A 72,089-nucleotide genomic window follows, 5' to 3' on the forward strand; every position below is an offset into this window, starting at 1 on the left:
TTTATATTTTTTTAAGTTATCTATAAAACTTATTATTTATTATTTTGCATTAATAGAAACATTAAAAAAACAAAAGAAATACTTATTTGAATGGGACCCACCATACATTTAAGTGTTTGTCATGTCTTCAAATACACATCTCCTCAATCCTACACTCCTGACATGAACCATCCACCTCAGCTATATACACCACATGCGCCCACGTCGCGAGTAGTCTTAGTGTGTATGTTTTTTTAGGAGAAGTTTATAAGTACTTCTAAGAGTTAAGTGTTGCATTTTCTTGTTTGTTTGATATCGTATCGCTTGCTACTAAAGTTTGCCCACCGCTACATGCTAGCGGTGATTTGTTATTACCATTATTACTTCTATATGGTATAAAAATATTACGTTATACATGTAACATAACTTGTTTTTTAAGTCGGTGGTTTTGGTGAGAGCAATCTCATTGTCGCGTAAGATAGAGGAAAAGTTAGTCCTCATCACATATGAATGAGATTTTAATATGTATGTTTGTTACCAAAACACATATGTAATATACCCTGAGAAGTTCTACAGAAAATAGCAACAAAACAATGCAAAAGCCGCGATACCACCTAAAATATACAATCCTTCCACCCTACTCTCATGCCGTATCTTCTCTTCTTTAATCTCGCTCTGCACTCTCGAGTACAGTCTACACGACTCAAGAACCAATCCATAATCCTTACTCCTATCGCAGCTCAAAGCTTCTTTAAGCACAAGCAAACTGTTTCTCCCCTTAACATGCCCACCGTCCATATCTCCTAGTTTCATACAAAGTTCGGTCAAGTTGAGTGTCGTGTGGGTCCCACTCCCCTCGATATGGGTCACCCGAAACTTCATAGTGAGGATGCATTTGACTACCTGACTAGGAACAATGTCTTTGGCAGGAACAATGGATCCAAAATGAAGCACGAAATCTTGACTTGTCGGCCAGTGTCTTTGACCATCGACTGCACACCAACTTGACACATTTGCAGCTTGTTTGACTTTTGAGTTGACTATTATCCAGCTCAGCCTTATCCCGTCACGAAGCTCTTGCCAGAGCTTACCGTCTTTTCTTTCTTGTTCGATTGAGGTGACAGGTGGCAGACCATCAGAAACCGAAAGAGTAACTTCACCTACACAATAATTAGTCAGCATTAATCAGAAGTCAAACCAGTATGTTTGACCAAAATATAAGTCAAAGTAGATGATACTATGATAGTATGGTACCTGCATCACCATTTTCTCTAGAAGCATAACTGAAAAGATCAATTCTAAAAGGACAATCCGAAAACCAACCATTGTGCACACTTGCATTCGGTATACCCCAAAGAACCTTTGAACATATGGTTTTCTCTTTATACTTTATATCCACAATCGACACAAAATCAGACGGTGAAACGCTTTCCAATTCATCATAATCGCCATAATATTCAGCTTCGGTCCATTCTCCTGGATACTCAGGGTAACCTCTCCAACTGAATTCTGGAACACATTTATTTACGATAAACGCGAAACAATCTGCATAAAACTTTTTAAACCCTCCGGTTGATGATATAAGATTTTTTACATCGTCCCGCTTTGTTGAAGGCCACATTGAAGAACAAACATCTTCCCATAAACTTTCTTCTTTTGAGATGGCTTTAAATGCTGCACAAACGCATGCTGCACTCGCTAGTGTTGTGCCATCTAGTCGTCTCAATATATCATAAAAGATGTCGTTGTTTAAATTACTCATTTTTGTGATTGGTGCAGCTATCATCTGAAAGTGCAAAAGTTTTAAGTAAAACTGAAAATAAATAGACGGGCTAACTGCCAGCGAAAGGCGCATTTGCCATTTATGAGAAAATTGTGGCCCAAATGCTTACATCCATGTGATCTTGCTATAAAATGTTTAACTATACTTTATTTTCAAAATTTTTGAATTAGTAAATAGCTAGGACTATCTGTCACATGTAATCTAGAAAGAGAACATAAATAACAATATACATCAATGATCATGGCAGACCAAAGTATGGATTATAAGTCACATCTAGCTGATGAGGAGTGGATACAATAGTTGACAAAGTCTGATAATTTGGACAAGGACACTAAAGGCTGAAACTACAAATGGCAAGGCTTAGGCTATGGTTGGAGTTACGGGTCCCATAACCAGCAGATGGAAGCAACGAGCCGGATCACGGCCCTGCCATCAGACCTGTATACCTTGACTTAAAACCCCAATTTCGTCAATCGAGATTTTTCCAAATTTCGTTAATCTGTAGTTTTTTTCTTTTTCAGTGTAAAACGCGTAAATTATTTATAGTATAGTTTGAATTTCAAGTTTAATTTGTAATTTTGAAAATATGGCACCTACCAAATTTAGAAAGTCTATAGAAAAGGGCACATGAACCATTCAGTTTTTATGTAAAAGTTTACTGATCACCGTGTTATTCGTGTTGCTTCCGCTCTGCGTCACTACTTTATCTTCCCGTATCATAGAGTTTGTGGCGATGTACAAACTTAACTCGCTTTAAAGAAATATAATGTACACAAGTGTAAATTACATATCGACAAAATAGAAAGTTGCAACCTCACATGTGGAGACAGGATTTTTCACTCTCTTCTAGTCATGTCCTCCATTTTATTAGTAAAATTTGTACTAACTATAATAAGTATATTTACATGAGAACAATTATTATATATAAACTATGATTAAAAAAAAAAGGGTGCGTCTCATAAAATGGTAACCAAGTTTTAAAATTGTTTCAATTATGTCACTCATACATATTTTTTCTAAATCGGGTCACTAAATTTTCAAATAGAGTATCACTGATTTTTTTTGTGCGTCATAAAGAAATGGAGGATAAGACGTGGGGGGTCTGAAATTGCAATATATGTAGTTAAATATAGAAAATTTTAACAAATGTTAATTATATTAAAATTCAAAAATAAAAAATAAAATTCACGTCGCCACTCAACGTCAACATAAAAAAGATAAAAAGATTTCCTAGGTGAAACAAAAAAGAAAAAAGGCTAAAAAAACATGTTAAAACCTTTAATTTAATAAAATATGAAGGTTGAGTGTCTTATTTATAACACTTTTTATAGTTGAGTAACCTAATTTGAACAACTTTTGAAACTTGGTTACTGTTTTATGAATTTGTCCCAAAACGCTAATTAATACATTAAATTATACATAAAAAAACTAATTAAGAATATATTTAAAATTATTAATAATGAAAATAAATGAGCTAATGATTTAAAATTAGAACTTGAAACAAGTCGAGCTCGAGCTTGAAACTAACTGAGCTGGAGGTTTGCCTACGTAATCAGCCTGGTCGAGCTTAGGCTAACTCAGGTTCGGCTCGACTCATTTACACTCCTTCCACACCGGTCCAGGTGCACCGATTCTTATGCCAATTTTGTCCCTGGTCTCATTGATTTCAAAACAAAAACCATAAACCAGATACCACGTTTCATTTCCTATTATGTTTTAGGACCACGTTACTCATTTCACCATTAATTGAATCAAGGTTCCTTAAATATAAACAAAAATAACTGTAATCACCTACTTCATGGTTTTTTATAACATTGCCACTAATTATCTTTACTAAAAAAGTGATTAAAAATATATGTCAAGTGTTAATTCATTGTATTATAACATAAACACACATTCAAATCATGACAAAATTAAATAATACACAATGGGTTAAGATAACACACCTCTGGTGAATAGATCACTGATGTCGTGGCTTGACCGGAAATTAAATAGGTTTGATCATAAACAGGAGTCTTGAATTGAGTGTGGGTGGGTGATTATTATTTATTACTTTACTTGAATTATAGATTTTATAAAGGATAAGAACAGAGAAAATGAATGTATGTATGTATGTATACAGAGTGTATGGGATACCTGCTTCACTATTTGTAGACGAAGCTATCAAGGTAGACATACACATGACTCTCACGTGATCTCTTCATAAATGGGTCTCTATTATTATTATTATTATTATTATTATTATTATTATTATTTCATCAATATCATAGTCAAAATATTCAAAATTTAATTCCAAATTGAACGTAAGGTTGTTTATATATTACTCTCATAAGACACTATCATAGTTTTGCTATTAATGAGATTAACTGAGTACGATGATGAGGTGTATTATTTGGCCCACACATCCACCTTAGCAACTCCAACTTTGTTGGCTACAACTTACATGCATGTCTTTTCGATGACCCAACAATATGCTTTGTATGAAATCACAGTTCTAACCATAAACGTTATAAAATTTCCTCTTTAATTTAATTGGCACATCTTGTCACACATTACCCCTATGGCTACTCTTCATTTGCACCATCCTATCACTTGGCCTTCGATTGTGAATTGAGCATCCTCATCGTCGTTAAAAGCGATCCTCTGTAGCAAACATAATCATACTAATCATAACGAACTTTTTACATTTAAAAATGAACTTTTTATGAAGTTTTACATGAAAAATACACGATTCTCAAATCCTCACTTTTTACGCTTCCCCAATAATACCACCCCACTCCATAGTTGATGTTACCAGTTGATCGAGTCACGTGGGAGGCAAAATTTTCTCACTTTCACATATGTTTTTTTAAACGATGAATTTCTTTTAAACATTGTGTGTTTTTGTTTATTGATGATGCAAGTCAATCATTAAGATTAAAATTAATATATATATATATTAAAAAGGAGATTGATTCCTCCTCACTAAGTTACTATTCAATTTACTATTTAATATTTTAATATTTTACTAATTATTATAACAACTAAATCACTATCTATAATTTCATAAATAAAAATAATGGTTTTTAATTTTCTTTATTTTACTTTTTTTTTTCAACTAATTAAAATATTTAGCAAACTATATATTTTTTAAACACGAAACTTGGACAAGTGTCGGCTTTACATGTTTTATTTGTCGGTTAAACGATTTTCTTAAACTTTGTTTTTATATTTTTTCATAGTTTGTCTTTACAATGATCGAAACTTTTTTCATGACTTAATAATATCCCATCATCGCACTGTTTTATATCTGCGTTTCAACGTTTGATAACTCGCCTTTAAAATAACTTTTTTGGCTTACTAATATATGTTTACGAATTTGCGTTGGTACCGTTGTACGTAACTGAATTTGTGTTGGTTCGCAGTTATAACGTGCTGGTTTTTTTGGTTCCACATATGATAATTTGTTGTATTTTGGCATTGACGGTGTCATTTCTTTTGTTTAGTTTCAATGTTGTAACTGATACAGACTGACTTCATGTCGACTTGCAACAAGGGTTTAACGTATTTACTTGCGTTTTTTTGTTCGATTTTTTCGCGACGGGACCGTAAATTCTAGTTAAAATTAAATCTATCTTGATAAGTTAATTTCATTTAAATGAAATTCCCAACATGTTCAGGATATTTAAGAGCATCCTATCATTGAGCATGTGAAATTAAATATGTATAAAAATCTGTCAAAGTTATGAGTGTGCGACTAGGAGGGCCGTTTATACGATGTATAGACAGATGGTGGAGTGAAAAGGACTTTTCATTTATACATATTTTTTCATAACTTTATCGTATTTTGGTAGTTTCCTTTTTTTAAGCAAACAATTAATTAATACGGTTAGGGTTTTTAACTTTTTACAGGAAAATAAAATCTTAACTACAAAGTACAAACTAATGACAGTTATGAATTGTTTGTTATGTTTATATCAAATTTATCGCTTGCTATTTATCTTTAAAATTGACTAGATTTGTACCTTACGTTTCTAAATGCTACACTCTTAGGATTTTGTCTCAAAGTTTGTCAGTGTATAAATTAACAATTGATCTTAAAACTACACAAGTTTGGACGCCCTTCAAAGAAACATAACTTGATAATATGTTTGTCCCGTCGTAAAATAGACACTAGAAAAATATAATTAGAGACTGCTTTTTATTTAGGTAACAATTGTAAAAGTACCATGAAAATTTTATTATCTTTCTTGTTTATTTGTGCTCCATTGTTATCTACGGCAATGCATGGGCTTACGTTCTCAACTTCTCATAGCCCATCATCTTGTCGACTTTCCCACATCGTTATGTATCCCTTTGTGCAAACATGTGAGTAAATGTGTCATAACGAGTACGACTAATCTGCCAATACCTATTAATGTCACGCCTAGTAACAAAAAGTCAAAAACATTTTTTAGGTATGCTTTTTAAAAGATGTGATAGTTTCTAGAATAATGAATACATTGTTAATTTAAATATGATATCTTTGTACTATATAAATACGTCGCAACCGAATTAAATGCCTAAACTAACTAAAATTAAAAAGACCAAACCTATACTAATTAAAAATCCAAACTAATCAAAAGCCCCCTCTGACCTCCATTGTTACAGTCGTCCAACTGACCAACCGCTACTCTGGCACACGACCTCCATAGTCCACACGTACCCTCTTTCACTTCTACTTGTTACAGTTTAGGTAGTCTCAAACTGCTATTCAAATTAAATTGTAATTGTTTATTTGTTTATATAAGTTGTTAATTATAAATTGTTTATGGGCAATTGAATGATTGAATATGGTTTACATTGGATATTTGGATAAGCGTTTATGTGGATTGGAATTGATTATGGATTTAGGGTTTATGTGTAAACTGGAACTGATTAGGGGTTATAAATTTGAATTGATAATGGATATGTGGTTTAAATTTTGTTTTCTTCTAAAGCTAGAGAACTTGAAAGATATATAAAAAATTCCAAGAAATGATAATATCAGTTCAACTTCAAGTTCAAAATTCCAACTACAAGTTCAAATATTGTTGATGATATGCAAGAAAATGAAGATATTGGTCCAAGTTCGAATATTGATAATAAAATATAAGAAAATGATAATATTGATCCAAATATTCTTTAGGGTTCAAGTCCTTCAAAAGAAATCAGGCTTTCAAAAACCTAAGAGAAGAAAACTATTAGGTATATATTTAAATTTATTTATTATCGTGTTTCTATTTTTGTTTCGTTTACATTGTATGAAATACGATAAAAAAAGTTTTTTGAACGAGACCCCTAAAATTTTTGTATAAATTTGTCACTGGTCACGACTATCACCACTTTGGTGAGGCAGCCACGAAGTTTTCCTTAGCTTTCATTCTAAGGGGTCCCAAGTTTGAATTCAGTCACATATGGATGCTCTAAAATATGAGTAGAGTGATGATATCGGTCCAATTTCAAGTTCAAATATTGTTGATAATATGCAAGAAAATGAAGATATTGGTCCAAGTTCGAATATTGATAATAATATATAAGAAAATGATAATATTGATCCAAATATTCTTTAGGGTTTAAGTCCTTCAAAAGAAATCAGGCTTTCAAAAACCTAAGAGAAGAAATCTATTAGGTATATATTTAAATTTATTTATTATCGTGTTTCTATTTTTGTTTCGTTTACATTGTGTGAAATACGGTAAAAAAAGAGTTTTTTGAACGACATCCCAAAAATTTTTTCTAGATTTCCACTGATCTCAACTATCACCACTTTGGTCAGGTTGTCATAAAGTTTTCCTTAGCTTTCACTATGAGGGGTCCAAGTTTTGAATCCAGTCAATGGCGAAGCTTGGGCTTAGCCACCACAGTGACCGAAGTCACGGCCCCAATATATTGGGGGTGACTGTGCTCAAATAAAAATTTTCGGACAAAATCGCGAAGTCTTACCCTATTAAACGTTAAAACGGCAATGATCGGGGGTGACCATGAACCCGTCTATGTGCTTGCTCTAAAACATTAGTATAATAAGAAGGATTCAAGCTTAGGTAATGATATTATGACCTTTTAAAAAAGACACCATTACTACTACGACAAACCTATATAAATAAGTTACAATAACCTAGTCAAAATTTTGTTCATCTAAGACCACCCGTAGTGGCAACGTTGTGACATTCGTCAATTTCGGGTCACTTTTGTTATGTAAACCGGACCCGTTTGTAACCCGAACATTTCAAATATATAAAATATTGGATCTTGTCATTTAAAATATATAAAATATATTTTTTTTATATTATGCATTGTTTGACCATTTAAACATACCCATTTTTATGCAAACCATAAAAGAATCTTTATACCCAACCCTTCACTCCTTCCCTATATATACACACCCATCTTCTTCATTTTACTCTTGCTACATCTCCAAAAAACTCTCTCAAACTCCATAGATTCAAGGTTGTTATTTCTTATGTATTTTTGAAGTTTTGACTTCTCAAGTCAAACTAACTATAGTCTTTCATTCTAACTTGTTCATCTAACATTACTAACTCTTGAATATGGTGGTACAACATATATATAATACACACCCCTTGTTTCCTTTATTTGTTACTTCACCGACTTTGGTTGGTTAAGTTTCGAATGTCATAAGGCAAGGCTTCATGGAGGACTTCGTGTTCTTGATATATATTTACACACACATAACTTATTATACATATCACTTATGACTAACTTCTAACCCTTTAGTTTGTTCATCTTATTTACAAGTTTCATGGTGTGGGTTTGTATAAGACTAACCTCGGTTTAACCGAAACTAGTCCAAACCGGAAACCGAACTTTTGTTTACTAGTTTTGTTAAAATAGTTGTTTAAACATGTTTATTGCTAGATTTGAGTTTCAAAAATCATTTTTACAAGTTCTTTGATATTAAGCATATGGAATCCATCTATGAACTCGTTGGGAGATGGAAACCGAACTAAACCGAAACTTTTGCTTAAAAGACTTGTAGTTAACTTTTTTTGTTGTAACATTTAAGTTTTCTTCATTTATAAACCAATATACAAGTTCTATGATATTTGGGCATGTAGAAACCATCTATGAACTATTTGTGAGATGGCGACCGAACTATACCGACTTTTACTCGCTTAAGACACACAAGTGTGTTTTTAGTTATCAAGACTTGTATATTTCTTTAAAAAATAGTTTACAAACTGATTTTAATTATTTTTCTTAAGTACTTGGAATAGTTGGATCCAACTTGATCTCATAACATAGTTTGGACCGACAAAACCGAACACTCGCTTAACGTGCGTTGTTAGTTCTAAACAATAGATCTACGTACTTGGTTAAGTGTTAGTATGTTTTAATGAGTTATCTCATAACAATTAATATTTTGGAAAGTTGACTTTGGGTTCGACCATTTGTCAAGACCCGAACCGACAACCCGAACATTCGTTAAAAACCCGTTTTAGTATCTTTAGCCTAATGGAACTTGCATTTTAGCATTTTCCCCACCTTATTACTTAACATTGGTTAAGTAAATATTAAGGTTAGATACTTTAACCCGGTTTTGAGCAAACTTACATTTTTTAAAAGGGTTATTATTATAAATTCTTAAATAGTTACATTTTAAACCTTGAACTTTAATTGATTAGTTTTTGCAACAATTATTTTATTTAAAGATCTTCAAGACAACCTTTCTAAATCCAAGACTTTCTTTTATTTAGGCTTCATACGTTAAACTCGTCGTTCCGGCAAATCTCCAAATAATCAATCTTTCAAGTTTATTACTTGAACGTGAGTAACTTCATACCCCGTTTTCTATCTTTTATTTTGGGGGTGACATTTCAACTTATCTAAACTAATGTTTTATACTTGGGTCTTAAACCACAAACGTTGTTGTATACCTTACTTGAATAATTGCTCGATTTGGTGTTCTATGCTTATTTGACTATGTGTTTATCACTTTTGGATAGTGGAACTATAAATCCTAGACCATTTGGCAACCCCTCATGGCAAGGTGTCGTTAACGTAATCCAATTAACGATAACTATAAAATCCTAAACTATTTGGCAACCCCTTATAGTTGGGTGTCGCTAACTTGTTAGCGATAACTATTTATCCAAGTTTATAGCTATTGTTTATGGTTTTGTATACTAGTTTTGTGGCTTTTCATACTATATATCTATTGTTCAAACTTATGAATTGCTCACCAACCTTTGTGTTGATAAACTTTATTTTATGAAATGTTACAGGTTTGCATCTAGGTTGATTATGGAGTTCGGTGAAGAAAACATCACAAATACCGTTAGGATATTAGCAAAAATGAACAATATTTAATTTGCTATATTTTGTTATATTTTGTTGTATTTGAGTTATGAATATTTGGTTATGTGACATTTTCGATGTTGTGAAATGAGTTTGTTAAATATTGTCGCTTTAAATAGTGTCATGCGCTTATGAGCAATCGTTGCACCCCGGCATGTTCCGCCGCCTTTGGTCGGGGTGTGACAAACGTTGTAGACGAAAACGCGGGGGGTACACCCCTCCCCCCCCCCCCCCCCCCGCGTTATGTGAAGTTGGAATTTGGCTGCGTTGTATACAAAACGCGTATAGTGGCACACAAATAAAAAAAATAGCCGTTGGGGTGGGTTTGGAGCCGTTGGGAATTTTTTAAAAAAAAAATTATATTAATTATATTTATACTATATAAACAAACCAAGCTCATTTTTTTTAACACACTCCTTCCACTTCTATACCAATTTATATCTTTTACACAAATATTTCTACCAAAATGTTTCCAAACAACAACCAAAATATTCTCGGTTTCGGCCAATATGCCCGTCAAGGCAACCAAAATCCACAACCGAACCAATCTACCCCCCCCCCCCCCGACGCCAACCGTACCCGTCCCGCAAATGTATGACCCGCAAATGGCCGCGTACTTTGCACTTCTACAAAACTCTATGCCAAATGTGGTGCCTGGTTTCCAAAACCCAATGACAAACATTTTTGCCGGTTTGGGTTCCCAACCCGACGCGGAGACCCAACCCAAGGTCAAGTTCGTGCCGGAGACACAACCCGTCCCGGAGACCGTGGGCGGTTCGATCCAACGCGGACGTTCGAGAAAACACGCAAAGAAGCCCACCGGCGAACCTCGGGTTAAAAAGACGGTGATAGCGTGGAGTAGCGACGAGTGCGTACTATGTCCTCGTGCTTGGTGCCAGATATCGGAAGATGCCAAATGTGGTAGGTTTTAAAGTACATATATATTTTTTTAAATTTCTTATAACAAACATTAAACTTGTAATTTTTTTATTTTTTTAGCGAACTATAAAAAATCGGGGGTATTTTGGCACAAAATTATAGAGAGGTTTCACAACCTTGGCGGCGACTCGCGTCGAGAAAAAGATTCGTTACTGTCGAAATGGGGCGACATAAACACCAAATGCATGGCTTTCCATACGGTTTTCTCTCGGATGAATCGAACTAGGAGTAGCGGTGTCTCGGATGCTGAAGTCATGGAAAACGCGTTGGTTGAGTTTCAACATAAGGTCCGCGGGACCTTCAACTACTTTGGCATTTGGAAAGACCTATTGAGGCATCACCCAAAATGGGGCTTGGTGTTGGATGCCGAAGCCAAAGCCGACGGTGGCCCGAGTAAAAAAAAGTCTAAAACATCGTCTTCGGTTGATCCAGACACGCCCCGTTACGACGCTCAAAACTTCAACTTAAGCGATAATGACCCCGTGAATACTACCGAGATGCCTCGGCCGGGGGGGTAGAAGAACCAAAGGCAAAGGAAAGGGGCCGCTTCGTCGTCGGCAACGGGTTCGAATCCCGAATTGGAAAGCCAATTCAAATTAATGAACTCTCGACTCCAAGATTTACACGAACTTGGAACCCAACGACTTCAAGTAAATTTGGACGCCGTCGACCTACTTAGAAGGAATGAAATTGACAAAGACATCGAGGTTTTATCAAACGAGCTATCCGAAGACGACCCGATAGTCCAATCTCTAAAAGCCGCTCGACGAGCGAAAATTTTAGAAAAATATAAATGAGTTTTAGTTTGTTAGTATTATTTATGTTTTTTTTTAATTTGATTTTTTTTAATTTAGTTTAATGTATTTTTTATTTGGAAGTTTAATGTAATTTTTAATTTTATGTTAATTTATTTAAATGATTTAGTATTTAAAAAAACAAATAAAATTAATAATGACTGGGCGCCACGTGACGCATAATGCCTGGGGGTGGAGAGTTATGACTACAGCTTGTTTTTGTAAAATACATAACTCTGACTAGGCGCCACGTGACGCATAATGTATGGTAGTGAAGCTTTATGACTACACATGGTCTAACAATCGTATAATGCTCATTGATTCGCAGTAAATAGTATATCTAAATATATATGCAATGGATAAAGTTCAATTATTTAAAAGCATTCCCATTTCATTAATCTTTTCTATGATTAGGTGGTCCGAATTTAGTATTTAATATAAAGAAAAACTGGTATGTTCACTGGACATGAAAATTAAATAAATTTTGTTATCAAACGTGTCTCATTTCCTTGAGCATACTCACAGAGAGGTTATGGTGAGTGTGAGTTCTACGTCAGCAGGTCTTGCCCTCACGGTGATAAATATATAGGTTGGTTTAACATTTTTATTTTTATTTCACTATTAACCATAAATTATTTGTTACATCATGTCAGTCTGACAATCGATAATTGAGATGCAGAAAATCATGTGGAAGTCATGCATACTCGTGGATAGTGGTCTGACGGACACCCTATCTTTCCGGGACATATTAACGTAGACTAAAGATATTATTCAAATTTCTTCACTTCAATATTTACAAAAGATCTCAGGTCTGTGTGTCACATCTTTCTTTTTCTTTTTCTTTTTCATTTTTATATAAATAAATTGATTAATTTTAAGTTTTCTTTTTAGGATTCATGTTTGACTTTATATGTATTAAACTAATCAAGATTCAAACGTGTTTTAATTAATCAATTGATTAACTTTTATATTTTATTAAATTAAAGATTTTAAGATGTTTTTTTAGCATTTTTTTTTTGTTTCACATAGAAAATCTTTTTATCATTTTTTTAATGTTAACGTTGAGCGACATGAATTTTATTTGTTTTATTTTAAAATTTTAATATAATTAGTTTTTTTAATTTAAATTTAACTACATATATTGCAATTCCGACCCCCACATCTTATCCTCCATTTTTTTCTTGACGCACAAAAAAATCGATAAGACTCGATTTAAAGATTTAGTGGCCCGATTTGGAAAATATTTGCATGAGTGGCTTAATTGCAATACTTTTGAAACTTGTTTACTATTTATGTCATTTTTCATAAACTATAAATTCAATACAATACAAAGCCTCCTAATTATACAAAACGTATTTGAACCCTTAAATTAGAAGACTTTGTATTGAATTTGTAGTTTTAACACATTTGTTGATAAAAATGTATATGTAACTAGTGTATAATGCGTGAAGGTGGTGTGATCATGTTTTGCATGAACAATTTATAGGATATTTGGTGTGAAGTGTAAACACATAAATAAAACCATAAAAGGCTCAATTTTGTGTTTTTCTGATAAATAAATGCATATGCACTATTTACACCAATATCTAATATTTCATGCAAGTTTATGTGCTGTTCATAAACAACAGTAAATGTCTATGTTTTTGGACTAAATCAGGACATTTGTATAGTACATTTGAATTTGTCCTATGGAAATACTCTAGATATATGCTAGAGTCATACTGAATTGTTTTATAATACTTTTATTATCATTTGATTTTCAATTCAATATACACTTAACATTATATCTACATCTATTAAACTTCTTCGTGCTTCTTCTTGAGACAGTGCACATCTCCCATTTCATACAAATTACTATCTTATAGTCTGTTGATATTATTAATAGTTAATCCCTCAATTTGGGACCAACACATATTCTTGGTACATACATGGCAATTAGCCAATTAGGCAATTACAAATTGTTTTTTTTTTCCTTCTGTATGTTAAAAATCCAAGAATATATGTTAAATGCTATTAAAAATACTTGTATGTCCGAAATATACGTCTCTTATTTGCTAAAATCAACTACTTCAAAGTTGTTTCACGGTAATACCAAGGATTGACCGCCAACGCTAGCTTTTTTATATTCCAAAGTTTTATACGTTGAAGTCAAAGTTAGCACGACTGCTAACGCTAGCTTGATTACGGCGTGCCCCGTGAGACCAAACCTTACACCCCTCACATTAAATCACTAACCCATATCTCGTTCATGATGGACGTTTAATGTTCCATATTTTTAAAACAACAATCTAATATACTCTTAATAAGATTACAACAATGCGCACCATGAGACTCGAATCTTGACCTTCAAAGAAGGAAGCAGCTTATTGCACGTCAAAGTACCATTGGACCAAATGCCTTTTGGTGTCTAATGTTCCATAATTTGACTAGTAACCACTAGCTACAAAAATTTGGTTTCTTGACACAAACATAATCCAATAACGGATATGGCAAACCGATTGTCAATGTCAACTATAAGTCTATAACCTAGAGGTGCACAAATCGATTTTTTCAAATGCTCGGGTTTGGATGGAACCGGGTTCGGGTATGACCGGGTATTGGAAAATCGGGTATTAGAGGTGCACAAACATAATCCAAAACCGGGTATTGACAAACCGATTGTCAATGTCAACTATAAGTCTATAACCTAGAGGTGCACAAATCGATTTTTTCAAATGCTCGGGTTTGGATGGAACCGGGTTCGGGTATGACCGGGTATTGGAAAATCGGGTATTGGTAAAAACCGGATCGGGTTCGGGTTCGGGTATTGCCTCTAAAAACCATACCCTATGCATCGGGTTCGGGTCGGGTATATAGCCGGATATTCTAAAACCGGGTATTTGAATACCCTATTTTCGGGTATTGAAAAAACCCTATTTGTGGGTTTTTTCGAGCATTATTCCGGGTATTTTTCGGGTATAGATTGGATTTTTTAAAATGTTGCACTTTTTAGGGGTATTTTTCGTGTATTTTTAAGGTATTTTTCGGGTATACATCGGGTATTTGAAATACCCGGTTTCGGGTATTGGAAAAACTCGGTTCCGGGTATGGAACCGGTTTGGGTTTTCAGGTATATTACCGGGTACAAATCGGGTCCGGTTTGGGTTCGGGTTCAAGTTTTAGTACCGAAATGCATACCCTATCCGTACCCTACGGCTAGGGTCGGGTACGGGTTCGGGTATTAAAAAAACCGGTTTCGGGTTTTATTTCGGGTCTGGTTCCGGATTCGGGTTTTTTGTGCACCTCTACTATAACACTTGAACCTTTGGGCCTGTCGGATCTCTTATTTATGGGCTCTGGCCCAAAGTATCTTCTTCTAACTAAAAACTTGTAAACATGGTGGTGTCTTATATAACATGTCATTAATAAAAGGACGAGATCATGCTATGTGAGTCATGTGACTGACTAGTAGGGTGATCAGATTTCTCTGGTTTTACGGCTTTGTCGTTCCTTGACTTCCATCATATTTACGGCCGACGAGAGTTGTTGATTAGCTTAATCTAGCCCGATGTGTAAGCCCATTATTTCTAGCAAATAATAAGGCCCAAAATTAAACGAAATTAAAAATTTTATAATAACAAAGATGGTAATATCTATACTATATATATATATAAAGAGAATCCCAAATACCTCTTAATTTTTAAGAGATACTATTATTGTTGCTCATTGTATTAGTCTCATTGCATGTCTTAAGTGTTAGTTAAGATGGTAATATGGTATTTAGCCAGATACCATCGCACGATGTAGTTTATTTTTTATATTATACTTACATTTTTTACCCCTCAACTTTACTCAATTTATATGAATTTAAACAATATTTACTTTTCCACCCCCTTATGTTTATCCATATATTCCTCAATTTCTATTTTATTTTGTTTTCCTCATATATCTTTTAATAAACTACGTTTAAAAAAATAATCAAGCATGCCATTGCGACGTGCTTATTTTTGTCAACGTTTCAATGTTAATTTTATTGAATATCGAGTTGCATAGCATAATTTACAAATCATAGCTGCATCGGGTACAAGTATTTTAAAAGTTAAAGATGCAACTTTTTAAGTAACTTTTGACTTCTTTTTTCAAATTACCAAAACAAGACCTTCAACTATTAGTAAAAACCAAATTAAAAACCAAAAATACAAAATAAATCCATCCATTTTTTTACAACATGAATAAAGAACAATTAAGAGAACCATTTTATTAACGGGTTACGTGTCGAACCGTGTTTTTCAAGAATGAGTCAGGAAATTTTTTTTAGCGAGCAAGAATTAACCCGATTTTCCTATGAATTAAGAGGGATGTGTTTTTCTCACAATAATATATGGTTTTCTTAAAGTTAGTGGATTTTTTACTTGAACACTGACCCTTTGAATCAGCTGCAACACGCGGGTTTCTTGCTAGTAATAATAGAACCACGGATATTCATTCACTCATGTTACTTGGTTAATAAATCGGTACACATATACTCACCTTAGAGCATTGACAATTTGTCACTGAGCCTCCATCTTTATAATTTAAGTATTTAACTACAAAAATGCACGTTTAAAAAAAAAAATTGTTAATTTTCAAAAACCTCTCACATCTGGCAAGAATTTAGATAATTCCAGTCACCTATGCTGGTAAATTCCATCATAATAGGTCCGTCACGTGTAGGTGATCGGGTTAAGGAATTCATTAATGTTGCAATTAGGGCTTTACTTTACCGATGGTATGGACGAATCCTACGCTTCATCTAAATGTGTAAAAGATCCTAACCGCACTTAAAAGCCGAGTACTCTACCGTTGAGTTAGTAACCCACATAGAAAAATGATATGTGGATACAATCAGAATAATAAATGATTAAATCAAACCATAAATCTACGTAATCTACGAAAAAATTTGCCCAAAAAAGAAATAAATTAAAAGTAAAGAAATGTAAAAAATGCTAGACTATCCCCTATTTCTAGGTTATCAACTTTTTCAAACAAAAATCCGAGTAGCAAAGCTAATCCAACGAACCCATCATTTAAAATCAAACCTAAAACTTATGAGACATAAATAAATAGAGCTGGTTATCACAATAAATTATAGTTTGGATCATCCGTTAAATACATAACCATGAATAAAGTTATTGTATGTGAGAGATTATTGTGCCTCTTGTATTAATATAATCAAGAACCTACACAAGTGACAATGGTTCTGTACTTTCGAGTGCTTGTTTTTCTGTTTTGTTGTTGTTGGTCCCTTCCAGCTTTTGGTTGGTGGTTCCTGTTTTCATTTGTTATAAAATCTGCTTGTTAAAAAAAATAGAGTAAAGTGTCATTTTCGTCCTTGTGGTTCGGCAAATAATGCGAAATTAGTCCAAAAGGTTTATTTTTTGTATATGGAACCTTCACGTTTCTCAGTTCTTGTCAATTACATCCAAATCACTAACACCATTAAATTTAATCGTTAAGTCAAGGTTGGACATGTCTTTTCACTCTTTCTTTATTATAATACTTATTTCAGTTAACTGCGATTTTCGTCCTTGTGATTTGACAAAATCTGCGGTTTTAGTCCAATAGTTTCAATTTTGCAGTTTTCATTCTTGTAGTTTCATTTCAATTGCAATTAAACACGAATTTATTGACCTCGTTAAGTATCGTCGTTAACCCATTTGTGTGCCTCTCACGTGACGACCAGTTTTGCTGTTTTTTGATGGTCGGGTATTTTGTATATATATATATTAGTGTATTAATTATGAAGTTTTATTGAGTATACCGTTAGAAATTTGGTACTTCATACGCGCCTTTTTATTTCAGTTCATTGATCGTTAAAGATGTTAAATGGAAGACCTGTACGAGCATGGAATGATATCTCGGGAAGACCGGAGCATAATTTGATGTCTTGGGAAGTGTTACAAGGATTCGGGAAGAGTATGGATGGGAAATTATAAGCCGATGCTAAAATTGAACAAGATGAGTTGACATAACGCGGCCAAGAAGTAAAACGGGCATATCCTGGGCTAAAAAATGAGTTACGGGACCCATAATATATGAATTTTGGGTTTCTCGACGAGAGGAATCTGAATATGAGGTTTTCCTAGGTCTCGATACGCGATGGAATGAGGTTATGGCCATCGCATAACGCTATGGACTTAAAAACGGGAAAAAACGAATTTCAGCCTATATGTTCTATTTTACGAACCCTAATCAGGAGCCCCGGATCACCTCCAATCACCTCGGGGTTCATAGTTTATCATCTTGAATCAACAGCTGAAGACTGATTGAAGATCATGAACGGCTGATTCGTCACGAGTCATTCCCGGGATGTAGAGTATTGTGACTTTCCAGTATTTTCTCATGTTTTAAAGAACAAACTAATTGTAATTGTTTATGATTAATCTATGAGTATGATATTTGGTATTGTTGTGCACTCAGTCGATTTAAGTTTATTTCGATCAGAACGATTAGTTTGCCAGTTGTTATGATAATTGTTTATCGGGTTGTTTTGACTAATTTGAATATGATGAAGCATACAATTGCCCTTAGTTGAGCCACACTGACAGGGACTGTTTGATAACCAGTGTCGTGTGTTAGCGATTGTTGATGCCTAATGTTTGCCTACTTAGTCAATCTGATTTGATCTTTAACAATTAATCTGTTAAGTTAACATGAGATTACTGTTTTAGTTGCATGCTTGAGCCCTAGGTGTGATTCTGTTCTCGTTAATTATTAAACTCGTTTAAGTGTTTGTTGCTTCCAAACAAAACCTGCTAGTGTGATCAGCACTCGACAAAACTTCATAATTGTTCTTTTATAATTGTTTTGTAAATATATTTAGATAAACGAACACACGTATGACATTGACCACATGCTCCTCTGGATTCGATACCTGACTTGCCTGTCTATAGGTAAAATTAGGTTTTTGCATGATCGGTACGACACGGTCATCAAAATGGCGCCGTTGCCGGGGAGCTAGTGCGCTTAGTGTTATATCATTTGTTTGAGCTTTCTAGAAAAAAAAAATCAATAATACAAAAAGATTTTTCTTATTTTGTTTTGTTTATTTCTATTCCATTTTACCTCGGGTATTTTAGCTGTTTTTGCAGGTTTTTTTAACAGATCATCCCGAAACCCGAGCACGCTATTGTCACCATGAGCAATGATGGTGATTTTTGTTATTGTGAAGGCCCGTATAACTATCGAGATTGTCTATCAGTTCCACAAAATTGGCAGGAGTGTTGTAATGGGCGAAGATATATGACGACATGCTATGAAGATGGAGATTATCAATCAGACATGGATGACCAATATGATCAAGATACGTATTATGACAATTGTGAAATGGAGATGCCCTATTTCTCCAGTTACCAAGACACAGTGAAATCCAAACTTGACAAATTGATAAATATTATGGTTGAGGATAACAAGAAAGCAGAGCAACAAGGGAAATCTCTCGAGGATAAGTGGACTAATAAAAATAATGAAGATATTATACACACTGAACCAGACTGGGATGAAGATGATTATGTATATTCTCATGAAGAAGATGATTACGAAGAAGATAATTATGAATATTCTCAGTCGGTTGATAAAGACCAACAAAATATTCTGCACTCTAAGCTCGATACCATCATGAACACGTTAATGGAACATAAGAGATGGATGATGGAAGAAGAAAAGGAATATGAGCTAAGACATGAAAGAATTTTGGCCTCGCTCAATTCGAATATTGAGGACAAAACTGAAATCAACCGAGACCAAAAGGAGTTGGCTAGTGGTACTATGTCTGATGGTAATGAAGAGAATGAGGTTGTTGATCTTCCAGAGCAAGAAAGTGAAAGTGTGATTCAAGTAGAAGATACAACTCCTTCAGAGTATGAAGAGCCTAACGTAGCCCATGTGTATCCTATGCCTTCTCCGGTACTTATTATTCCAAACAACAAGTGTGGGGATGAAGCATTGGTAGCGAATAACAAGAAAGTAAGCTTGCATGATATTGGACAAATAATTAAGAAACGGACTCACAATAATCATTCAAGTAGCATGCCAATCACTGTAAAGCAGTTATGGTCTTGGCATGTAAGCTACCGAACGTATATTGGAAACTCGGTGGGTAAGTGTGCAATTCAACCACCGTGAGGAATTCAGGTATTGTCGAGTTGTAGACATCAATTCAACGCATACCGGGAGGCAACCCGGGGTTTGTAAGTATCTTTCCAATTCGTTTTCATTTTAGTTATTATCTGTTGTATTTGATTTATTGTATATTTTGTTGTATTTGGAACTTTGTGGGTGTGGTTCCTATAAACCTTCACGGGACCTCACTCGTCCACCCGGGCTACCGGGGGGGGGGGGGGTTAAAGGGCTTGTTGCATACTGATGTGCACGAAGTGGTATATAAAATATTAGCAAATAATGACTAAGCACAACGAGTAATAAAAACCTAGAATACCCTAAACCAAACCACTAGCAACAGGCAAGTGAATCTATTGGTGTAGAATAGCTACGGGAAGACCAGGAATATCGAACCCTAAAGACACTTATTAAATTAACGAGACTAGTTCTAAAAGCTAATTTAAAGAAATAATGAAGAAAATATATATTTTTGGATTTTTGTTTATTTTATTTTAAAAAACTAATAATTAATTAAACTAATTACTTAATTAAATTAAATTAAACTAGAAAATTAAATTACTGAATAAGACTTTAGCAAATTCAAATGAGAACAAGAGTTACCTAGGCAAGGAATCCGAATTGTGACGACTCTGACTTTTATCGGTTACGGGTAAATGCTACGGGAACCGGGAATCTAAAGGTATGAAGCTCTAGGAAACTTAATGGATCCTTAATCACTCTCAAGGTGTCGCCAAAAAAGAAATCTTAGAGATCATGTAAAAACACCTGCTTATTGGTTCACCTGTCAGTTCACCAACTATGATTAATTACCCTAGAAAACAGCTAACTCGTCGGTTTCACTATCTCAATGCTCCTAAGTACACGGGGTGGTTTATAAACAGTCTAAAGGACACGGGTATACAGTGAAATTAAGGCAAAAATAGGCAAACCTCCTGTCAGATAATTAACCTAAAACCCGAACAACGCTGACAAACCCGACAACTTATCACCCGTCGGATATTTAAGCTAGTAAAAATATAAACTTCTAATAATATGCCACAATCAGTTTCTATGGTGAATGAGCTAAATAAACCATAACAAATTGCAAACACACAGTAAACAATCCTAACATGTAACCTATAACTGAAAGACTTTCAATCAAGCAACATGTGAAACATTCATTTAGACACAAATTAAAAATAAATACGTATGAGACACATCCAATAAAACTAATCAAAACTTTTAATTAATCAAAATCCCATAAACAAAACCCGAAAACCGACAAGTCCAAAACAGTCAACAAAACATCATCACAAGCCTAGATAACTAAAAGAGTTTAGTCAATAACCATGTTCAAGAACGAAAACAAAATAAAATAAAGAATTTGACTCATTTAATATTAAACCAAAAGTGACCTGCTTGTTTTAATAATAATAATATTCTTCTTTAGAGCATCCACATCGGGCATCATGGCCCGAGGTCTGAACACACATGGCACGCCACAGACGGAGGAAGGTGCGGACGCAACCGTTGTGGAGGCGGTGGTTGTGCTGCACGTCCGGGACTGCAAAGTTGTATTTTTTATTTTTTTTTCAAAAGTTGTATTTTTTAAATGCTTTATTTTCAAAATTTGTATCTTTTAAATATTTTTTATAAAATTTAAGTATACGCAAATTATAAAAATTAAATTTTCTTATAAAAGCAATCTAGTTAAATATAAGAGGTGGATGATGATATGGTGGTTTGTGGAAGTTTGTTGTTGTGGAAAGAAATAGAGATTTTTGAGAAAAGTTTGAAAGGCGATAATGTAACTGTTTGTAGAAGTTTGCTGTTGTAGATGCTCTTATGCGCCTGCTGTTGTCTCTGACTTTTCGTCTTCAAAACCAAATAATAATAATAATAATATTGTGCTGCTTGTGCTTACTGCCCTTAACTCACACCAATCACTAAAACAAGAATATAATAATGATGTGAATGCTTTTGTTCTTGCTACTTGCGGCCGCTACTCACTCTCATCCACTCTCCACGTAGGTTTTTTTTATGATCTCATTATTTATATTAGATTATGCAAATTTGTTTTCCAAGAAATCTCAACAAAAGGCCCACCTAATTTGACGTCTGCGACTCATAGCTTGATTTGAATTATAATTTATGTTTAGTAAAGTTAAATTATAGCCACTTTGTTCTAAATTCACCATTTGTTCCACATAGACCCACTATGAAATTGTGTGGGTCCATACCAAATTAAATAAAGCCTTATAGCCCACCAATCGTTTATACTTCTGTGCATCCAAGAAAATTATATATGTCGCCAACGTATTCTGCCAATTTGTGACATATAATTAGTATCCACACAATAATTTAACATTTCAAATTTAAATATATAACTCATACGTAAATCATGTGTGATGTAACCAGCAAATACGTATATCTCTTTTTTTAGTTGATTTACAAGTTTTGGCTCGTTGTCTCTTGAAACCTTGAAATTCACATATGAACCAATTAAGAATAATATTTTAATAAAAACATGGCTCAAAAATACTTAAAAGTGTAAGAAATATTAATATAATAATATATATAATTTAGACCACATCACATACGTTAAATGCAATCGTGATTCCTACGAAAGTGAGTTAGGTCTTTTAACGTTTTTAACTTGTTTAACAAAATTTATTATGAAACGACTTAATTTGGCTCGGTAATTGTTTTAATAAAATTAACAGAAAATACTTTTCATAACTCTTGAAAAACCTATGTCTTACACTTATGAGAAGCTTGCTTCTACACCTTTCGAGATTTTGCAGGATTGGTTGTCAGTTTTGGTATTTGGGTAAGACGAGTGTGCACGAGTGTTTACGAGGGTTCGTGAGCAGATTGTTCCATTTCATTGTCGAGGATATCAGGTGATTTCAGTTTCATAATCTATTTTGTTTGTATTAGTTTAAATGTTAAAAGTGTAATTGTATAATTGCTAGTAGAACCATCACATTAGAGCCCCGAGTTTTAAATTGTTAAAAAGTCAATTTCAACCTCGTCCCTCAAATGTTCATTAATTGTTTAAATATTTTAACATTGAGGACAATGTAAACCTCAAGTGTGGGGATGAGGGGAAATTTGAAAATTTTAGCCCGATAGTACCTCGAAAAGTGTTCGGAAACAAAAGTTGTTAATTGTTAATTATTGTCATTAATGCAAAGTTATAGGTTTCTGGTCATGGTTGGTTTTCAGCTTCTCGATAGTTTTACTCACAAATGTTTTCAAAACGAGAAGTTGAAATGGGGTCGTTTAGGCGGGGATAACAAGTCAAGGGGATGGGTATACATGTTTCATATCGACAACCCAAAATTCCAGACATATTGTAAGATAGCCCCTATACTTAATACACATATTATAATATATATATATATATATATATATATATATATATATATATATATATATATAAAGCATGTCTTATCATTTATTGAGGGAAATCAGAATGTTTTACAGAATTAGAGCTTGCTTGTCAAATGCTTATCGGGATCTTAATACCATCACATGTGTGGAGATTAGGCATTTAGAAAACCCTTACACACACTTTTCCCCCACTAAATAAATTTTCTGATATGACATTTTCCCCCTAGGAGCCCACTTGGACCACATTCATTTTCATTTACCAAACTGAACATTACACACCACTTAAGCCTTGGCCTTCATTTTATTTTAACCTTGTGTGATGAAATCCAGTTCGTTATCGAGTTGTATATAGTCAGTTGTTGAGCATGGTACACAATGTACGTATGTCTCGGTTGAGTTGTAAATATGTGTTTTTCAGAGTTGTATTGTTATTTGCTTCAGCATATTGTTTATCAGTTGCAAAAAAAAATGAAAAATTCAGCAAGAAGTAAAAAAGAAAGTCAGTTCTTATTCAGTTATGTAAATAACAGTCTGTTTATTTTTGAATAGTTGGTTGTGTATTTGTAAACAGGGTTTCATCCACCTTAGTCACTAAATATGCCTAATCCGCACCCAACCTAAGCCTCAGCAAAACCCTTAGTCTGAGTCTTTATGCAACCAGTGGGTAATGGGTGGAGATAAGACTGGCATGCAAGCTTATTAAGTTGTAACTCATATTTGCTATTTGAGGGCAGAGACATATACTGGCACATCTTTTGCTAGTCCAGATATTAAATCGAGAGGAGTGTTGATAGTGTGTGGGGGTATGAACATGTATGCCTTAACTGAAAACAAAGTACCCTCGTCTGGGCGGATTTATTGTTTTTATAGTACCATTAAACCTTATTTGTGGGATGTCAATCTAGAAAGTGTTAGTCTGGGAAACTGGGTATGACCTTAAACCTTACTAGTATTAATGGTGATAATTCACATACCTATGATGGAGGTTAATGTTTACTTTAGAGTTTGCAAAGATAAGTGTGGGGATGTGATGGTCGGGTATTTTTTATATATATTAGTGTATTAATTATGTAGTTTTATTGAGTATACCGTTAGAACTTTGGTACTTCATACGTGCTTTTATATTTCAGGTCATTGATCGTTAAAGATGCTAAATGGGAGACCGATACGAGCATGTAATGATATATCGGGAAGACCGGAGCATAATTTGATGTCCTGGAAAGTGTTAAAAGGATTTGGGAAGAGTATGGATGGGAAATCATAAGCCGATGCTAAAACTGAACAAGATGGGTTGACAAAACGCGACCAAAAAGTAAAACGGGCATATCCTGGGCTAGAAAATGAGTTACGGGACCCATAATATATGAATTTTGGGTTTCTCGACGAGAGGAATCTGAATATGAAGTTTTCTTGAGTCGTGATATGCGATGGCATGAGGTTATGGCAATCGTGTATCGCTATGGACTTAAAAAAGGGAAAAAAACGAATTTCAGCGTATATGTTCTATTTTACGAACTCTAATCAGGGTATTCACTTCCAGCCGTCTGGGGGACGACAAGGGGCGATTCCAGGAGCCCCGGATCACCTCCAATCACCTCGGGGTTCATAGTTTATTATCATGAATCAATAGCTGAAGACTGATCGAAGATCATGAACGGCTGATTCGTCACGAGTCATTCCCGGGATGTAGAGTATTGTGACTTTTCAGTATTTTTCTCATGTTTTAAATAAAAAACTAATTGTAATTGTTTATGATTAATCTATGAGTATTGATATTTGGTATTGTTGTGCACTCAGCCGATTTAAGTTTATTTCGATCAGAATGATTAGTTTGCCAGTTGCTATGATAATTGCTTATAGGGTTGTTTTGACTAGTTTGAATATGATGAAGCATACAATTGCCCTTAGTTGAGCCACACTGGCAGGGACTGTTTGATAACCATTGTCGTGTGTTAGCGATTGTTGATGCCTAAGGTTTGCCTAGTTAGTTAATCTGTTTTGATTTTTAACAATTAAGCTGTTAAGTTAACATGAGATTTTTTGTTTTAGTTGCATGCTTGAACCCTAGGTGTGATTCTGTTCTCATTAATTGTTAAACTCGTTTAAGTGTTTGTTGCTTCCAAACAAAACCTGCTAGTGTGATCAGCACTCGACAAAACTTCATAATTGTTTATTTATAATTGTTTTGTAAATATATTTAGATAAACGAACACACTTATGACATTGACCACATGCTCCTCTGGATTCGATACCTGACTTGCCCTGTCTATAGGTAAATTAAAATAGGTTTTTGCATGATCAGTACGACAAGATCATCATTTTTCTCCCCAAATAAACCTTAGTCATAATTCGCAAGCCCCCTCACTTTAGGGGCTCTTGTGTATTTGGGGAGAAAGGAAAAAAGAAGAAACAAAACTGCCCCTCACGTGAAGGGCACACTGATGGTTTTAACAACCAGACTTAACGAGATTAAGGAATTCAGGTTTAATTGAAAATGAAATGAAACCATAGGAAAAAAAATTGCAAATTTAAAACTATTGGACTAAAACTGTAGATTTGGACAAACCAGAGGGACAAAAATCGCAGTTCACTGAAATAAGTATTATAATAAAGAAAGAGTGAAAAGACATGTCCACCATTGACTTAACGATTAAATTTAACGGAGTTAGTGATTTGGATGTAATTGACAAGAACTGAAAACATGGAGGGTCTATATGCAAAAAATAAACTTTTTGGACTAAATTTGCATTATTTGTCAAACCACAATGACGTAAATGACACTTCATTCAAAAAAATATTTAAAGAACATTTGTGGGACCTACCCCTCCCAACTTCATCTGCACCCTAACCCACCTACCCACGGGCCACGGCCATGGCTAGGGGTGCAAATGAGCCGAGCCGAGTCCGAGCTCGACTAGGCTCGAGCTCGGCTCATTTAACTTATACAGAGCTCGAGCTCGAGCTCGGCTCGTGGATGGATTTTGAAGCTCGAGTTCGGCTTATTTACTATTTATCAATTATTTTTTACATAATTATAATTATTTTATATATTTTTTTCTATTATAATTTTATGTATAAAATAATATATATTATTTGGTTATTTTTATTTATTTTTTCATAACTTTATATATACTAATTAACAATTATTATATATATATTTGAAAAAAATTATATAAATGGCAGGCTCATTTAGGTTCGCGAGCCGGCTCGAGTTCGTTTATTAAACGAGCTTAATTTTAGGCTCGAGCTTGGGCTCGCTTAAGCTCGGCTCAATCGAGCTTTTAAACGAGCCAATCTCAAGTAGCTTGCGAGCAGCTCGGCTCATTTGCACCCCATGACCACCATCATTGGAAAAACGCAAATACATAACGATTTACCGTGCTGGAAAATGTGATTCTATCCTTGTAATTAACTCTATATCTTAAAAAAGAATGTAAGATCCAAATTCAACAAGTTACGGGCATTCGTTTAAATTATTAAAAATGATATTTATTTATTTATCTTACCAATTTCAAGGTCATTTTTAGGTCTGCCGTAGTTGCTCCAAGAGGGCAAATTTTGGCCTACTTTTATTTTTTTTTGAACTATACACCGGTGTTAATGTGGTCGGCCGACTCGTTACCCAACTCACAAAAAGCATTTTAATATAGGGTGTTGCTAAACGTACCTCCTTATACCATTTCTACTAAATATACCCTCCCTTATACTTATTACATCAATCACTATTAGCTCTTAATATTATTTATATACATATTAGTCTTTACAGCATTTTTTTCACTTAATAGTCTACACTACATATATCAAATTAAAAACTATCAACTATTACTATTAATTTATTTTTTTAATATTAATATTGTAAATATTTATAATATCTTTTTTTTGAATTTGAATAGTATATATATTTATAATATCCTTATTTTACCTCTTTATCTTTTACAAAATAAACCCGAAAACCCGAACCCTGAACCCTAAACCCTAGACCCAAATCTTAAAACCGAAACCCTAAACCCGAAATCTTAAAAAGAAAACGCAACTTGTAAAAAAAATAATCTAAAATCCTTATTTTGTGCTAATTTGTTAATTATATGACTTTAAGAGGTAATATGAAATTTGGTTTTTCTAGGGGAGAGGGGGGGGGGGGGGGGTATGACAAGAAATTAGGGGAGATACGTTTAACATGACTCTTTAATATATTGCTCCTTAGATGTTACATTTTCAAAAGCGTACGTTACTAATTTTTGTTGTAGTAAATATTGTAAATTAATCAAATGTGTTAAGAATTACTACTAATATTATTTTCCAAACAATACTTGTTTATTAGTATTTATTAACATGATAAACAAAAATATCCAATCAAACAAAGATATTGCGTAAAGATGAATTTACTAGAAAAAAAAACCATATATCAAATGAACTGTTTAAAATACAGAAAGTGGGATGGTATGATTTTCAAATGGTTTGGTATTGATTCTATTATGCTTTAACGGTTTGATACTTTTTGAAACTTATAATTGGTCGTGTAAATTGAACTACCAGGTTTTTAACTTAGACCATTCATTTCTCCAATATATAGTTATGAATATGTGCTAATATCATGAACCACGATTTTTTAATCCTTGTAAACCAAAAAATGTAAAACGATTAAAGTCGAACCATTAAACTACAAAAGTTGTTAAACAAGCGGCCCGACCAACCTCTTCAACCTTACTAGTTTGACTTAATTTGTGATTCTTCGAACTCATAGCAATTCAACACAAAATTTTCATCAAAACATACCGAATAAAATTCGTAACACCTCTCATCATAAGAGCAAAAGTATGTAAATAAGAAATATGGTTTAAACATATTATTGTTTCATAAAACAATTATTTATAGATAAAGCTACCAAAAGTTGTCAATACTATAATAATAATAATTAAAAACACAGAATCATATTCTGATAACTTTTAATAATACTTTTTCTATATCTTGCCGATTTCATTTCAACGAATAACATCATTCTACATTTCCACCACATCACATTTTTTAGTACTTCACATTTCACAATTCAACTACTTTGACTTTTTATTATATCCAAACCAAACGAATCCAATGTCTACTCTCCAAAATCAAATCACTCTCTTCATCTTCATCTTCATCATCACCCACACCTTCACCTCCATTAACTCATCCACACCTTTCGTAGCACCAATCACCCGAGACGACTCAACTTCACTTTACACCATCACCATCCTCTTCAAAACACCTCTTCAACCCACCACCTTACTCCTCGACCTAGCCGGCAAGTTCACCTGGCTCGACTGCACGTCCTACACCTCCACATCTCACCGTTACATCCCCTGTAACTCAAACCTCTGCACCTCACTCGGGTCACTAGCCTGTTCTAATTGTTTTAGACCCTCCGGTCCGGGTTGTCATAACAATTCGTGTGCTTTGTTTCCCGAGAACCCGGTTATTGGGAATAGTTTACTGGCGCAGGCGTTGGTTGACTCGCTTGGGTTGAGTGTTGTTGATGATGGTAGGAATGTTGGTGATATTGGTTTGGTTCCGAGTTTTGTGGTGTCGTGTTCGGATGAGTCGCTCTTAAGGGGTTTGCCGGATGGGGTGGCTGGGTTGGTCGGGTTGGGTCGGGGGAATTATTCGCTACCGGCTCAGGTTAGTTTTTTATTCGAGATCAAATACAAATTAAATTAATGTGCTAAATGTTATAATCAAGTAGTGTAATTATATATATACAACATATTACAGTTACATTGTAGGGTAGTTATCGCACGGTGTAATTACACTAAAATGTACTTAAACAGGGGCTAGCTTAATTAGGGCCGGGTGGCCCCGGCCCCTACATTTTTTCACTTGATAGTGTAAAGTTATCCTTTTTTGGTCAAAATGTTTTATAAATAGTGTGAATGTACCTGTTTCCGACCAACATTTTGAGCGCCGCCCCATCGGTTTTTTGCTCGGTATTGTAAATTTATCATTTTTTGTCCTAAAATTTTTATACACGGTGTAAAATTACCCATTTCCAACCGAAATTTTGAGCCTGGCCTCCTCCGTTTTTTCGCTAGGCGTTGTAAATTTATCCTTTTTCAGCCGAAAAATTTTACATATGGTGTAAATTCACCCGTTTTCGACCGATATTTTGAGCCCGCCCCCCTCTAGTCTATGAATTTTTTTATACATATTGATTCCGGCCCCCTCCACGTGTATGTCCAAGCTTCGCCACTGTACTTTAAATACAGTTGACACGTTAATTTAAGTTATATTTTATTTTTTATTGTGTTTGTTATGAGTTTGAGTGAGTAAAGTTGGAAACATCGTGTAATCATAGTATAGTGTAATCATAGTATAATGCAATTAAACTACGATTTAATTATATAATTAAACTAAATTGTTTGGTTCTTACGGTCTTTAATTTATTTGTACACTAACTTACATCTAATTTTATATTTTATGTTTTGTTATTACTATTATTGTGTTTGTTTGCCTGTGTTTTGAGTTTGAGTTTAAAGATAAGAGTAAAGTTGGCAACTTTTGTCCTCATGCTTTTATCGTTTGCACTGTTTTTATGGCTCTTTTGACTCCACCGCTTTCGAAAAGTGAAGGTCTGATCAAAATCGGTAATAACAAATTTTAAGTGTTTTTAATTATTGTTATTAAGATTGATGTATTGAAGAATATCAAATAAACTAAAGTTAAACCTACCGACGGTGTCGGTTGATGAGTTTGGTAGATATTAATAGATGTTAAAAAAATTATCAAATTATAGTTCTTAAACATTAAACCGTTTGGAGTTCGGTGAACTTGTGTAACGGGAAAATCTAGCTAAAGGGTTGATTTGACTCGGTGATTTTCGCAAAATACCCACTTGGACCAAATTTTTTCGAAAATGTTCACCAAAATACCAGTGTCCTGTCAGTATTTAGGCTATGTGGTATGGACATCATTTCACAATTGGTGTCCTATGTGGCTATGTGACATTGACATATTGATAAATCGGGAAATACCACCCTCACTATTTGTGTTCGGTGAATTGACAAAAATTTATATATTAGTTAAATCAGTAATTTTGGTTAAATATATTTACGTTTTTCGAACTACCTAAGTCCCAACAACGATGAAGACTCAAATTTATATATTTTTTGAATTTTATGCTTATATATATTAGTTATGTTTTCAATTTAGTTAGTTGGTAATGCTATTATGTTATATTTTAGATATATTAATAATATTATTATTATTTGAAAAAGAAAGTAATTGGCGAATTGGTGAGTATTTTCTAGATATTGGGGAAGAGAGTAGAGTAGAGTAGAGTTGAGTGTGTTACGACGTTAACATGGCATTTTGAGGAAACCGGAGAATTATGGTTCATACCACATAGATTGAGCCGATGGTTTGTAAACCAAACACGTATGGCCAAATGTACCATTACTAGTTAAACGTTAGTTTTTTCCCATTAGAAGGGGGAGCTGCCAATCTAAATATATAACATTGGCAGACGCCGTTATTATATTGGCGGACATCAGTGTTACACAGGCGGACGTAGTATTATGCCGTCAGATCTATCCTCAAATATGAGCGGATCGCTGATTTTTTTATGGTCATTTTTGAAAACAATAGTTAAATGGGTATTTTGTTGATATCATTCATCAAAATGATCATTTTAAAGACTTTCCTTACTTTTTTTCTTTATAAATCCTCAACAAATATAACATTTGAATCTTTCTGGCACAGGTTAGTACCGTCTACGCATCACCCAACCTGTTTGCTATATGCCTTCCAGGTCTAGCAAGTTCATCATCCGGTGCAGCCTTCTTCAACACCGGTGGCCCGTACTACTTTTTCCCGGGCGTAGACCTCTCAAGCTACCTTGTCTACACTCCACTCATTTTAAACCCCATTGGATTCACCGTTATAACATATTCCGGTCATCCCTCAGACGAGTACTTCATTGGTGTCACTTCCATCAACATCAACGGCAAACCCCTCGAGTTTAACCATTCACTATTAACAATCGACGAAAATGGCTTTGGTGGAACCAGACTGAGCACAGTCACTCCTTACACCACGTTAGAGACCACGATATATAACGCCTTTATTCAAGCGTTTGTGAACGAATCTGCTGTGCTTAACCTCACGATAACAGATCCAGTGAGTCCGTTTGAGGTGTGTTATGCTGCGGTTGATGTTTATAGCACGCTGATAGGGCCTGCATTTCCGACGGTTGATCTTGTCATGCATAGTGAAGATGTGTTTTGGAGGATATTGGGAGCTAACTCTATGGTGAGTGTTGCAAGGGAAGAGGGTGACTTGTGGTGCCTTGGGTTTGTTGATGGTGGTGAGACGCCGAGGAGTTCGGTGGTGATCGGTGGGCATCAGATGGAGGATAACTTGTTGCAGTTTGATCTTGTGTCGATGAGGTTAGGGTTCAGTTCATCTGTTTTGGTGCATGGTACGAATTGTGCGAGCTTTAACTTTACTAGTTCATGATGATGTGGTCTTTCCTAGGATATTGATGTATTGTTTTTTAATGTATGTTAGTAGATTGGATTCATTTGATGTTTCTTTGGTCAAAATGATCAAACTTGAACACCAAGGCTTTATGACACTTGCAATTCAAATGCAATATCTTAATGGAACAATGATTTTGTGTGGTGATTTGATAAACATTTTATTCAAATACTCCTACTTTAGGGTGGATGGGGCACCCTACTCTAGCGAGGATCCGAAATTGGGCTAGTGGGTGATTCTACATTGGGGGAGTGAGTAAAGTTTTAAGTTCTAATACTCGGCAAAGAATGTGACTCGCTTGCTTTATTTATATAGTAAAATCAAAGCGCCGCGTTCGTTAGAACGTACGATCTGCTATGTTGGGAATACGGATTGAGTCTCTTGACATTGAGTCTTGAGTCTGACTTCGGTTCGCTATTTTCCTATTCGGTATTACTAAACGGACTGATCCAAAGCCAAGACCAAATTTATTATTGGGCCAATAGTTGAAATCCAATTTATTATTCCCTGGCCTACTGTTAATGCATTGGGCCAGACAACTAATGATTGGAGAGTTTTTGGGCCCATCTATATTTCTTAATTCTTATTATGCATTTAGCCGACAGTGACAGTGTGACACCACTTATTATTGTTTTAACTTTTAAACTTATATATATTTTGATGATGTTATTTATGTTAGCTCGTTACATTTTATTTTATATAGCTTGTGTAATACATGAGGTTGTTAAGAGACATATCATTTGTAATTTCCGGTCCTTGTCAAGAACGGGCCATAAACGGGTGACTGAGGCATGTATGAGCTCTAGACGGGCCGGAATAACATAAAATGTAACAAGCAAACTGCAAACATATTACACTTGTCAAAATATAACTTTCAGAAAATTAATTTCGACATGAAAGCTATAAATTTTGTAAGTTAATTTTTAAAACCTTTTTTTCAACTAGTTACAAAAACTTTTATGTAATTGATAAATGTTTTAAAGTATACTTATCGATTAAGAAAAAAATATATATCTTTTAGACATATTTGTTAATAGTTACTTAAGTAGAAGTTAAGTAAATAAAAAATTATAAATTGGATGTGGCACAATGGTAGAGCACTCACTTTACAAGTGAGAGGTAGGGGGTTCAAACCTCACTATCACCAATTTATATGAGAGATATGAGGGATGACCCTGACTTGCCAGGGTTCGAGTCCTGATCTCACCCGGTTTTACCGGCTCCTTGCTGTCGTGCCATTTGGCGGGCGTAGGGGTCGGGTTTTATCCGGTAAATCTCTCAATAGGTGGACCGTTAGGGGCTCCGTCCATCCGGACTAGTGGCCGGCTCGGGCTACCTTTAGCCAATGGGGGCCGCGTACAGAGTACCCGGCGTTACTTAGTTGGTCGTTATAAAAAAGTAAATAAAAAATTATTTAGAAAATGTAAAATTAAGATATCTATGAAGAGCTTATAATTTAGAAAGATAAAAACTAACACTATATTCATAATTAATTTCATATTAATAGTTATTAATTTCATATTAAATTTATTTGGTTAATTTATGGCACAACAACTATTACAAGTATTTATAAATAAAGAAAGTAAGTGTTCAAATTCCACTTAAGACAAAAAAAAAAAGGATTCAAGTTGGGTTAGGTGATTTCCTCCTGAAAGTGAGGATGTAACGAAGATGATCTAATGTGTCAGTATCTAAATTAGACTATAAAAAAAATCAAATAAATTTATTTTTAAATTATTTTACGATGATTTTCTATTAACAGTGTATAATATAGTGTATGATATGCATGTTTTTAAATTATATTTTGATTATTTCTTAAATACTTTATTTATATATTTACATTTTCAACTGAATTTGTGCAGTAGAGCTTATACATTGGGCTTTAAATGTGTGTACGTTGCTGACTTCTGCTCACTTATGTGTTCTGTTGACATCTGTCCATGAATGCTACGTGTCCGTTTATCGTTTTGGTTCTAACTTTGTAATAACTCTTTCTCTTTCACTCAGGCTCTAATTAAAACCTATCTGCACCACCGTCTCATACGCAACATCGACTTCCACCTATTTGTTTCTTCCACCGATGATCATTGTCGTCTCCTACTGTTTCCGGGTTCGATTTCCAAACCCTAGGTGGGGGTGGCGGTGGCGGTGGCGGTGACAGTGGTCTGGTAGCCCGATGGATTTGGATACCTGCCTCTTTGCAACGATGGTGGGTACCGGAACGGAATACGGATCCACCTTCATGGTTTGATGAAGCTACTGCCATGACCAGTGAAGCCGTCGGCCGGTTGTCATAAATCCGATGAGTTATGGCGGTTGAGGAGACCAACCCTAAGGCCGTCGTTGTCTATCGGTGTCGGGTTCCTTTTTGTGGCGGTAGGCCGGTGGTTGGATTTACCGTTGACGGGTTCCATTTTGGAACCCTAGGCGGCGTTGCCTTTGTGGTGGCAGAGTGCCGGTCGGAGGGGCCAATCGTAGGTCGGCCATCGTCTATCGTTGCCGGGTTACGATTCAGAACCCTTGGTGGCGGTGGAGTGGTGGTGTATTACGTGTGTTGTGTTTGCTTCTCAAATGTTTTACGACCTACTGTGGTCGGCGGGTATACATCTATCCATGGCAGCAGTACACAATAATTGTGACTAGGTTTGGTTGATAAGGCTATGATGATAACGTATTTGTGATTCGGCATCTTAATAACCTTTGATTGTAGCTTGGGTTTTCTTTGGCTTGATTTATGCACTACTGTTGGAACACGTCAGTTATAATTTGTATTGATCAGATGGTTTTGTAGTTCCAGAATGTTAAATTTGAAAAATCTATTTCATTATTTGAATGTTCCATGAACTTGCTTAAGGAGGAGACTACAAATCTATAGTTCATCAAAAGTATCGGATGCATTAGAGTCGGGGAGCATTTTTTTCCAACACGGAAAATGTCCTCATGGCACGTACTATTCGCATTTGTAATAACTGTAGTTTTTAAATCATATTGTTAATTTGATCATCACTGTATGTGGTGCTTAGTTTATCAACAATACTGAATTGCTTTGTTGTTTTTTTAGTTTGCGACGACGTGAAATTGTTGACTATGTGATTATTTGCTGTTATTTGATCTTTAATCATGCTGCATATGGCCCTGCTGTTTGGACAATTCCTACTTAAAAGGTACTATTTTATTCCACCACATTTATTTAGTATTGATATGGTTTAATGCTTATGAGTAATGGGCAATTGTTTTGTTTTATTTAGGTTATCAATTCACGTAGAGAAAAATAATAGCGTTTTTCAAATCATCTATATGATAACGGCAAAATGGGGGAATATAGAGAACAAATTTTTTTATGCTGAATGTTCAAGGAAGATTGGTGGTCAAAGATGTGATATTCAAGTTTCTTATGGCAACTAAATGGATGTCATCAAAAGTAATTTTCACTTAATCTGATTCAATAAACTTTTCAACCAGAAAAGTCTAGGTAAACATTACAACTCTATTGATTGTTTAAAAATGTTAACTTTAGCCTTTTGACAAAGTCATCACTGACTAACATGTGTGTATTTAAAACACTCTTTTTAGGATAAAGAACACAATCTCATGTTGCTTAATCGTTGTATACTTAAGTTTTGCGGGTTGACGGTTCATACTTAGCAACCTTGACGCCTTGAGAGGTATGGAAGGTGTTAATCAGTGGGTATATATTAGCTTAAAGTCTATGATCATGATTTGTACTTTGACTCAAAACTATTGTATTTACTTTTTTAAAGATTTTTTATGTGAAAGTGTGTTGGTTATTTACTTTTTACTATCGTGTTTTCGTTGCTAAACACGAATCAAAAAGTTTGTCATAGCAAATACTAGTTGTAACTAATTTCATGGATCTCAAGCTAGTAATCCATGCTTCAAGTTGGTAACTTGTACTTGAGTAATCACACGACAATACTAGCGGGATTGAACAAGATTTTATAACCGACTTTGACTATAGAGTTAGCATTAGCTGTAATGCATCATATTCGTAATTCGTTCACACATCACAATATAATATTACCAAACAGTTAAAAATAGTATGTGTTCTTGATCATTCAATTCCAATAACCAATATCACATGTTACCAACACCTTAAAATAGAATGTGTTCTCCATATTTAGCCACAATCAATTTTGAAACTCACCTACACTTAACTCATCGGAACACTCCACCAAAAGCCGCAATATATCGTCACCAATATGGCTATATAATACCATCATTCACATCCTCAAGTTGCATCACTTAATCAAACACACATCAATGTCGATTTCGGTCTTCTTCTTCTTGCTGTTTTTATTCGTATCTCCTTCGTTTTCGGCCTTTGTTGCACCCATCACAAAACACCATGTTCACAACACTCCGTTTTATACATTAAAAGTTCAACTCAAAACCCCTTTGGAGCCAACTTTTTTGCTACTTCATGTTGGTGCCACCTTCACCGCGGTTAACTGTCGACGAAACTACACCTCTGCACCTCCCGCCCTGTCCCATGCAACTCCTCTCTATGCCATTCCCTCCAATCCAATCGATTTATCGGTAAAGTTAAACTTATAAGTGTGTGTTACTATTGGCGTAAATGTGTCTTTTTAACTGCGAATTTTTTTGTCGTGTGAGATACTTGAACCAAAGGCCTCCCAACCACTTGGTTTTTTTATAAAGGTTTTGTTTGTGCCCATGGACACCAAACCCATAGGCCTATAACGAACCGAACGAACACAGACATTTAATTGAACACATGTTTTGTGTTCGTGTTTGTTTGGTCAAAATCTGGACGAATAGTTCACGAACATAAACGAATATAAATGAGCATAGTTGAACAAAGATAAACAAACATAAATGAACATATATGAACAAACGTAAATGAACACAAAGAAACATGAACGAATATATATATGAACACACTTAAATGAACATAATTAAACAAATATAAAACCATTAAGTAGATAACTCTTCTATATACTGTTTAATTATTTGTTATTAATATGTAAATGAACATAAACGAACATAAATAAATAAACGAACATAAACGAGTGTTCACAAACATAAATGAACGAACGAAACATGTGTTCATGTTCGTTTAATTAAGCGAACACACATTTGTTGTTCATGTTCGTTCGTTTATTCATTAAATAAACGAACTTCCCATCGAACATTTAATCGAACATTCGGTTCTTTTACAGGATTATAAACCCATTATTACATTGTAAATTTGTTTTATATTAATAATTGTTTTTAGCGGTTGTACACTTAAGATAAAACATGCTAAACTCATATTTGCATAATATGGGGTGAGATGTGGTACAAATTAAATTAAACTACTAAGCCTACAAATAATCGGGTAAGTATAATTAGTCTATAGTTTTAAACTAGAATAATTAAGCTACAAAAATGAAGTTGAATAATAACAGCTTCTCTAGTTCAAAACCTGTAAAATAATAATTATTCTAGTTACTTAGTTATATGTACATTTCTTATGTTAAAAGTTGTTTGTTTTTGATCCTAAAACCACATAATACATTTGTCTAAAATTTATTAATAGGTAACAAATGTGATACCGCCAGCGGGAAGGCGACGGTTCCTGGTGGTTGTGTGATCACACCTCACCGCTCGTTCGCCCTGGTTGATTCACTCGCGTTACCTGCCACAGACGGACGCAACCCGGGCCAACTCCATACGTTTTCCAAGTTCGTTTTCACTTGCTCGGACGAGTCATCACGGTTAGTAAAAGGCCATGCTAAGAATGTGGTCAACGGTTTAGCCGGTTTAGGGTTTTCGAATTATTCACTCCCAGCACAAGTTAGCACCAGCTCGTCGGTTTTCGCACTTTGCGTGTCTGGCTCGCCTTCAGCTCCAGGCGTAGGGTTCTTCGGCTTATCCAAGCCGTATTATTTCCTTCCAGGAATCGACGTCACTGATTATCTTTCGTACACTCCATTCTTCTCATATCATAACGGAATAACTAACAAAAAAACAGACAAACAGTTGGAAGACAGTTATTTCATCAAAGTCAAATCAGTTAACGTTAACGGAAAACCGATATTAATACATCAAAAGCTCCTAACGGCTATGATCAGCACAACGAACCCGTACACCGTGCTAGAGAGATCACTCTTTAGAGCCGTATTCAATTCGTTCAAGAAAGAATCACGAATCATGAAGCTGAAACTTATTAAGCCAGTCAAGCCGTTCCGCTTATGTTACGAAGCTGATGGGCTCTTAGAAACCCATTTGGGACCAACCGTGCCGTCGTTTGAGCTTGTGATGCAAAACGACGTAGTTTGGAGGGTTTTTGGGAAGAATTCGATGGTGAGGATTGTGGACGAGGGTTTGGATGTATGGTGTTTGGCCATGGTTGATGGCGGTACTGGATCGGTTCCGGCGATGGTGATAGGAGGGCATCAGTTGGAGGATAATCTGCTTCAGTTTAATTTAGGGACGAAGACTTTAGGGTTTAGTTCTTCACTTTTGCAATATAAGACTATGTGTGCTAATTTTAATTTTAGCACTAATAATAACATCAAGCTCTTTTAGTTAAGTTCAGATTTATGTAATGATATTATCTTTCCGAATGCTAAGTGAAATTAAGATTTTATACAAAGTCTGATATGTTATAAACTTGACATGCTTATAATTATAATTAAGTTCATGTTTGTTGATCCTAAACTGCATTTAAATTAACATAATGCACAAACTTACATAAATGTAAAATAATATAAATATTTATGTTTATGGGAGGGAGAGGTGTACATCTAGCGATATACTCATTTTAAACATAGGGTAAATTTAAAATATAAATAAAGATAAAAATAAGATGTGTGAAAAGGATTTGTGATCATACAGAAAATCCTTAAAAAATAACTTAAAAAAATAATAAAAAATCATAACTCAAAATATAAATAAAAAACGAAAAAATTATAAAAATAAAATGTTTCCACCATCATTCCCGTTCAAAAAAAATATATTAAAAAAATACAAAAAGATACAAAATTTTGACGAAAAGACACAATGCCGAGATCAAATACACAATGACGAAAATAAACAAAATACACGATTATAACTAAAAAAGACACAATAGATCGCAAAATATAACACAATATTCTAAAAAAAAGACACAATCAATGACGAAAATAAACACAAAACACAATGATAAACAGAAAAACACGATTTTTTTTCAATTACCATTGTTTTTTTAGAACAAGAAAGAGGGTGGAAACATTTTTGTGTTTTTATTTTTTTCATTTTTTATTAAATTTTGAGTTATGATTTTTTTATTTATTTTTCTTTTGTTTTTTTAGGGCTTTTTTGTGTTACAAATCATCTTCATCCTTCTCATTTTTGTTCCCATTGTTAAATAACTTGACCTATTAAACATATAGTTGAAATGAAAAGAGTTAAGTTTTAAATTATTAAAAAAAATCTACTTTTTTCCTCTATGGTGATATTGGTGTGGTGTACATCTAGCAACACTCATTTTAAACATTCATGTACCCAAACATGACTAACACATAAGTACAGCAACAAATCTTAAAGAAGAACATGAAAATTTATATAAAGGACCAACATTCTTACTGTATATTACAAAAAGATGATCGAGTAGCTTATGATGTTGTCCTAAAGTTCTCTTCATGTACCAGATATTCCACGACCATATGTTGAAGAGACGAGCTTAAAAAGCAATGGAAGCTGGAACGACACATACAAAGCAACTGGAAGACATGTTATTGCAACAAACAGGATCATGATCCACGAGCTCCCTAGCGCAAACATAATATACAATAATGAAATCAACATGGTTGCCATAGACATCGATAAAGTCACAAGTCCATGTATTAATGTCTTAGGTATGTTGTGGAGAAAGTCATCATATGCATAGCGTGTTGTGTTAAAGGATCTAAACAGCAACAAGGCGGTGGCAGATGTGATCAATAACGTCACATCCAACACGTACAGCAAATAAGTGAAGCTCGACCTGGTTTCGTAAACTGCTTTATCAGTATCTCCACTGTTTCTACCATGTAAGGTAAAGGCTGCCACTAAAACTACTGCAAAAATAAATGCAGCAGTTATAGTGTACGAACGAGCTGCCTTTTTCACCCATACTTCAGCTTCTTGTCTCAAATCCTTGTGCTCTTTTTTAAACAACATAAATGGTGTTTCTTGTGCTAAGTTCTTAGCGGTTATTTCCTCTGGGCCCACAAAAGTGCTCACTTCCTGTAAGTCGATACAAGTTAAAACTTATAAGTTCAACCAAATATAACTTTCTGAATATAAAGAGTAAAGTTTTTTCACCTCAAACCATTGTAAATCCTTCTGCACTTGTAATGCTGCATCGGCGCCAGTTACCACATCATGACTACCTCTAAATAGTTTTCCAGCTACGTGCAAAAGATTATTTCCATTGTTGTCTGGAGACGCAACATGAAAATACTTGTCTGGAGGCAATTGGTGCTTCAAAAAGTTGTATGAATTTTTACAACGGAACATTATTGAGTGCCGAATAAGTGAAAACCCCAAACTGTGTGTGGCCCAAACGACGTGTGGACAAATTTGGGTAATCTGCTTTATCACCTCTGGTGTATCGTTTAACATACCCACAAGAGATGCAAGATAAAGTTGTTCAACATGATTAGACTTTGATTTAACGATTTCTTCGCACATAATCTTGAGTATCGCAAGAGCTAATGTGTGTTCCACTTTGTCCTGATGAAGTTGCTTGATATGCGGCACTAGAAAAATATGAAAAAAAAAAAACAAAACAAAACTTAATCTAGGATTTATATAACGTAGTAGTCTTATCCTACAATGATCAAAATTTACATGAAGGTTTGGTTAAAGGTTAAAAAATATACCAACCAACAAACCAAGTTCAGTTATATTTTTTAATGATCGTTTATTGTATTTTCGTAGAAACTAATGCAATAGAAAGATAAACTAGAGCCCATATATTCCCTTAATAGCAAACAACACACAAACACCCCTTCACAATCCTACTAATAATATCTTACTTACCAAGTAGTACCGCAAACTCCCAAAATTTGGCATGAATCCTATCGATAACTGCACAAGAAACCAGGTTATATTGGTTTCTGAAGCGTTGATACTTAATTGCATTATCTAAGCCGTAGATCTCTGTAGGCATATCTTCAAAATTTGAAAAGAAATGTTAGACATTTGTAAATACTTGTGAACATAAATCAAAGAAATAAACGTACGAGTATAAACAAATCTTTGGTAAGAGTTGTATCGTTTAGCACTCAGATATGCACTATTTCGGTGCGCAAGCGACAGTAAAACAAGGGAGGCGTCTTGAAACGCTGTTGCATCCAATCCAGGGTAGCACTTGTGCAAGTCAAGTGCCATCCCAAATATCAAAATACCCAACATTGAGTTCGAGTTATCATCCGGGGATGTTGTTGTTGAAGCTAGTTGAGGGTACTCCCTAAGCAAGTCATATGCAACAGCTGAAAGTAGTTAAATGTTTATCTACCATACCAACACATATATAAAAGTGAAATTTTTGTAATATAAGCTCACGCACCCAAAGAGTTCCTGGTCATTGCAAACGAGAGAAACTTGACACCCGTTTCTCCGAAAAAGGGATTTTGATGGTCAGAGTGTTTCTTGGACTCACGAAGCAGATAACCAAATGTGGTCCTGTAAGAATTAACATCATGGCACTGATGCGTCAAGCTAAAATGAGGCGAGTTAAAATAAGTTGCTATTGAGATTTGCGTATTTCTCTCTCCTTAATTTTCTCTCAATATTTCTCTCTCCTTAATTTTCTCTCAATCAAATATTCGTGCATTCATTCCATGCTCATTTACAGCCATGTATTTTGGCTACCATTCATTATGTTTCCCATTTTTGTATTTCTTGTATTTCCTATTTAAACCTTGTATCTTCTTGTTCATTGTATCAGAAAAATATACAGTGAATAAAAAAACAAAACCTTTGAACCATATTGTTTATGGTATCAGAGCAGTACGCTCGATCCAAAACCGAATCCTAAAGTCTTTCTCACTATCTCACCGATATGGCAGAAGGTGCAAACAAAGATCTTGTCAAGACCGATGCTAACAGCCCAAACCACAACTCGCCATACTATCTCCACCCCTCCGATTATCCCAGGCAGATGCATGTCAACGATGCTTTGACCGACAACAACTACCTTGATTGGGTCCAAGAGATGGAGAATTTCTTGTTCGCCAAGAACAAGATCGGCTTCATCGATGGAACCATCAAAAGGCCAGAATCGGACGATGCTAATTATATGGCATGGATGCGATGTGATGCGATGATTAAAGGATGGCTTACTACAGACATGGAGAAAGAAATCCGGGGAAGTGTAAAATACGCTAATTCGGCGTCGGAAATCTGGAAGGATCTTAAGGAACGGTTCGGTAAGGAAAGCGCACCGCGTGCGTATGAATTGAAGCAGGCTATCTCGAACACTAGACAAGAAGGGATGACCATTTCAGCCTATTACACGAAACTGCGTGGATTATGGGATGAGATGCAATCCTTCTTGCCTGCTCCGGTTTGCAAATGCAATGGATGTACATGTGGCATTGGAAAATCTCTTAGGGAGCTCAAGGAAAAGAGCAGCTCTATGAATTTCTTATGGGTCTAGATGGTGAGTTCTCCATCATTAGAACCCAAATACTCGCCACTAAACCAATCCCATCTTTGAGAAATGCATACCATCTCGTTGCCGAAGATGAGCAGCAAAGATCCATAGCTGGCGTGAAGAAACCTGTGAATGAAACGATGGCTTTCCAAGCCTCCGCAAAACGCGGCGGGTCACCGAACAAGGTCGGCCAGAAGGAAAACAAAGGCCACTGTGATCACTGTGGCAGAGACGGACATACACGAGATGGTTGTTTCAAGATAGTCGGCTATCCGGAATGGTGGAACGTGAAGAATAAACGAGAAAAAGTGAAGCCAAAGGCAGCCTGCGTAGAAACATAACCGGACCTGATTTCAAGCCTGACAAAAGAGCAATACGAGCAGTTCCAGAAGCATTTCGCTACTGAAGGAAAACCTGCACAAAGTGAGCCTCCACGCACCGCAAATATGGCTGGTAAGTTTAGACACAATGATAAATGGATAGTCGATTCCGGATGTACGGAACACATAACACACAGGTCCGATGCTCTCGAAAATCGAGTCGAATCGAGAGACGAACCACCTGTAATCATACCGAATGGAGAAAGCATACCAGTCGAAGGAAAGGGCAGCCATACTTTACAAAATGGGACAAAAGTGCAAGATGTGTTGCATGTTCCACAATTCACTTTTAATCTCTTGTCCGTAAGCTAACTTACAAAGGATCTAAGTTGTGCCATAACTTTTTTTCCAAATTTCTTTGTTATGCAGGGACTACATTCGAGGAAATTGATTGGAGCGGGTAGGTGCGAAGATGGTCTATATCAAATGGGGATGCTTGGGGCTAGGAGGAAGGCAATGATGGTAACTAGTGATTTATGGCATAAAAGGCTCGGACATGCGAGTGATGAGAAGTTATCTCAAATAAAGCTTCTTAGTAATTTTTCTTTTAAGAACAATAACAACGTTTGTGATTCTTGTATGAAGTCTAAATTTACTAGATTACCTTTTCCCACTAGCATGACCAAAACAAATGCTTGCTTCGAACTCATTCATTGTGATATATGGGGTAAGTACCGTACGCCTTCGTTTACAAAGGCCAACTATTTTCTAACAATAGTAGATGACTATAGTAGAAGCGTATGGGTCTACCTTCTCAAACATAAACATGAAGCAAGCACGTGCATAACACATTTTTACGAGATGGTCAAAACACAATTTGAAAAGAAAATAAAAAGAATAAGGTGCGACAACGGTGGGGAATTCATTTCCAACCAAATGATGAACTTCTATAAAGAACGGGGAATCATGTTGGAAACAACGTGTCCACATACTCCGCAACAAAACGGAATCGTAGAAAGAAAACACATGCACTTGCTTGATACAGCGCGTGCCCTCATGTTTGAAGCAAGTCTCCCGAAAAGATTTTGGGGGGAATGCGTCTTGACAGCAACATACATCATAAATAGGTTACCCTCAAAAGTCATTGAAGACAAAACTCCATACGAGTTACTATACGGCGAGAAACCAAACTACGACCACATGAAGGTCCTAGGTTGTTTGGCGTACTATCGAAGCATTGAAACAAATGGAGACAAATTTGAGATAAGAGGGAAACCGGGTGTATTCATGGGGTATCCTAATGGAACAAAAGGATACAAGATTTATGACCCAAAAGGTAAAAAAATTATTACTTCAAGGGATGTTCGATTTGCTGAAAAGACTTTTCCATTTGCCACAAAAATAGAACAGGTTAAATGTGAAAGGGAGGATGTTTTTACCACATTTATAGATGAAGAAGATGGGCCCAGTAGATTCAATAAAGCAAGCACTGAAAATTTGAGTTTTGGAGACCAACATGATGAAGAAGAAGAACTAGTAGTGCCAAACCAATTTAGCCCAAGTGATGGTGATACCGGACAGATTTTTAATGGCCGAATAATACCACTCCTCAAACAGAAACAACAAATGAGTCTTCTGAAACCCAAAATGAAATTGGTGAAAATGTTGCACAAGGAAGGGAGAAACGAACTCGAACTAGATCCACACGACTTAACGATTATGATGTGAAGCTTCCGCCATCTATAGACCATCCGCCCCCCGCCTCCGATCAAGAACCCTCAACGGTATGTCCCATTGCCAACTTCGTTTCTTATGAAAAATTTTCAAAAACTCATAAAGCCTTCCTGGCGGCCATCACTAAAAATGGTGAGCCAAAAAGTTTTAAACAAGCTGTACAGGATCAACATTGGAGGGATGCTATGCAAGATAAAGGCCCTTGAAGAAAATGGTACTTGGACCATCGAAGACCTACCCAATGGAAAACGAGTTATAGACTCGAAGTGGGTGTACAAAACAAAATTTAAACCAAATGGTGAAGTCGAAAGGTACAAAGCGAGGCTCGTTGCAAAAGGTTACACACAAATGGAAGGTGTCGATTACCACGACACGTTTTCCCCCGTAGCAAAGTTGGTGACTGTAAGAAGCCTCATTGCCGTCGCCATCAAAAGGGATTGGAGCATTCATCAACTCGATGTGAACAATGCGTTCTTGCACGGTGACTTACATGAAGAGGTATACATGCGAATACCACAAGGTTACGATAAAGGGGGAGGAACAAAGGTGTGTAGGCTAAGGAAATCACTATATGGGTTGAAGCAGGCCTCAAGAAATTGGTATCAAAAATTTACATCAGCCCTTTTGGAACTCAATTACAAACAATCCGCTGCGGACCACTCGCTTTTTATATACAAGGAAGGTAGCATCTTTGTTACCGCCCTCATATACGTAGACGACATCATTATGACAGGAAATGATGAACACAAAATCAAAGAAACAAAGAAGTTCCTGAATGACAAGTTCAGTATCAAAGATCTCGGACCACTGAAGTATTTTCTTGGGATAGAAGCCGCTCGAACCAAAGACGGGATAGTGCTAAGTCAACGAAAATACACCCTTGAAATCCTTGAAGATAGTGGAATGCTAGGATGTAGACCATGCACCTTCCCAATGGAACAGCATGTGAAGCTGGATAAAGGAGAAGAGGATGTTCGTGTCAATGCTAGCAAATATCGAAGACTAATCGGCCGATTGCTCTACCTCCAAGCCACGAGACCTGATCTTGCCTACTCGGTAAATGTCTTAAGCCAGTTCGTCTCGGACCCTCGACAGAAACACATGGACGCAGCCATGAGAGTTCTTCGCTACCTAAAAGCAACTCCGGGACAAGGTATTTTCTTCCTGAAAGAAGAAGGAATGGATTTGGTAGCATACTGTGATGCTGACTGGATGGGATGCTCACTCACTCGGAGGTCTAGGACGGGATATGTTCTTCTTTTGGGGGGAGCTCCTATCTCGTGGAAATCAAAGAAGCAATCAGTCGTTTCTCGCTCCTCAGCTGAAGCGGAATATCGCGCAATGGCCAACGCCACTAGTGAAATCTTGTGGATGCGTTGGTTGTTAGAAGGACTAGAAACAAGACAACATAGCTTTACACCTCTCTTCTGTGATAACAATGCGGCACGACATATCGCTAACAACCCGGTCTTTCACGAACGAACAAAACACGTGGAAATGGACTGTTACTTTGTCAGGGAACGAGTTGAGTCACAGGAAATCAAGCCGTTTTACGTTGACACAAAGACACAAATAGCCGATCTACTAACAAAGGCTTTGGGGGCTAAACAACTCGAGTTTCTTCTAGTCAAGATGGGCATGCGAAATCTACACGCTCCACCTTGAGGGGGAGTATTGAGATTTGCGTATTTCTCTCTCCTTAATTTTCTCTCAATATTTCTCTCTCCTTAATTTTCTCTCATTAAAATATTCGTGCATTCATTCCATGCTCATTTACAGCCATGTATTTTGGCTACCATTCATTATGTTTCCCATTTTTGTATTTCTTGTATTTCCTATTTAAACCTTGTATCTTCTTGTTCATTGTATCAGAAAAATATACAGTGAATAAAAAAACAAAACCTTTGAACCATATTGTTTAGTTGCTTCCATAATAACAATTAGCCAAGGTTTTGATGGACCAACTTCTTTGCAAGCTAGCTATACAAAGTCCATAATAACAATTAGCCATGCGGTGCATTGCAAAGAATTGTCTGGCTTTAAATACAGACATGATCTGGTTAGGGATGTTCTGTGTGATGTTCTTAAACGGGCAGGGATTTCTGCTAAAAAGGAGGCCCCTGTTAACTTTCTCACGGATCCTATTGAAGGGAGGTCTACTTTACGACCAGCTGATATTCTTGTGTTCGGGTGGGCAGGGGGGAAACACGCCTGTGTGGATCTTACAGGAGTGTCTCCTCTTGTTGGGCTCAGGGACCGTGGGTTTGTTGTGGGTCAGGCTGCGTTGAAGGCTGAATCGGGCAAAGTTGTTAAACACGAGAAAGCTTGTTTAGATAATCAACATGTCTTTCTACCATTTGCCTTTGATACATTTGGTTTTCTGGCTCCAGAGGCTGTGAAATTTTTGAGTAGGGTTCAGCGCGTCGTACACGGAACCTCTTCAGCTTCTAGGTCCCAAAGCTTCGTTTTTAGCAGGATTGGCTTTGCTGTTCAAAAGGGGGTTGCGGCGCAGCTTGTTGCCCGTTTGCCTGCCACTTTATTGTAATCGTTTTATAGTAAATTATATAAAATGATTAAAAATTTCAAAAAAAAAAAAAAAAAAAAAAAAAAGTCAATTAAAATAGAGAATGTGAATCAACAATTTTGATTTTCTTTAACTTATTTAACCCAATGACCTCCAATTACAACAGATTCTTCAATCAAATAACCGATTGGTTGAAGATAAGAATAACAGGTTGAATCTGATCTAAGTATGAAACCAGAGAGATGAAGTGTGTGAAATAATATCTCGCACTGTGTTTTGACTTTTGAGTTTTACGAGAAAAAGGAAAGCGAATGAATTTTTCCTTTTTTTTCCTCTTTCAATCATTTCTTCTCTTCCTAATTTTTCCCATTAAAAAAAAATTTCACTTTTCCTTTTTCTTTTTGTCACCTTGCGGAACATGTATCAAGTTTGAGTTTTCAGTATCGGTACGGTATAAGTATTTTCTGAATTGGTATCAAACCAAATATTACGGTACCAATAACAAATTTCAAATTTTGGATTAGAATTTATAGGATCGATACCGGTACCGTTCAAGCTCATCCCTACTCCTTTCATTTTCTTTCTTTGCTTTAATGAAACTTGGTAACATACTATTTTCTTTTTTTTTACTTCCCTTTCTTTTCAAAAAAATAATTTCATTTATTTTCCTTTTTTCCCTTTAATTAGACTCAATAACACATTCGTATTCCTTTCATCTTCTCTAAACATAAAATCGTATTAAAAATCACATTTTTTCTATTCTTTTATAGTTAAATAGTATTTTTATACCTTTATCATTACTTTTTTTTTCTATTCTTCACTCACAAGTCACAACCACTTTAAAAATATAACAAAAAATTAATAGGGTGCTATCGCCTACAAGAACTTATCAAACATGTAAAAACTAATACATCAACCACCACTCCCTACATTATAAAAATCTCATTCATATTATTTTCGATAAGATGAGAATGCTCTTAATCCTCTTTCAAAATTTTCAATACCCCGTTCCCGTTGGCCCGTTGGTTAACAAGACAAATGGGCCACAAGCCCACAAGTGCTCAGAATTAACCACAGCAAATACTAGGGCCGTCCAAACCGCTCGTCGCTCGAACTCGCTCGTTTTTTCGCTCGATTGTAAACGAGCCGCTCTGCTCGATTCGGTTTGCAAACGAGCCAAGCAACTAGCAAAGGTCTGCTCGTTCGGTTCGGCTCGAATACCTTTAATTTATTTTATATATAAATATATATGAACAAATATATAAATATATAGACAAAACACATAATATAAGCTTACAATTTTTTAACCCCTTTAAATTTTTCCTATTTCATCAATTTTATAGTTTTATTTGGTCCTTTCAAGTTTTTAGAATACTAGAAGTGTGTTTACATGATCAACTTATCTCACTTTAAACTTACTTTTACTAAAAACTTACAATATATTACACGTTTGTTTAAAAACTACTAACTTATTTATAATATATATAATTTACAACCTTTAAACTTGTTTCTAATTGAAAACTTTTAAAGCGAAAAAGAAACAAATAATGCTCGAAATCGCCCGATGTTCGATCGAAAAATGCTCGATTCGATTTTGGCTCGTTTCGGTTTTCGCTTGGTTCGAATTTCAGTCGTTCGGTAATTCGGTTGTAAACGAGCCAAGCAACAAGCAAGCATTTGCTCGGTTCAGTTCGGCTCGTGAACAGCCCTAACAAAGACTGCACACAGGAGTTGTACTCCAGCCCACATATTAACTAAACAAAATAACCATCACACATATTAGAAACTAAACATAACACATAACAAAAAGTTATCCTATATAGTCTCCAAAAATTATGAATGGGTACGAAGTCAATACAATGTAAAATATAACATATTGCTGAGTAAAATATTACACAATGTTGAGTAAAATAAACAAACAAAATACAAGAATAAATAAAAAGACACAATTATTTAAGATATCCCTCCATCAACTTGATCTCAACCATCTAAAGATCGTAAATTTTCCTCACATATCTCATTTTTATAACCATTTGCAGGATGACTCAAACAATCAACTCCTTTATTTAAGTCAATTCTTACAAGTACTAATATTCTCCATTGTTTGGGATTTGCTTATTATCACAAGCTTATAATTTATTAACTTTCTAAAAAGTTAATAGTTGTTTATAATGTAAGTTAATAAGTCACAATGCTGTGACTTATTAACTTTTTAGAAAAGTTATAAGGAAGTAAAATAAGGAATTCTAAACACCCTCTAACCTTAACTTTTAATATCTTCTATTGTAAATATTGACCATTTTTTTAACGACCAACGAATCCTCCAAATGGGCTACAGGCTAAATTCACCAAAATGGGATACACTCACCTTTCGATTCAGGGAAAACCCTCACCTAAGGCCAACGTCCGTGAACACTCGTCCGAAGACACAACAGTGCGGTGAAATAAAACTCGTCAAACTCTAAACAAGAGCGAGGGCTCTACTAAGCTAAACGAGTTGAGCTCGAGATTAGATGAGTATACACATGGTTCAACACATTTACATCTTCGGTATCATGGGAGAGAAAGAGGGACACTCGCCCTAGCTATATATAACGATTTGAACAAAGAAACTCGTTCAAATAAATAAATGAGATAAATATGATTTGCCTCCATGTGTAATATGGGCGGGCACAGTATGAACCACTGATTCTAAAATTAAGCATATTGAACCACTAGAGTTTCCCGACGGGCTCAGTATGACCCCTACCGTTAGTTGACCGTCCTTTGACCGTATAATGTCAAGGGTAATTTAGTAATTAAATAATAATAATAATATAATAATAATAATCGTCAGAATCTTATCATCATCATTCATATCATCCTCATGTTCTCATATCCATATCATCCTCATCTAAATTTCATTTATACCAACGACAACATAAATTTCATATCCATCCATAAAAACAATTCCTTTTTCCTATGACTCTCATTATCATCCTCATATCCATAACATAAACCACTTGGAAACTATTCAAAATTTCAACCTTTTCCAACTAGTGAGTTTAGGGTTTCAAAATTCTGAAATCAAGATTGTAAATTGAACAAATTAGGAAGACAGTGGCGGCGGCTAGAGAGACAGAGAGATGTGTGTGTGGCGACGGTGGCTCCATGACGGTGTGGAGACCGGTTCGGTTTTTCGGCAACATGAAGACAATGGTGGTGGCGGCGGCTAGGGTTTCGGCAACAGGAAGGCGGTGGTGGTGGCAGCGGCTAGGTTGCTGTAACAACTCGGGTTTTCAAACTAATAGTTTATATCAGTTACCCGACCCGCTTTTATATTCGAAAAATTTTATCAAGAAATAACATGTCCTTCGAGTTAATAGTATTTTATTAATACTTGTTTATTATATTTAATTAATAACTTTGGTTTATATTCAAATTATACCCTAAACTAAAACTTTAATCTCCTATTGTTTCCATCTCTAATCTTCAAAGACCTAACTGCAATTTCTGATTATTATGATCCTGACTCGTTTACCAGCAACCCGTAACCCGTATTGAGTAACCGAGACCCGTTTATCTTTAGCTTGGACCGCAATTTTCGTTGTAAAGATGGAAATTGACTCATGCCTATTGCTCTTAATACTTACTATATTCGGCCTTACCATCTTTGAATTAAGGAAATCAAAATCAATTAGATTCGAATTTCTCGTTCTTATCAAACCGTCGGTTAGTTAGATTATAATTATGCACAATGAGTGCATAATAATTCAATTCATTGAACCTGCACGACCCTTATAGCAGCGCAAACAAAACCCATATACCTAATTGTGTTATAACAGTCTTTCAGTTGGAGTTTCTGGGAATTCTTTGGCCGGCTCTATATGTATCGATTTAACCCGTCAATCAATATCTTCGCAGGTACTAGTTATATTACTTTGATTGTCTTAACGTCCTCTGTAATAACCCCTTCGTTAATCGATCTAAAACGAACAAGATTAAGCAATTGATAATCTAGGGTTCTTGTTCAAAACTGGTTATATCAGAAGAAATATTTAAAATTTCGTTTTCGTCCATTAATGAACAAACGCCCCAGCCCGGTTGGCTGGGGGTATGTCTGTTAAAACCTTGGAGCTGTTCGACGCGGGTTCAAGCTTCAGCATTGGCTGTTTTGTTATTCTATTTGTTTTAATTGTTTTATCTATTTTAAATGATTTATAATATATTGTAATCAATATTAATTGTCAAATAAACGATATTTTATTAAACCGACATCTTGGAGTTGGTGCTTCTTGTCAAATCTCGTAAAAGCTTTTGTTTATATGTATGTATGTATGTATGTATTACAAGCATATTTTTAACAAAATTACATTAACGTTACGTTATTAAAATCCGACACCAATATTGGTGTTTTCTCATCATTGAACGTCTTTGTAAATTTGTTTATACTAATTTTATACACATATTATATAAACGAATTAAATAGATTTTTCTGAAAAGATTTAAACGAAATATTTATTAATATATTACTACACATTAGAACTAAATAATTATCGATTTTTATTATGATTATATATGTGTATGTATTTTATATATTCGGATAATTATACGTGTATTTTATATCAAATTTAGTTATCTAAATTATTAGTTTATAAAATTTGATTATAGATTAAACAATTGTAATTTTATAAATATTAAAAATAATGACTTTAATAAATAAATGTGAATCAACAATATAAATATTTGCAATAATAATTATTGTAGAAATCCATCGATCGATTAATCATGAATCATAACTCAAATCACATCGAAATCTTAATTCATTAAATTATGTTATATGGTTTATAATTAATTCATATTAATATTATTTAACTAGGAATACTTGACGGTATATCCCGAAGGGTTTACTTTTCTCATCATCCTCATTTGTATTTCGTTCATCTGATCAGGTGAGTAATCACTCCCCTATTTTACTTGTTTTCAGATGTTTTGTGGACACTTGCGTACCATTTATCATATTATTTATCTTATTATTTCTCAAACGCAAACTGTGATCTTTGTGCTGTGTATCAATTGAATGATTGCCTGTTACTTGCAATTTGCTTACTTTCTTACTTGAATCTCATTCGGAGAGGTCCAACATAATCTCATTATAGTATGATCATACGACCGTCGTAGTGGCCGGAGCCCGATCGCATTGGCAATGGTTTCACCGACACTCATTACTTGCTTAACACTTTCATTTTTTATACTCACAGATAACAGGTTTGCTTATTTTTACTCTATTATTTATATCATTATATATTATCATTTGTTCGTGTCAAAACTAGTGAATCTACTCACTCAACATGTGTTGTTGACAAATATATATATTTTGTACGCATTTGCAGGTCATAAATTGGATTGCTTATCGAACTGAAGCTCACGTAGAGATGACCTTAGGATGTTAAACATAAACAAGAATAGTTGGTTTTGTATTGTAATTTTCTCTATTTTTGTTGTACTTAAATGTTCGTTGACAATTAATAAATTAATTAGATATTGTCGCTTTACAATTGCATGATAATACCTTGTGAGCTGTGGCAATCAGTTCACGCCCCGATATTTCCGCCGTAGGTTGGGGTATGACAGCTGCCGCCGATGGTGGTGGTGCGGCAGAGGAGCATGTGGCTCATTCACAACTCCTAATTCAATATGGACATCTTTCCTGAACTTCCGACAACGTGTTCTTGATTTTTTGGTTGTCACCTCCGTCGGAATTATGTTTTAGGGTTTGGGTTTTCTGGGTTTGGTGAAGGGGGTACGGTGGTGGTGGTGTGGGTACGATGATGATGAATTTCTATTATTAGGTGTTGTATGATGATAATGAAGATTTGGGTTTGGTGTTGGTAAGATGATGATGAAGATCTGGGTTTGAGAGAGTATGATGATGATGAAGATTTGGGTGAGAATCTATGATGACGAAGATCTGTTGTTGTTATTATTATTATAAAAGGGCATAATGGTAATTTCATTTAGTTCGTTTAATGCATGATGGTAACTTCATTAAGTCAACGGACGATCAACTAACGGTAGGGGTCATACTGAGCCCGCCGGGAAATTCCAGTGGTTAAATACGCGCAATTAAAGAATAAGTGGTTCATACTGTGCCTGCCCATATTACACAGGGAGACAAATTATATTTATCTCTGAATAAATAAATAAAGTTTAGAACAAAATTGTTAAACATGCGTTGCATTTATATCATGTCCAATATATAAGAGAAACATGAGCAGCTAAATGGAAATTTTAGATTTATATAACAATCCCATTCTCATCTTTCCAAATGCTAAGTGAAACTAAGATTTTATACAAAGTCTGATATGCTAGAAACTCAATACGTTTGACGTTTCAAGTTCGTCTTTGTATACAAGTTCCTAGTCAATAAAGTCGAGTTAGAGTCTATCCCAAACTGCATTTGAAGTTGTCATAATCGCAAATTAGATAAACAAAACATATAGGCATCCCTCTTTTATAATCAACAATTTTCTTACCCTTGCGTATATACCGCCGGTTAATATCAGTTGTCGTTGCAGCAACGATGGCGCTAATTCTGGTCATGACAGGTCTTCGGATTGGGTATGGAATCGGTGGAGGACGGGAGTCAACATTTTTATGGAATCGTGAACGAGCAAAACTGAGCCGCTCGGTTGTAAACAAAGCGAGTTCGAGCAAGACTTTTCTGCTCGTTTCCATATATTCGAACCGAACCAAGCCGCTCAGTTTCAATACGAGCCGAGTTCGAGCAGATGCTCGCTCGGTTCGGCTCGGTTCGTGAACAGCCCTATGTACTTGTTACATAGATTTAGTTTTTTTAATCGGTGATTTTCACTTCCACATAGTAATAACCTATGAAAAGGGTCACTAATGCATAGCACAAAGGATAGACTAGGGCTTCAAATGAATCGAACATCCACCAAACCGTTTGTGTCTGGTTGCATTCGTTTACAAAATTAATGAACGAACACTAACGAACATGAATAAGCTCATATCCTTAACATACGACAATGAACGCGAAATTTTGTTTGGTAAAGCATTCGTGAATCTTCCAATCATTAGACAAAAGTATAACGGATGAATACGAATAAGATCTCATTCAGTTCAGCTGGGTTCGCTCACCGCCGTAGATAGAAGTACTATTGTAGAGGATTTTTCAACTGGGCGTATACTAATGGGTTTAGACTTAAAATTGGTTGGCCCATTTAGATCGGGCCAATGGATTTATAATTTAATTAAATAGTTAAACTTGTTTAAATTAATTTTAAGTTTTTCACAACAGCATTGTTTCGGTAATCTTTACTTAAATATGTTGATTTTAGTTAAGGAAAAAAAAAATCGTTTAAAGATACCCGCAAACAATCTTTTTTGTTCAAATACTTGTTTTTTTTATTTACGTGTTGTGATCAATGTTGAATCAAACTCAATTCATTTATATCCAAACGAGTAAATAGCTTTTTATATATACCTTTTATATATTTTTATTAGTGTAATGGATAAGTATGACTAACGTAACTGAAGAGGTAGGTCCCAGCAGAGCCCAGTTGGACCCGCAAGACTAACCTTGAAGAGGGACGTCTGCGCAAGGACCAACTGCTTCCGCAGGACCCACCATGCTCAGAGATGAAGACCTTACGCGCAGTACGCCAGCTGTTCCCGCAGGGAAAGCCTCCCAATGGTGAAGTACCCCGCCTGTTCCCGCAGCTGCGGGTACAAGCCATCAGGGAAGGCTACCCACACTAATAGCAAGGCTACACGCACAGGGCACTAACTCGATACTTCAGTAATGTCACCTGAAGGAATGAGCAAGGCGGGAATACTCCCGCCCAAATGAGCCAGTCCGTATGCTTCTGGAAGATCTTTTGTACTATACCTGCCAAGGTATGGACAGAATAGACAAGATCTGACCAAAGCAGCCCGTGAACCAACCACAGGGTGACAGCTCACCGACAACAGTACGAGGAGGAGCACCCTCTAGTACTGTTTGTCACTATTAGCCGCTGCCTACTCACCAACCCTCACTGTGGGACGTGCGTAGCCTACAGTTGGTGGAACAGTGCATAGCCGGCAGTAAAGGAACAGTATACAGCCGTCCTTGTCACTATCAGCCGCAGCCTATCCACCAACCAGCATGGCTCGTGCTTAGCCCACTGTTGGTAGAGCAGAAATACTATTCAGCCGGCTGTACCTCTTTGGAAACCTACCTTCGGCTATAAATACTCCAACACCTTGGAATGGTAAGGACATGATCTGATACCTTATTATCTTATCTTCTCTAGCAATCTCTTAATATACACTTATATTCAGAGCAATCTAGTCTGATTCTCACACCGGAGGGTGGTCACAAGGAGGAACCCCCCCCCCCTTCTCAGTGACGAGCTTACGGTGTCTATTTTGCAGGTCACCTGAAGAACAACTCTCTTTGCTGGACCTCATCCTCGTGGGAAACATCTACTTGACCCTAAGATTATCCGTAATCTGCCGGGGTGATTTAGTGTTTCTTCATTGGCGCCATCCGTGCATAAAAGCTAGAACTAATTCTTAGTTTTTTCAAAATTTCTGAAGAAATGGTTAACGTTACTCCGGTCCCAAAGCCAGTAAGTGACCAAGAAACCCCGGTAACCACAACCCCAGCAACTGGGGGGAACACCGGCGGTAATACAAATTTTACGAACACTACCCCGGTTACCCAAGCCGGGACAAGTGCAGTAAATAATATTTCACTGGGGTTCACTGATGCCCAGTTGGAGAAACAGGCGAGGCTCCCTCGCCAAACACTCGATCAAGTTAAGGCGTGGGCCGAAGCACGTCAGAAAGAGTTCCAAGCTGAGTTGGATGAACGCTTGCGTTCACTTCAACAGGCTGACGAATTCGGTAGTACTCGCCAACATCTCAACATGAACAGTGAGTGCGAGTACTCGGACGATGAGCGGGAAGAATCCGATACCGACGCAAACCCTCGCCATAAGGCGAAAGGGAAGCGTAAGGACACGGACTTCCAACCGCCAAGGAAATTTGGAGAAACCTTTAAACCAACGAACGCGGGGAGAAACCCACGTGACTTCTCCAAAACCTTTAGACCAACTGCTGCAAATGCGGGAAAGTCCAAGTTTGCAAGGGACATTGCGGAAGCAATCGCCCCGAGAAGTGCCAAACAAATGTCCAACATCGGCACTTATGACGGTCTATCCGACCCAGACGATCACTTGAACAGATTCATTGCGGGGGCAACCGTCAGCAACTGGACGGAACCCACGTGGTGTTATATGTTCCAGATGACACTGGTTGGAGCGGCCAGGGCATGGTTCGATCGTTTACCGGTCCACCACATCTATGATTGGGCGGACTTTCAGAACAAGTTCAGCCAACACTTCAGTCAACAGAGGAAATATACTGAAGAACAGTGGACGATCCTCAACTGCGTTAGAGGGGAGGATGAATCTTTACTAGACTTCATCACTCGCTTCAATTCCAAAAAGCTGAGTCTGGGCAACATAAGTGAAGATCTTGTTCGCGCCGCTTTCATCCAGGGCGCCGAATACCCAGAGCTTATCCGCACGTTGACGGGTAAGGACGGCATGCCATCCACATGGGATGCCATCATGACGGCGGCCAAGCGCTTTGCCGAGACAGAGAAGCAACTGGGTAGGGATCTTCCCCAGAGTACACACCTCTACACGCAGAGGACCAGAGAAAACAATGTTCGGATCGCCCGGCAGAACAAAAAGAGGAAGCTAGGTATTTGGCAGTCAAGGGTAAACTTTGACACCTCATCCAGCTCTCGCCTCTTGTTGGTGGAAGGGATAACACACACCCTTCAAGCCGAAAACACCGGTGGACGTCACTCACCAAAAGCGTCACAGAGATATTTGCCACCGAAAAACTCCCCTGGCCGAAAGCTCCAATAATCCGGCAGCGACCTAATGCGGATCAAAGCAAATCCTGTGATTTCCACGGGACAAAGGGTCATAGTACGGAGGAGTGTACATCCTTGAAGGATATTGTTGAAACATTCGTAAAGGATGGAAGACTTGCACACCTTGTGGCATCAATCAAGGGAGGAAGGAATGATAAACGGTACAGGGGCAACGGACGAAAGCCCGTTGACATCAGCATCAACATGGTTCATGGCAACATCAGAGGAAGAAAAAGGCGATCGACAGAACCATGCGCGTGGAAGGAAGCTGAAATGCGCTTCCCGCGAGTGCCAGGAGGACCCAGCAAAGAAGGCCCTATCGTCATCAAAAGCCAGCTGGGGCACTACATCACTTCCCGCACTCTTGCTGACAACGGCGCCTCGTCAACGGTAATGTACAGGCAGTTCTTCGACAAGCTAGATGACGAAGACAGGGAACGCCTGGAAACGGTCTACGCCTCGATGGAAGGGTTCGACGGCAGCACAAACACCCCCTGGGTATCCTATCTTTCCTCGTCACTCTTACGGACGGGAAACACTCCCGCACAGAAGATGTGGACTTTGTCGTGATGAGGAAGCCACACCACACATACGACATTCTCTTCGGGAGAGATGGGATGGCAAGATTCAACGCCGTGGTATCTTCAGTCCACGGCATGATGGGATGGCCAACAGCTGAGGGTGTAGCGATGATCACCGGCATTCCCCAGGTATGCATCGCATCTGCCTCATCTAAACCCAAACCAAAGATGGCTAAACCAACCATCGCCGAACCAGAAAAATGGGCCCTCAATGGCAGATACCCTGACCAGGCTGTTACAATTGGCCCAACAATCGCTGATCCTATGCGCACCTTACTCAAACGCTTACTACAGAGAAACGCTGACATCTTCGCGTGGACACCAGCTGACATGACTGGTGTACCTCGAAGTAAAGTAGAGCATAAGCTCAAGTGTGACCCGGCTTTTACGCCAGTCATACAAAAGCGCAGAGTAATGGGGGCGGAACAAGCTAACGCGTGTAGAACCCAAGTCAAGGAGCTCCTTGACGCAGGCATCGTACGCGTTAGTAGATATCAAACATGGGTTGCAAATCCCGTTATGGTACCGAAGGCTAACAAACAATGGCGCATGTACATAGATTTCAAAGATTTAAACAAAGCATGCCCCAAAGATTGTTACCCGTTACCCGAAATTGACCTCAAAGTGGATTCATTAGCACCGTTTCGCCTTAAATGCTTCCTTGACGCATATAAGGGGTACTATCAAATCCACATGGCTGTAGATGATCAGGACAAAACCGCATTTCGGACGCCCGATGGCACATTTTGTTATCAAATGATGCCATTCGGACTTAAGAATGCAGGGTCCACATACCAACGACTGATGGACAAAGAGTTTCATGCCCAAATTGGGAGAAACTTGGAAGTCTACATGGACGATTTGGTCATCAAAAGCCCTGAGCCAGAAGCGATGTTGAAAGACATCGAAGAAACTTTCAACACGCTCAGAAAGATAAACATGAAGCTCAACCCGAGCAAGTGTTCCTTTGGGATGGAAGAAGGGAAGTTCTTGGGAGTCATTGTTACTAAGGATGGCTTCAGAGCGAACCCTGAAAAGGTCGAAGCCATTATCAAAATGGAATCACCTACAACCATCAAGCAAGCTCAGACACTGAATGGACGCTTAGTCGCACTTAACCGCTTTTTGTCAAACCATGCGGATAGGTCGTTCCCATTCGTGTCAACACTGAGAAACTGTTTAAAGAAAACGCACTTCCGCTGGACACCAGAAGCGGAAGCAGCTTTTCAGGAAATTCGGTCACGATTGATTGAACTCCCAACGCTCACAGCACCAGAAGCGGGGGAGGAATTAATCATATACCTTTCTGCCACAGAGAAAGCAACCGGGGCAGTCCTGCTAGTAGAGCGGAAAGGTATCCAGATGCCTCTTTACTATGTTAGCCGTGTCTTAACAGACGTAGAAACCCGGTACTCCACCCTGGAAAAATTAGTCTTAGCACTTGTACAAGCTTCACGCAGACTAAGACGATATTTCCAGGGTCACCCAATCACCATTCTCACCAACTTCAAACTCGCAAACGTTCTAGGCAAACCCGAATTATCGGGACGTCTAGCCAAATGGGCAATCGAGTTGGGGGAATACGCAATTAAGTACAAGCCAAGACCAGCTATAAAAGGCCAGGTCCTGGCCGACTTTATTGCAGAAGTCCCCGCTTCGCGGGAGAAAGAGTGCCAGGAGGAGGCTCAACCCTACCCAGCACAGGATGTCAATGATGTCTGGCGACTCCACACTGATGGAGCAGCCATCAGCGAGGGTTCAGACGCAGGGTTGAAATTAACCAACCCAGCAGGCCAAGAATATACTTACGCTATTCGACTGGATTTTCCAAGTACGAATAACGAAGCCGAGTATGAAGCATTCTTGGCCGGGCTGAGAATTGCGCGTAAGATGGGAGTGAAAAACTTGGAAGCCCACGTGGATTCCATGCTAGTAGCCAACCAAATAAATGGGACGTACACGGCCGTGAACGACACAATGGCCCTGTACCTCGCGCAAGCAAAAACCCTTATGCGCGATTTTAATGATTGTAAAGTCATACACGTCAAGCGTAGCGAAAACAAATCTGCGGATGCGTTAAGCAAGCTTGCATCACTAGCCTTCACCCACTTGGGAAAGGACATCCGCATTGAACTCCTTGAAGCACCATCAGTCCCGCACAAGGAAATTTGTGTCATCCAAACCGGTACAGAAACGTGGATGACACCAATAATAAATTACCTTGCAGCGGGTATATTACCAGAATCAAAAACACAGGCAAGGAAAATACGTTGTAAAGCATTAAACTATCAACTCATCAATGACATCCTTTACAGACGTAACTTCTTGGCCCACTCTTAAGATGCGTGAACAACCAAGATGCTGACTACCTCATAAGGGAAGTACACGAAGGCATCTGTGGAGTACACGCAGGTCCACGCGCTGTCGTAGCTAAGCTAAACAACGCGGGATACTTTTGGCCGGGGATGCATACGGATGCGCTGGCATACATCAGAAAGTGTAGGTCTTGTCAGCTCTACGCACCCAACACGCATCGCCCGAAGAATGAACTTGTTCCAGTCACCTCTTCATGGCCATTTCAGAAGTGGGCCATCGATGTGACAGGCCCATTTCCTACAGCAGCAGTAAACGTTCAGTTCCTAGTGGTAGCCATCGACTACTTCACCAAGTGGATAGAAGCAAAACCCTTAGCCCAAACAACCGCAAAACATATCAAAAAATTTATTTGGGAATTTATTATTTGTCGTTTTGGACTTTCACAGAATTTGGTGAGCGATAACGGCACCAACTTTGCTGACAAGAAGCTACAAAAATGGCTGGAAGAACTTCAAATCACCCACACCTTTACCTCAGTGGCACACCCGCAGGGTAATGGTGAGGTAGAAAGAGCAAATAAGAGCATCGTCGAAGGCATAAAGAAAAGACTCTTGGAACACAGATCCGGCTGGGTGGACGAGCTTCCGCACGTCCTTTGGGCAAACAGAACGGTGAAAAAGGCCAGTACGGGAGAAACCCCGTTCAGCCTCACTTATGGCACTGAAGCCATGGTCCCGGTCGAAATTGGTTTACCCTCACCAAGGGTCTTGATTCAGCCAGAAGACAATGATGCGGTAAGACGGTTAGACCTTATGCTAACCGAAGAACGCAGAGACTTAGCCGCAATGCGTGAAGAGAACTACAAGCGACAAATGAAAAAGTACTACAACACGCGGGTAAAACTCTGCAACTTCAATGTAGGAGACTACATACTGCGTAACAATGAGGCTTCGAACCAACAACGCCCAGGAAAACTGGCCCCGGTCTGGGAAGGGCCATACATTATCAAAGAAGTTCTGGGAAAGGGCGCATACCGGCTCGAAAGGCTCGATGGCACTCCCATCCCAAGAACATGGAATGGAGCTCAATTACGCAAATGTTACATGTAGATCAATTCCAAACTTGTAAAGAAAAGGCCTAGAGCCACTTCTAATGGAAATGATTCTCCTTTATCACATTGTGTTGATAGCCTTACCTTTATACTTATGAACTTCTCACACTGATATGCCGGTATTCACCGCATAAATATGGGAAGAAGTAAGTCGTTACGTGTGGAAGGCGGCAAAACCCGCATAAACACAAAGCGCTAAAAATTTCAAAAGAAAAAAATAAGGGAAACCTTCACGCAGGTCAGTTATAGGTAAAGTTTGGTCATCCCACTAAATGAAAGTGACGGTCCTACCCGCACAATCATGATAGAGGAAACTGAACATTAACCTATTAACAACCATACGTACAAATGTTAACTTATTCAAAATACTTAGAAAATTTCTACGGAAAAGATGAGGAAAATTCCACGCAGGACAGATATAAGTAAAGTTTAGCCATCCTACCAAGTGAAAGTGACGGTTATACCCGCACAATCACGAAAGAGGAAGCAAAACTTAAACTTATAATCTGCCACGTTAAAAAGTTAACTTATCCAAGTACTCAAGAAATTCCTAAGTTAAATCAAAATATGCGTAAAATAAACAAGGCAAGGCGTTGGCAAAAAATCTTTATTCCATCGAAATTCAAATATTACAAGAATGGCCGGGTAACTACCCGCCTACAAGAATATAAATCTATACAAGCTAAACCTATCCTAACAGTGGGAAGGGATATTCAGGATCAGGCTTTAGGACCACTTCCACTTGGACCCGCACCATCAGTAGAACGTGACGGTTCAAGGAAGGTCTTTAGAATAGATAGCCCATCATCAGCAGCAGCAACTTCGTTCACCTTCTCCACCACCGGATGCGAGAAGGCGGCATACTGATTCACTGCTTGGTCATATACAGCTTCAGTATCAACGTCATACAAAGGGAAGTTGGAAGGCGGGATGCCTTTCTCAACGAACCCTAGACCAAGCAGGAAGCCGGCCTTTTCCCCATCCTCGTGAGAAGCGTTGAGGGCTGCGCTCATGGCATCGTCGTATGATGTGTCCGTGAAGACTCGATGCACAACCTACAAGAAAAAATACAAGTATCAAAACCTTTTCTATTTACAAAGAAAAGCGTAAAGATATAATGAAATTAAGCATACCTGAGACAACGCTTCTCGAAGAAGCCATTCCTTGGCAACCAGAGCCTCCTGGAGGGCAGCTTGTGTGACATCTGCCCGATCCGACCCGACCCAGGTACCCGTTTCTCTGACCCGATCTCTTTCTTTTATTATTTAATATTTATACTTATATTTTACTTTTAATAATAATAATAATATACTTTTCCCTCCCGCCTCTTTCTCTCTCTTTCTTTCCGCCGTTCCGTCCCTCTCCTCTCTTTCCGCCTTCTTTTCCCTCTTGTCGCCGTCCCGCCCTTAAGCCTTGAACCCTTTTCCTTAACTCTTTGCTTGTCCTTTGGTTCTTCCCGCCTAAGGATGTCTGCAGCTCCACGCGCCAGACTCCTTACATGGAAGCCTGCGTGAAGACATCTTGTTCCTGCGATGCGTGAAGAGAACTCTTCTCGCAGCGCGCTAAGAATGCATGTTCTTCCCGCGATGCGCTAAGAATGTATGTTCTTCCCGCGATGCGCTTAGAATTCTAGTTCTTCACGCAGCACGCTAAGGATTTGTGATTCTTCCCGCAGTGCGCTAAGGATTGTTGTGCCAGCCTTCGCGCTCGCGCACTCAGCCTTCCCGCGCTTAACCCTTGTATCTTCTGTTTATTCTAGCCGTTTGCTTTTGTAATGTCTTTTCTTCTGAGCTGTTGACCTAACCTATCTAATGTCTGAATAGTTACTTTCGGCGCAGCATGCGTACCAACCCCATTGGTTGGTAGAAAAAGTGACTGACATTATCTTTTGAGATCTGCTTTTCCATGCTTTAACCAGTAACTTTATCTGTCCTCTCCCATGCCTTTTTCTGAATCCTGTCAGCCTTTTTCTCTTTTTCCCTGCTACCATATCTTTTGATATCTTTACTTTTCAGAACTTTTTACTGTTGATATCTTTTCTTTTACTTTTGGAGATCTTTTCTAGGGTTTGTGTCCCCTAGGGTTTGCCTATATATAGTACTATTTTCTTAACACTTCACACACTACACTTATTCTCTTCCTCCCTTTTTGCTCTCTGCCGTTGTTCTTCAGCCGCCTCCCTCCTCTCTTGCCTCCGTCTTCCTCCCTGTTCTGCCCTGTTTTCCGGTAATATATTATATATAATAACTTATTAATTATGCTAACTTATAATCAAGACTTAAAACAAATCATTAAAACAATAATCTTTAATTATAGGTTAACTTGTGCTTGTTTAAAGTTGGTTCTTGCTTTATCTTACACCGCATCGTTTATCAAGTGAGTAATCTCGTACCTAATCCCTTTTTGCTTTTAATGTTTTGGGATGTTCATGTGTTCATACAAACTTAGAGTCTTAAACTTGTTTATGAGCTTTAGTCGCGCAGTATCCCATGTGTTGAGGACGTTTACTTGGCTGTTTATTTGTATGTGTGTATCATTAACCGCTTTGTTCGGCCTATTCCGCAGTTTTCATGGATCCATTAGATGAACACGGGAGACCTATCGTTTACGGTTTTCTTTGTTTACACTTGCACAGATGTTTTCTCGTTTTTGTGCTCAATTGGGAGCACGGATTGAACTATGAACTATGAGCTATGATCTATTTAGGCTTGATCACAATCTGATTGCACCCTTGTTAAACACCAGACATACACATGTTGCGCGCAGATTTATTGCTATCTATGTATTGTATTAAACTTGATTTCTCACCAACACGCAAGTGTTTGACGTTTATTTTAACACATGTTCAGGTTTGCAGTAGCCGTTTTGGAGCTTGTGGACACATAGGACGTTTTTTTTTGGACCTAGATTAAAATGTATCAAGACAAGTTATTGCTGTTCGAATATTTTGATTTATAATATATTGATTTATGTTGATTTATATTATGTGTTTGCTTTGCGCGTGCGCGAATGAATGTATTTATTAAATATTGACACCCAATAGTGTCACGAGTAATGAAACAATATGTGGCGCCCCGATGTATAATCCGCCTTTGGTCGGGGTGTTACAGATTGGTATCAGAGCTCGTTGACTTTAGGATAGGTGGTTAGACGTAACGGCCTAGAATACCTAAGAGTCCCTTCTCGCGCATGAGAGAAATCTCATGTTTGCGCGCTTATTGTTAATTACTCGTTATTTATGAATATGCTCGCGCTTGCGCAGTATATGATTTTATGTTTTATTCCGCGATATTTCGATTTTTGTGAATTTCGATTTTTATTGATTTTACTTACATATTCGTTTGTTGGGATTGAAAATCCGAAAAGTCATGGTGATACATGAATAGTTGATTTTCAATTTCCATTTACGATTATGTTCTGAGGTTGGAGACTTGAAAAGTCATGGTGATACATGAATTGTCAACCTCCAATACTCATTTTCTTGTATGTTTTATGTTGAAGATTGAAAAGTCATGGTGATACATGAACCGTCAATCTCCAATACTCGTTTGCTCGTATATTTTAAATTGGGAATTCGGAAAGTCATGGTGATACATGAATTGTCGATTATTGATTCGAATTTGTTACCTTTATTAAGTCTGCATTTAGGATCATTTATTTTACTTTAACTGTTGACTGTAACTGACTCCGTGAAACCAAGCTTTATAAGATTAAAACTTTGCGCTAAAACCAAGATATTAACTAAAATTAAAATTTTTATAGAATGCCTCCGCTATCTCGCCGATTTCAGAGAAGAGAAGCCTCGCGCATGCGTAGACAGCAACGTTCCCAGGAAATGGCCGCCGCGATAGCCCAAGCCTTGAGCCAAAACAACACCTCGAGTTATAACATTAAATCCTTTAACGCGGGTAACCCTCCAAAGTTCACAGGTCTTGAAGGAGCCACCGTGATGCTCCAGTGGCTTGAGAAAATCGAAAACACTTTCCTCCACACCCAATGCCCCTCAGACAGACGAACCCTATATGCTTCCAGTGTCCTGGAATCCAGAGCGCTTACATGGTGGAATGGAGTAGCTCATGCGCGTGGCGCAGAGGCTGCTTCTAGCATGACATGGGAGGAATTCAAGGAAATTCTTACGCGAGAATTCTGCCCTCCCAACGAAGTTAAGCGCCTGGAGGAGGAATTTTGGAATCTTAAGCAGTACAGTGGTGAAGCGCGCGAGTACGCGACGCGCTTCCATGAACTAAGCCTGCTGGTCCCTCACCTTGTTACCCCTTCCCGCCGAGCCATAGAGAAATTCCTTGGGGGTCTCCCCATGGAAATTCAAGATTCTGTATGGGCCAGAAACCCAGTAACCCTCTCTGACGCCATCGAGTTGGCCGCTGTGCTCAGCGACAACCATGTCAGAGCAGGAACCCTGTTCCTGCGGGGAACTGAGAAGACCAAACTCACCAAGACTGCCCCTGAACCAACAGAAACCAAACCAGAACCCTCAAACCGTAACAACCTCAAGCGCAGGCGCAAGGCCTATGCGCTTACCAACCCGCCCATTGCCCAGCAACCCATTTATCAACCTCCAGTTTACGCGCCTAACCCACTGACAGCCTACCCAACACCTCCTGTAGTCCACAACTATGCCTTAACCAATCCCGCACTCCCTGCCCCGCCACCTAAGAAACCTTACACAGGAAATCAACCCTTTTGCCCAACCTGTAGACTTCACCACCCAACCCAAACCCCGTGTCGTCAATGTAACCGATGTGGCCGCGTTGGTCACTCTGCTGAGTTCTGTAAAATCCTTCCCGCCAATCCAATTGCGCCAACACCACCAGTTTACCCGCAGAACCCACAACCAACATACCAAAACCCACGACCCAGGTCGTGCTATAACTGCGGTGATCCCAGTCATTTCCGGAACGCGTGCCCGAGACTACAAGTGCAAATCACACAAGCAAATCCGGTGAACCAGATTTCGAACCAAGTGACGCGTGGACGAGCTTTTAACATAACCGCGCACCAAGCGCAAGCGAATAATGATGTAGTTAATGGTACATTTTTGCTTAACGGATTTTATGCTTCTGTACTTTTTGATACTGGCGCCGATCGAAGTTTTATCTCTCGCGCCTTCGAGCAGAAGCTTGCGCGACCGCGCAACGATTTAAAAGAAAATTTTTCAGTTGAATTGGCTAATGGTGAAACTGTTTTAATAAACTCAGTGATTAAAGATTGTACGCTTAACCTTAACGAAAACGATTTTCTGATCGACCTCATCCCCATGCCTCTTGGAAGCTTTGATGTTATCATTGGTATGGACTGGCTTACGCATAATCGCGCCGAAGTTATTTGCGCCAAGAAGATGATTCGCATACCTCGAGAAAATGGTGATCTTCATATTTACGGCGAAAAACCCTCCAGTGGTCTTAAACTTATGTCTTGCGCCGAAGCCCAAAGACTCATGCGGAAGAAGTGTGTTGCATTCTTAGCCCATGTGGTTAAACCTGCTGAAGAGAAGAAGCTTCGCGATATCCCTGTTGTGCGTAATTTCCCTGAAGTTTTTCCTGATGATCTTCCTGGTATCCCTCCCGCTCGTGAAGTCGAGTTCCGTATTGATCTTGTCCCTGGTGCTTCCCCCGTTGCTAAATCTCCTTACCGTCTTGCGCCCGCTGAGATGCAAGAATTGGCAAGTCAACTTCAAGAGTTGACCGCTAAAGGATTCATTCGCCCTAGCTCTTCGCCCTGGGGTGCTCCGGTGTTGTTCGTTAAAAAGAAAGATGGATCGTTCCGCATGTGTATTGATTACCGCGAGTTGAACAAACTCACCATTAAAAACCGGTATCCTTTACCGCGTATTGACGACCTCTTTGATCAACTCCAAGGTGCCTCTTGTTTCTCGAAGATCGATCTCCGCTCTGGCTATCACCAGTTGCGCATCCGCGATGAAGATGTTCCGAAGACTGCTTTTCGAACTCGTTATGGCCATTTTGAATTCTTGGTCATGTCCTTCGGTCTAACCAACGCACCCGCCGTTTTCATGGATCTAATGAATCGGGTGTGTAGGCATTTCTTGGATAAATTCGTGATTGTGTTTATCGATGATGTTCTGGTGTATTCTAAGACCAAGGCCGAGCACGAGCAACATCTTCGGTTGGTGTTGCAAAAGCTTAGAGCTGAGCAACTCTATGCTAAGCTTTCCAAGTGTGAATTCTGGTCTGATGAAGTACAGTTTCTTGGTCATGTTGTAAACAAGATGGGTATTCATGTCGACCCATCCAAGATTGAAGCAATCAAGAACTGGATTACGCCATCCTCTCCTTCTGAGATCCGTTCCTTTCTGGGCTTAGCTGGTTATTACCGGCGCTTCATTTCGAACTTCTCGAAGATCGCTATGCCTTTAACAGCTCTAACGCACAAAGGTAAACCATATATTTGGGGCTCGAAGCAAGAAGAAGCCTTTCTAACGCTCAAGCGTTTGTTGTGTGAAGCTCCTGTTCTTGTGCTACCTGAGGGTAATGATGATTTTGTCGTGTATTGCGATGCATCCAACCAAGGTCTCGGTTGTGTTCTTATGCAACGAGCAAGGTTATCGCTTATGCATCGAGGCAACTTAAGGTTCATGAAAAGAATTATACAACTCACGATCTTGAACTAGGTGCAGTTGTTTTTGCCTTGAAGATCTGGAGACACTACCTTTATGGTACTAAGTGTATCCTCTACACTGACCATAAAAGCCTTCAGCATATCTTTGATCAAAAGGAACTTAACATGAGGCAACGCCGATGGAACGAACTCATCAGCGATTACGATTGTGAGATCCGGTATCATCCTGGTAAGGCTAATGTGGTAGCCGATGCGCTCAGCCGAAAACCCTGCCAGCTTAACTGTATTTTGCCGCGCACGCAGCTTCACTTTGCGCCGATTCAGAGCAATCTTGAATCACGCATTCGCGACGCGCAGCGCGCATCCATCAGTAATGGTAACCTTCGCGCCGAGTTAGCGTGTGGCGCGGAAGCGCATTTTTGTGCCCAATCTGAGTGGAATTCTCTGCTATCTCAATCGCATCTGGATTCCCTTTGATGAGAATCTTCGCGCTGATATCCTGAGTGAAGCGCATAAATCTCGGTATTCTGTTCATCCTGGCGCTGATAAGATGTACAAGGATTTGCGCATAACTTATTGGTGGCCCGGTATGAAAAAGGATATTGCTGTGTTCGTAGCTAAATGCCTGACTTGTTCTAAAGTAAAAGCTGAACACCAACGCCCATCTGGTTTGCTCGAACAACCAGAAATTCCTACGTGGAAATGGGAATGTGTAGCGATGGACTTTATTACCAAGTTACCTTTGACAGCAAGCAAACATGATAGCATTTGGGTAATAGTGGATCGTTTGACTAAGTCTGCTCACTTTCTGCCCATTCGTGAAAACTACCGTGTTGAGCAACTCGCGCAGCTTTATGTCAAAGAGATTGTCTGCCGCCATGGTACTCCTTTGAGCATCATATCCGATCGCGATGGCCGTTTTATATCTCGCTTTTGGAAATCTCTCCAATCTGCGCTAGGAACTCGCTTGGACATGAGTACGGCATATCATCCCCAGACTGACGGTCAGTCTGAGCGAACTATTCAAACTCTTGAGGATATGCTCCGATCTTGTGTTCTTGATTTTGGAGGTAATTGGGATTCACACCTGCCTTTGATCGAGTTCTCTTATAACAACAGCTATCATTCCAGCATTGGTATGGCCCCATTTGAAGCACTTTACGGTCGTAAGTGCCGCTCCCCGATTTGTTGGAGCGAAGTGGGTGAAACTCAAATCACAGGACCAGAACTTGTTCAAGAGACAACCGATAAAATCGCCAAGATCCGTGATCATCTGCTGACTGCCAGAAGCCGACAGAAGAGTCACGCAGATCGTAGGCGGAAGCCTCTCGAATTTCAAGTTGGTGATCTTGTTCTCCTCAAAGTGTCGCCTTGGAAAGGTGTTGTCCGCTTTGGGAAGAAAGGTAAGCTTGCTCCTCGATATGTTGGACCATTCAAGATTCTCGCGCGTGTGGGAAAAGTTGCCTACAGACTTGACCTGCCGCCCGCGCTCAGTAATGTGCATCCAACGTTCCATGTATCCAATCTCAAGAAGTGTTTAGCTGACGAGAACCTTCACATTCCACTTGATGAAGTTCAAGTTGATGAATCTATGCATTTCGTTGAGAAGCCTGTTGAGATTATGGATCGCGAGGTTAAGCAAACCAAGCGCAGTCGTATCCCTATTGTTAAAGTTCGCTGGGAGTCCAAGCGCGGAGCCGAGTTTACATGGGAAAGGGAAGATCAAATGAAGATCAAGTACCCGCACCTGTTCTCTGCGCAACCTACTTCGAGATAAATTTCGGGACAAAATTTCTTAAAGTAGGGGAGACTGTGACATCTGCCCGATCCGACCCGACCCAGGTACCCGTTTCTCTGACCCGATCTCTTTCTTTTATTATTTAATATTTATACTTATATTTTACTTTTAATAATAATAATAATATACTTTTCCCTCCCGCCTCTTTCTCTCTCTTTCTTTCCGCCGTTCCGTCCCTCTCCTCTCTTTCCGCCTTCTTTTCCCTCTTGTCGCCGTCCCGCCCTTAAGCCTTGAACCCTTTTCCTTAACTCTTTGCTTGTCCTTTGGTTCTTCCCGCCTAAGGATGTCTGCAGCTCCACGCGCCAGACTCCTTACATGGAAGCCTGCGTGAAGACATCTTGTTCCTGCGATGCGTGAAGAGAACTCTTCTCGCAGCGCGCTAAGAATGCATGTTCTTCCCGCGATGCGCTAAGAATGTATGTTCTTCCCGCGATGCGCTTAGAATTCTAGTTCTTCACGCAGCACGCTAAGGATTTGTGATTCTTCCCGCAGTGCGCTAAGGATTGTTGTGCCAGCCTTCGCGCTCGCGCACTCAGCCTTCCCGCGCTTAACCCTTGTATCTTCTGTTTATTCTAGCCGTTTGCTTTTGTAATGTCTTTTCTTCTGAGCTGTTGACCTAACCTATCTAATGTCTGAATAGTTACTTTCGGCGCAGCATGCGTACCAACCCCATTGGTTGGTAGAAAAAGTGACTGACATTATCTTTTGAGATCTGCTTTTCCATGCTTTAACCAGTAACTTTATCTGTCCTCTCCCATGCCTTTTTCTGAATCCTGTCAGCCTTTTTCTCTTTTTCCCTGCTACCATATCTTTTGATATCTTTACTTTTCAGAACTTTTTACTGTTGATATCTTTTCTTTTACTTTTGGAGATCTTTTCTAGGGTTTGTGTCCCCTAGGGTTTGCCTATATATAGTACTATTTTCTTAACACTTCACACACTACACTTATTCTCTTCCTCCCTTTTTGCTCTCTGCCGTTGTTCTTCAGCCGCCTCCCTCCTCTCTTGCCTCCGTCTTCCTCCCTGTTCTGCCCTGTTTTCCGGTAATATATTATATATAATAACTTATTAATTATGCTAACTTATAATCAAGACTTAAAACAAATCATTAAAACAATAATCTTTAATTATAGGTTAACTTGTGCTTGTTTAAAGTTGGTTCTTGCTTTATCTTACACCGCATCGTTTATCAAGTGAGTAATCTCGTACCTAATCCCTTTTTGCTTTTAATGTTTTGGGATGTTCATGTGTTCATACAAACTTAGAGTCTTAAACTTGTTTATGAGCTTTAGTCGCGCAGTATCCCATGTGTTGAGGACGTTTACTTGGCTGTTTATTTGTATGTGTGTATCATTAACCGCTTTGTTCGGCCTATTCCGCAGTTTTCATGGATCCATTAGATGAACACGGGAGACCTATCGTTTACGGTTTTCTTTGTTTACACTTGCACAGATGTTTTCTCGTTTTTGTGCTCAATTGGGAGCACGGATTGAACTATGAACTATGAGCTATGATCTATTTAGGCTTGATCACAATCTGATTGCACCCTTGTTAAACACCAGACATACACATGTTGCGCGCAGATTTATTGCTATCTATGTATTGTATTAAACTTGATTTCTCACCAACACGCAAGTGTTTGACGTTTATTTTAACACATGTTCAGGTTTGCAGTAGCCGTTTTGGAGCTTGTGGACACATAGGACGTTTTTTTTTGGACCTAGATTAAAATGTATCAAGACAAGTTATTGCTGTTCGAATATTTTGATTTATAATATATTGATTTATGTTGATTTATATTATGTGTTTGCTTTGCGCGTGCGCGAATGAATGTATTTATTAAATATTGACACCCAATAGTGTCACGAGTAATGAAACAATATGTGGCGCCCCGATGTATAATCCGCCTTTGGTCGGGGTGTTACAGCTTGAGCTTCGTTACGGGCGCGTTCGGCTTCACTTTTGTTGAGGTTGGCAAGCAACACTTCTTTAGCCGCAGCCTCTTCGACGCCCTTTAGCTTCCGCTCAGTGTGGTCAAGCACCCCTCTCTGGTCCAAGATCTATTGGAGCTTCTTGGCGTCTTCCATCGCCAAGGCATCATGAGCCTGCTGGAGAGCCTCTAATTTGGCTTTAAGCTCCTCATTTTCCACGCGTAGAGGCTCAGCAACAGCTTCAGCCTTGGTGGCCCTCTCGGTTGCGTTCCGTGCAGTTTCCTTAGCCAGCCGAAGCTGTTCGTTAACAACTTGGGCAGCCTTGGAACGGGCCTCGAGCCGGGCCTGAACTTCAACCTCGAGGGCCTTGAAGGCCTTCTCCTTTTCCGCAGCCACTGCGGTAAGCCTTACGTTCTCCTCCCGGACAGCCCGCGCCTGAGCTACTTCTTGAATACGAGCTGCTTTTAACTTGTCGTTTTCACGACAAAGCAGCTCGACGCGCGGCTGCATCCGGGCCAGGAGAATCCGAAGCTCATTGGTTAGCCTACCCTCTTGGTAGCTAGCCATAGCTTCCCCCAACACACCGCTGAGAGCTGCGTGACGAGCCCACTCCACGCACTCCACAGGCGTGCGAAGGGTTGTTCCTCGGCGGATGTTCCATCTTGGAACATACACTTCATTGGAATCTGACACTGCAAAAAACAAAAAGCAGTTAGGAAAAGATGATATATATATATATATAAAAAGGCCAAAAGAACCCTA

General features: G+C 37.8%; 3 protein-coding genes, 2 long non-coding RNA genes and 1 pseudogene across 6 annotated transcripts; 3 read left to right on the forward strand and 3 right to left on the reverse strand.

Annotated features, from left to right (window-relative positions):
- Positions 1 to 537: 537 nt before the first annotated feature.
- Positions 538 to 3,847, reverse strand: LOC143609481 (F-box protein At2g27310-like). The gene is made up of 3 exons (XM_077084229.1): positions 3,709 to 3,847; positions 1,234 to 1,765; positions 538 to 1,139 (listed from the first exon to the last, which is right to left on the reverse strand). The coding sequence occupies exons 2-3, from the start codon at positions 1,763 to 1,765 to the stop codon at positions 550 to 552; spliced, it is 1,122 nt and encodes a 373-aa protein (XP_076940344.1). The 5' UTR covers positions 3,709 to 3,847; the 3' UTR covers positions 538 to 549.
- LOC143609479 (uncharacterized) lies at positions 2,308 to 2,630 on the reverse strand. The gene is made up of 2 exons (XR_013149426.1): positions 2,511 to 2,630; positions 2,308 to 2,469 (listed from the first exon to the last, which is right to left on the reverse strand). It is a non-coding gene; the product is annotated as an uncharacterized LOC143609479 (long non-coding RNA).
- A 24,529-nt stretch (positions 3,848 to 28,376) lies between the features above and the next one.
- On the forward strand, positions 28,377 to 31,950 carry LOC143609480 (putative aspartic proteinase GIP1). The gene is made up of 2 exons (XM_077084228.1): positions 28,377 to 28,980; positions 31,057 to 31,950. Exons 1-2 carry the CDS (start codon positions 28,417 to 28,419, stop codon positions 31,810 to 31,812), a joined length of 1,320 nt encoding a protein of 439 aa, XP_076940343.1. The 5' UTR covers positions 28,377 to 28,416; the 3' UTR covers positions 31,813 to 31,950.
- Positions 31,951 to 35,833: 3,883 nt separating this feature from the next.
- On the forward strand, positions 35,834 to 38,474 carry LOC143609483 (putative aspartic proteinase GIP1; annotated as a pseudogene). Its single transcript, XR_013149427.1, has 2 exons — positions 35,834 to 36,390; positions 37,394 to 38,474. The product of XR_013149427.1 is annotated as a putative aspartic proteinase GIP1 (transcript).
- Positions 38,475 to 40,926: 2,452 nt separating this feature from the next.
- Positions 40,927 to 41,574, reverse strand: LOC143609486 (uncharacterized). The gene is made up of 3 exons (XR_013149428.1): positions 41,393 to 41,574; positions 41,067 to 41,315; positions 40,927 to 40,995 (listed from the first exon to the last, which is right to left on the reverse strand). It is a non-coding gene; the product is annotated as an uncharacterized LOC143609486 (long non-coding RNA).
- A 313-nt stretch (positions 41,575 to 41,887) lies between these two features.
- Positions 41,888 to 42,822, forward strand: LOC143609475 (uncharacterized). Its single transcript, XM_077084224.1, has 2 exons — positions 41,888 to 42,391; positions 42,439 to 42,822. The coding sequence occupies exons 1-2, from the start codon at positions 41,888 to 41,890 to the stop codon at positions 42,820 to 42,822; spliced, it is 888 nt and encodes a 295-aa protein (XP_076940339.1).
- Positions 42,823 to 72,089: the final 29,267 nt, after the last annotated feature.

The sequence above is a fragment of the Bidens hawaiensis genome, unplaced genomic scaffold (genome assembly GCF_021521415.1).
Source record: "Bidens hawaiensis isolate Kalapana, Puna unplaced genomic scaffold, B.hawaiensis_p1.1 tig00419662_1, whole genome shotgun sequence".
NCBI lineage: Eukaryota > Viridiplantae > Streptophyta > Magnoliopsida > Asterales > Asteraceae > Bidens > Bidens hawaiensis.

Coding starts and splice junctions, on each gene's coding strand:
- LOC143609475 (XM_077084224.1), top strand. CDS start 41,888: ATGGCAGAAGGTGCAAACAAAGATCTTGTCAAGACCGATGCTAACAGC. Junction 42,392..42,438: donor AATCCTTCTTGCCTGCTCCG/GTTTGCAAATGC, acceptor AAAATCTCTTAG/GGAGCTCAAGGAAAAGAGCA.
- LOC143609480 (XM_077084228.1), top strand. CDS start 28,417: ATGTCTACTCTCCAAAATCAAATCACTCTCTTCATCTTCATCTTCATC. Junction 28,981..31,056: donor ATTATTCGCTACCGGCTCAG/GTTAGTTTTTTA, acceptor TTTCTGGCACAG/GTTAGTACCGTCTACGCATC.
- LOC143609481 (XM_077084229.1), bottom strand. CDS start 1,765: ATGATAGCTGCACCAATCACAAAAATGAGTAATTTAAACAACGACATC. Junction 1,140..1,233: donor TAGAGAAAATGGTGATGCAG/GTACCATACTAT, acceptor ATTATTGTGTAG/GTGAAGTTACTCTTTCGGTT.